The sequence below is a fragment of the Sander vitreus genome, chromosome 7, assembly GCF_031162955.1.
Source record: "Sander vitreus isolate 19-12246 chromosome 7, sanVit1, whole genome shotgun sequence".
NCBI lineage: Eukaryota > Metazoa > Chordata > Actinopteri > Perciformes > Percidae > Sander > Sander vitreus.
Window position 1 is genome coordinate 2,530,010 of NC_135861.1, and position 72,089 is coordinate 2,602,098.

At 41.9% G+C, this 72,089-nt stretch overlaps 4 protein-coding genes across 10 annotated transcripts in view; 3 read left to right on the top strand and 1 right to left on the bottom strand.

The window, feature by feature from the left end:
* Positions 1–23,985, bottom strand: part of dennd2da (DENN/MADD domain containing 2Da) — a 51,645-nt gene extending 27,660 nt beyond the window's left edge. Inside the window, exons 1-4 of one of the 7 annotated variants that reach the window (XM_078254197.1) lie at positions 23,733–23,985; positions 10,044–10,110; positions 9,799–9,885; positions 5,644–5,709 (exon numbers count right to left, since the gene is read on the bottom strand). In XM_078254197.1, the coding sequence (XP_078110323.1) occupies positions 5,644–5,709; positions 9,799–9,885; positions 10,044–10,110; positions 23,733–23,762 (250 nt within the window). In that variant the 5' untranslated portion in view covers positions 23,763–23,985. Of the gene's footprint in view, positions 1–3,513; positions 3,953–5,643; positions 5,710–9,798; positions 9,886–10,043; positions 10,111–23,732 lie in introns of those variants that run through there. The other 6 variants (XM_078254198.1, XM_078254195.1, XM_078254196.1 and 3 more) reach the window with 6 other exon arrangements.
* Positions 23,986–29,253: 5,268 nt separating this feature from the next.
* lrif1 (ligand dependent nuclear receptor interacting factor 1) lies at positions 29,254–42,183 on the top strand. Its single transcript, XM_078254201.1, has 3 exons — positions 29,254–29,870; positions 35,479–38,311; positions 40,030–42,183. Exons 1-3 carry the CDS (start codon positions 29,830–29,832, stop codon positions 40,897–40,899), a joined length of 3,744 nt encoding a protein of 1,247 aa, XP_078110327.1. The 5' UTR covers positions 29,254–29,829; the 3' UTR covers positions 40,900–42,183.
* Positions 42,184–45,622: 3,439 nt separating this feature from the next.
* Positions 45,623–57,356, top strand: LOC144520171 (uncharacterized). The gene is made up of 4 exons (XM_078253837.1): positions 45,623–46,136; positions 49,193–49,734; positions 50,762–50,902; positions 53,740–57,356. The coding sequence occupies exons 2-4, from the start codon at positions 49,207–49,209 to the stop codon at positions 54,241–54,243; spliced, it is 1,173 nt and encodes a 390-aa protein (XP_078109963.1). The 5' UTR covers positions 45,623–46,136; positions 49,193–49,206; the 3' UTR covers positions 54,244–57,356.
* Positions 57,357–63,706: 6,350 nt separating this feature from the next.
* Positions 63,707–72,089, top strand: part of igf3 (insulin-like growth factor 3) — a 9,452-nt gene continuing 1,069 nt past the window's right edge. Inside the window, exons 1-4 of the mRNA XM_078253902.1 lie at positions 63,707–64,819; positions 65,721–65,865; positions 69,817–70,022; positions 71,469–72,089. The exon at positions 71,469–72,089 is cut by the window's right edge and continues 1,069 nt beyond it. Coding sequence (XP_078110028.1) covers positions 64,775–64,819; positions 65,721–65,865; positions 69,817–70,022; positions 71,469–71,690 — 618 coding nt within the window. The 5' untranslated portion in view covers positions 63,707–64,774 and the 3' untranslated portion in view covers positions 71,691–72,089. The remainder of the gene's footprint in view (positions 64,820–65,720; positions 65,866–69,816; positions 70,023–71,468) is intronic.

Below are 72,089 nucleotides of genomic sequence, written 5' to 3' on the forward strand. Positions count from 1 at the left end.
GGCAGGATAGAGACAGGGTAGGTGAATTTAAACAATGTCTGAATTGAAAACGCATCTTGTTGTCACGTAAGGGCCCTGTTCATGTTGCACAGACATTTTAATTGCATTTTGTGTCTGTTAAGAGGCACAAAGGCACTCTAAAACCTGCCCTGACAACTGCCGTTTTAGCTCAGTGGAAGCTCGTAGACGTAGCTGTAGCTACTCCGTGTTGACCACAGAGATTTGACTCATTTTTTTCTATCAACTGTATTCGCATATTTATAAATCGATCAAGATTAACTTAAAAAGTATCATTTTTTTACTCTAAACATAGACTATTATTAGGCACGGTCTTTCCTGCATATAGAATTCTTTGGCGTCCCGTCCCCCCGACCAACAGCGCCAAAGGACAATCACCAGCGCCAAAACATCTTTGACTTCCAGCAGTCAACTCCTCTTGTCCACAGACGCAATATTCTATACATTCAGCTTTCACTGATAAGCAAGCTGCTGCATTGTTGTGACTGGACCTGAACGCTCCGCTGTGAAGCTAGCGCTAATGGGATCTCAGTTTTACAGTCCTTTTTTTCCTTTTCTTCACATAAAGACATTTCCACCATAAATTGGTGCATAAAGTGTATCAGAATGCAGGAAATGCTCTAAAAGACTCCCCGCCGGGGCGCCCAGATAGCTCAGTTGGTAGAGCGGGCGCCCATATGTAGAGGTTAACTCCTCGACGCAGTGGGCCCAGGTTCGACTCCGACCTGTGACCCTTTGCTGCACGTCATTCCCCCCCCCCTCTCTCTCTCCCCCCTTTCATGTCTTCAGCTGTCCTGTCAAATAAAGGCCTAAAATGCCAAGTAAACTCATATTTTGTCTCGTGTTCTGACGGGGGGGGGGATTCCAAAAGTTCAAAAGGGAAACGTCACAGTTCAAAGGTGGTTTAACTGTTTCGCTGTTTTTTTACTTCAACAAATGCAACATCTCTTCCAGAAGTCAATAAGGAAGTGTGTTATCAATATTGACCAAAATTGTTGCGATTATGATTATGTTATCGACAGTGGTGGAAGAAGTATCCAGATCCTTTTACTTACTCTGTTACAAGTTAAAGTCCTGCATTTAAAATGTTACTTAAGTAAAAGTATGTAAGTATTGTCAGGAAAATGTACTTAAAAAATATTCAAAGTACTGGATGCAGAAAAATCCAAAGGATCCAACCAGCTGTGTGTTTAACGGTCTGATCATCTCAGCTGGACTTGTAGCCCGTTATGTTGTTGGCTAGTTTACTTTAGAATAAAACATCATCTTTTACAAACTACATGTGTTTTGTGTGCAGAAATCTTACTGTGTAAAGTAACTAGTAATCTAAGGCTATGTTCACACCGCAAGTCTTAATGCTTAATTCTGATTTTTTGCTCAGATCCCAATATTTGTTTGGCGGTTCACATTACCTTTTAAAATGTGGCCTTTATCAGACTCCAGCGTGAACTGTTTGCAGTTTCGAACTGACCCGCATGATAAAAAGAACAATAACAATGACATCAGACGCAGCAGCTGTTGCACTAACGTTAGGGAGGTCATGGAGGAAGTCAGCATTTTCGCTTTTATTTCAAAATGTTTGTGTAATGGCAGCCGTAACATTAATGAGCAGGTGCTGAGGAGGAGGAGAATGAAGAGAAAGAGAAACAAGTTGGTTATTTTGGCCTTTTGCGGGGCTATGGCTGAAAATTCACTACAGAGGTCTGTGTGGAGGAAGTTTATTCAAAACTTTCTGTCAGTTTTTAATGTTACTGTCTGTGTCTAGGACTGACTCCCACCGGAGCATAATTGTGACAAATGTAGATTGACGTAAAAGTCGCATCAAATCCTCCTTGGTTGTTCACGCTGCGGCCGCGTTGATAATAATCAGACCTGGGTCTGATTCAGGACCACATAGGGAAGTGGTCTAAATCTGATTTGAGTGTTCACACTACTTCTGAAGAAGTCTGACCTGGTCACTTGACCTGATTTGGGCCACTTGGCCCACACTGCCTTCAGTCTGAACGTAGCCTAAAGCTCTCAGATGAATGTAGTGGAGCAAAAAGTCCAATATTTCTCTCTGAAATGTAGCGGAGTAGAAGTAGAAAGTGGCATGAAAAGAAAAGACTCAAGTAAAGTACAAGTACCTAAACATCTGTACTTAAGTACAGTACTTGAGTAAATGTACGTAGTTACATTCCACCACTGATAATCGAGTAGCTCTACAATTACATAAGAGCAGACTTGTCTACAGCTTACATGCTTCTGCCGTTCAGCTATGATGTGGGTGTAAATGCCCTAAAGGCTCCTGAACAAGTTGCAACACCATGCTGTCAAATCTATAAGAAAAGGAATGGCGCAGTAACTAAAACTGCCTGGGTACTGTAACTTCATGTGCTCTTTTTCTTTCAGAATACCTGCAACCTGTATATTAATAAAAAAATACAAAAAGCCGTCCGTGATTTTAGCTTCTACATTCTGTATCATCAGTGATCCTTTTCTGTGTCAACAGCCACATTCCTGGCTTAATATGTAGCCAGCCATGAAGAGCCTCACATGGGGTTTGCTGGGAGAAAAGATGTTCGACTTCAAATATTAAAAAGGTGGCTTATTGATTATAGGCGGTTTATTGAACTGATTGCAACAAAAAAAACATATCTGAATGTCTTTTTAGCTCCCGAGGCTCAGGTATAAAGTTAGACAACATGCTGAAGTAGGCTATGTGCACTTATCACTTGTCACGGTCAAAAGTCTGGCTTTGTATTGACACCGTGAACCTTTCAGTTAAGCTTATCGGACATGTCAAAAAGAAAAGAAGAAAAATCATTGTGTAATATTATTATTTTCTGTATGACATTTTTTGTTTTCTTTTACATGTTCGAAATACATTAAAATCAATAAAAAATTTAAATTCCAATGCCTCTTCTTCTGTAAATCACACCAAACTTCAGTTAAAAACAAGTGGATTTAACTTCTGTAAATCACACCAAACTTCAGTTAAAAACAAGTGGATTTAACTTCTGTAAATCACACCAAACTTCATTTAAAAACAAGTGGATTTAACTTCTGTAATCACACCAAACTTCGTTTGAGGTTCTATGTTCGCAGCGCTAACGTACAAAACAAATAATCGGAGTCCATTCGGCGTGTTTATATTTCAGCATGCTGCTCTTTATTTCCGTTTATCTGTCCACAGTATTCAGCTAAAAAACATACAGTAGGAGACCGTGAATTAACCAGCTAGTTTTTCTTAACATAAAGTGGTTGACAACTTAATTCGCAGATATACAACTTGCTCGAGGCATGTCAACATCGCACTTGTTCCGACAGGTATGCTAGTGGCCTACGTAGTAGAAACATCGTTCCACGGTTACGCAAATCATCTTTGTAACTGTTCTTCTGTGCGTTTTAAATCTGGATTTCACGTAGAATGGGTACAATGTAGCCTACGTAGACTAAGCCAGTCAAATACATTAAAGTGGATAACTTCGGCTGTGTCGGTTCTCCGATACTTACTCCATCTGCTCATAAAGTTCGTCAATCCGGGTCCTTTTCTTCTCCTTATAGCCGTTTCACTCATTGCTGCTTAACTCCACACACGCACTGTAACGTTAGTACTTTCAGCTGTTTTCGTCGGTAAACTTAGTAGCACAACAGCGGCACTTTGTGTCTCCATTCCCGTACGTACATCATCCAGCATCCTGGCTCGCATTCACCACTGACCGGCGTGCTTCACAGACTGAAAGAGCTCTCCGCTGGAGCGTGCCCAAGCGGTCCTCTCTTGTGTTGCGTTCAATTTAGGTCCGAAAAACGGCACATCATGTTTTTCCTACTGTCGTTTTATCAGTTCAATTCCTGTCGTCGGTAGTGGGGAATCTGGTTCGCTACCAGTGAACTGAATCGAGTGAGTCACAAGTTTAAAATAAACAGCTTAAATATGTCATAGAAGCTCGACAGCTTAACAACAATAAAAACTAAAGGTAACTCCCTCCAGCTGTAACCCTGAACCAACAAACAGCTGGCAGTGACTCAGGCCAGAATGGCTTTCTCTTTCATAGGAACCTGTTAAATGTCAGGGAACTAACTAACTAACTAACTAACTAACTAACTAACTAACTAACCATCCTCCTTTCTTACTTTCTTTCTTTCTTTCTTTCTTTCTTTCTTTCTTTCTTTGTACTTTGAAAAGACTTTTAAGACAGGTTGAGATTGAGCTTGTAAATAGAGAAATACCCACATAACAGTTATAAAAAAGTAAAGTTTACATCTGTCAAGTATAGGGATGTAACGGTATGAAAATGTATCCTCACGGTTAATATTTTCAGAAAGCACTGATAGGCCTACATAAGCTGAAATAGTTTCAAAAAGTGTAACAGTGTTTATTATATTACAGAAATATAGGCAAACCCTTATCAAAAGTGCAACTTTTAACATCTGAGGAACAAGGGTTCAGGGTTACGATCCGATATCATCATGATACTTATGTCACGATACGATATTATTGCGATTTTAAACATATTGCAGTTCATTACCTTTTTCCCAACTTCAAATCTTTCCCAATTTCAAATGATGTCCCCAAAAGGAAACTTTGTCAACATCTGTTTTACCTAAAAAGATACATTTCTCTGTTTGTTCATCTCACTTCAATTGTGTTGCTGCAAAAAGGGATTGTCAAGCAGACAAACTGACCAACACATATATCATAAAAGATCGATACTTCGGCGTCTGTGTATCGATACAGTATTGCCACGGAAAATATTGCGATACTATGCTGTATCGATACCCCTAGTAAACAGCTTATTTGTCAGGAACATTTCCAGTAGCGCAGGTTTAAATTATACAAATCCAAACATTCAAGCTAAGACATAAAGAAAAATATGTACAACAGTAATTTAGTAACACACTTTAATAAAGTTGGGGACTTTTCTCCACAGCGCTGTGCAGTAAAGTCTGGCTACACCACAGATGCATTCTGGGAGAGGAGGAAAAAAAACGCTCTGGGTTGTTTGCATTTCTTTAAACCAATCACAGTCGTCTTGGGCGGCGCTAAGCTCCAGAGGCAGCGACGGGGGCTCTGCTGAATAGTCTCGGGAAGGAACTGGTTTTGGTGGAACATTTGCACCCCGCAAAAGAAAACACCACATACAATATTACATGAAGTTAACTGTTGACACAATACTGTAACGTGAGATATTTAAATCAGCTGATACATAGTTAAACCTCATTATCTCTTACCAGTGTATCTCCGTGTGTACTTCGTCCACAGCAATCCCACCAATCAGTCCCAAAACGTCCCAGTTAGAGAGGAAACGCCCTAAACATATTCTTCTAATCTTCTAATAAATCTTTACAATCATTCCCCAAAAGAACCAAGCAGGCCCGCCTTGTTGCACCATCCAACATTTCTTCCGAACTTGCCATTTTCAGCGTGTAGCTTGCTTGCTCGAAGTTTGTTGTTGTTTCCCGAAGCGAAACAGCGTTTGAGAGCGGCGACACACATATTGCGGAAGGCCAGGGGGCTTTACCCTGCATACGTACTCCTGTTGATCCAGACTAATGCAAGCGTGACTTAACAGTGCGCTGCCTCAAAGAATCCTAGGCTTCATGTAGTATGCCACACACTCTGCTCCTGTTACCTTTACATACCTGTGTTCTTCACCAGGTCCTGGGGACAGTAATGCTGTGAGGCACCGTCTTCATCTGGGACTGACTCTAGGATTAGAAACAAAAAAACTGATGTCTACAAGGTTTCATTAAAGTCCGAGACACACTAAGCCGATAATCGGCCGTTGGACAGTCTGGCGAGGTCAGTGACTCGAGTCTGTTCGGTGTGTTCCGTGCCGTCGTCCGTCCGAGGGGCCGTCAGCCTTCATTTTGGCCGATTTGACATGTACAATCGACGGGGCGGGCACTGCCGGCAGTCGGACTCAAATGACCCATCTGATTGGTGGAGTGCTAACCCGGAAACCATCTATCTCTCCCCTTTCTCACCTAGCTGTCCTGTCAATTAAAGGCGGAAAAGCCCCCAAAAAATGTAACTTAAAACAACGCTTATGTTTTGATGTCTTCACAATTTACTCTGCAGCTTATTATGTTAATTAGATCATGTCTGTCACTTTGCATACAGGAGGGAGCTCTTTGTTCACAGAGCAGGAAGAAACCTTTTGTTTATCAGCCTTGGAGCCGACCCCTGCTGTCGTGCAGACTAGATTAGAACACCCACATGGTAGGATCATGTGACCGGAAGTGGCCTCAAGACGCATGGATTTGGAGATAGTGCCTTCTTTTGGGCGACAACGGACCAATGGGAGTTGTTTTAATCTACGTGGGGAAAAGGGGTGGCAGTGAAGGTCAGGGGCCTCGACGGACCAGACCCTGGCAGCAGAGGCTGGCTCTGGGGACGTGGAATGTCACCTCTCTGTGGGGGAAGGTTAGATCTGGTGGGGCTTACCTCTACGCACAGTCTTGGTTCTGGAACCATACTCCTGGATAGGGGTTGGACTCTTTTCTTCTCCGGAGTTGCCCAGGGTGTGAGGTGCCGGGCGGGTGTGGGGATACTCACAAGCTCCCGGCTGAGTCCCGCTACGTTGGAGTTTAACCCGGTGGACGAGAGGGTCGCCTCCCTACGCCTGCGGGTTGTGGGGGGGAAAACTCTGAGTTCAGAGTATTCGGCCTTCTTGGAGACCTTGAGTGGAGTCCTGCATGGGGCTCCAGTCGGGGACTCCATAGTTCTGCTGGGGGACTTCAACGCGCACGTGGGTAATGATGGAGACACATGGAGAGGCGTGATTGGGAGGAACGGCCTCCCTGATCTAAACCAGAGTGGTTGTTTGTTGTTGGACTTCTGTGCTAGTCATGGATTGTCTATAACGAACACCATGTTCGAACATAGGGATGCTCATAAGTGTACTTGGTACCAGAGCACCCTAGGCCAAAGGTCAATGATCGATTTTATAATCGTTTCATCTGATCTGAGGCCATATGTTTTGGACACTCGGGTGAAGAGAGGGGCGGAGCTGTCAACCAATCACCATCTGGTGGTGAGTTGAGTCAGGGGGTGGGGGAAGACTCTGGACAGACCTGGTAAGCCCAAACGGGTAGTGCGGGTAAATTGGGAACGTCTGGAGGAGGCCCCTGTCCGACAGACTTTCAACTCACACCTCCGGCGGAGCTTTTCGTGCATCACTGTGGAGGCTGGGGGCATTGAACCCGAGTGGACAATGTTCAAAGTTTCCATTGCTGAAGCTGCGGTGAGGAGCTGTGGTCTTAGGGTCTTAGGTGCCTCAAGGGGCGTTAACCCACGAACACCGTGGTGGACACCGGTGGTCAGGGAAGCCGTCCGACTGAAGAAGGAGTCTTTCCGGGATATGTTATCCCAGACGACTCCGGAGGCAGTTGCAAGGTACCGAAGGGACCGAAGGGCTGCAGCCTCTGCCGTGAAAGAGGCAAAGCAGCGTGTGTGGGAGAAGTTCGGAGAAGACATGGCGAAGGACTTTCGGTCGGCACCAAGGTACTTCTGGAAAACCGTTCGCCACCTCAGGAGGGGGAAGCGGGGAACCATCCAAGCTGTGTACAGTAAGGATGGGACGCTGTTGACCTCAACTGAGGAGGTAATAGGGCGGTGGAAGGAGCACTTTGAGGAACTCCTAAATCCGACTAATACGCCCTCTATGGTAGAGGCAGAGCTGGAGGATGAGGGGGGGATTGGCATCAATTTCCCTGGTGGAGGTTGCTGAGGTAGTTAAACAACTCCACAGTGGCAAAGCCCCAGGAATTGATGAGATCCGTCCAGAAATGCTTAAAGCTCTGGGTGTGGAGGGGTTGTCTTGGTTGACACGCCTCTTCAACATTGCGTGGAAGTCTGGGACGGTGCCTAAGGAGTGGCAGACCGGGGTGGTGGTTCCCCTTTTTAAAAAGGGGGGACCAGAGGGTGTGTGCCAATTACAGGGGTATCACACTTCTCAGCCTCCCCGGTAAAGTCTACTCCAAGGTGCTGGAAAGGAGGGTTCGGTCGATGGTCGAATCTCAGGTTGAAGAGGAACAATGCGGATTCCGTCCTGGTCATGGAACAACGGACCAGATCTTTACTCGCAAGGATCCTGGAGGGAGCCTGGGAGTATGCCCAACCAGTCTACATGTGTTTTGTGGATCTGGAGAAGGCGTATGACCGGGTGCCCCGGGAGATACTGTGGGAGGTGCTGCGGGAGTACAGGGTGAGGGGGTCCCTTCTCAGGGCCATCCAATCTCTGTACGACCAAAGCGAGAGCTGTGTCCGGGTTCTCGGCAGTAAGTCGGACTCGTTTCAGGTGAGAGTTGGCCTCCGCCAGGGCTGCGCTTTGTCACCAATCCTGTTTGTAGTATTTATGGACAGGATATCGAGGCGTAGTCGGGGCTGGAGAGGGGTTGCAGTTCGGTGGGCTGGGGATCTCATCGCTGCTTTTTGCAGATGATGTGGTCCTGATGGCATCATCGGCCTGTGACCTTCAGCACTCACTGGATCGGTTCGCAGCCGAGTGTGAAGTGGCTGGGATGAGGATCAGCACCTCTAAATCGGAGGCCATGGTTCTCAGCAGGAAACCGATGGAGTGCCTTCTCCAGGTAGGGAATGAGTCCTTACCCCAAGTGAAGGAGTTCAAGTACCTTGGGGTCTTGTTCGCGAGTGAGGGGACAATGGAGCGGGAGATTGGTCGGAGAATCGGCACAGCAGGTGCGGTATTACATTCAATTTATCGCACCGTTGTGACGAAAAGAGAGCTGAGCCAGAAGGCAAAGCTCTCAATCTACCGGTCAGTTTTTGTTCCTACCCTCACCTATGGTCATGAAGGCTGGGTCATGACCGAAAGAACAAGATCCAGGGTACAAGCGGCCGAAATGGGTTTCCTCAGGAGGGTAGCTGGCGTCTCCCTTAGAGATAGGGTGAGAAGCTCAGTTATCCGTGAGGAGGTCGGAGTAGAGGTGGTTCGGGCATCTGGTAAGGATGCCCCCTGGGCGCCTCCCTAGGGAGGTGTTCCAGGCACGTCCAGCTGGGAGGAGGCCTCGGGGGAGACCCAGGACTAGGTGGAGGGATTATATCTCTAACCTGGCCTGGGAACGCCTCGGGATCCCCCAGTCGGAGCTGGTTAATGTGGCCCGGGAAAGGGAAGTTTGGGGTCCCCTGCTGGAGCTGCTACCCCCGCGACCCGACCCCGGAAAAGCGGATGAAGATGGATGGATGGGAAAAGGAACCGCCCACATGTCCAGGAGGATATAGTGAACACGCGGAGGGTCAGAGAGGGACTGTTTAATGTGAATCCACAAGGTAGAAGCATCTTTTCAGTCCGCTGCAGCGTAAAATCCTGTTTTGTGATGTCATTTCGTCATTAAATCTTCATTGGACCCGAGCTTCTCCTACCCCAAAAACTCAAGAAATACGCAACAGGACCAAACGGCCGAAATTTGGTCCGAACAAATGAGGTAGTCTCGGTCCGGATCAAACTGAACCGGACTTTCGGTCGGACTTTCAGGTGTGAAAGCCCCCTGAGTTACCACCGGAGTACGTCCAGTCTCAATTACCACTTGAGCTTTAAAAACTTGAAAACTATCCCTTTTTAAAGTACATTTAGAACTGATAAAAATGTACGTAAAAGTTGCAATTAATCGCGAGTTAACGGTGGACAATCATGCGATTACTCGCGATTTCAAAATGTAATCGATTGACAGCCCTATATCTTCATAGGGGAACAAACTGATTTGTCATGTTATTGATTATGGTTACCTTGGTAGATTCAAGATTGTAAATGTATAAAAGTATAAATGGTTTACCCTTTCTCGATGTCTCCCGTACTGATGAAAAAGACAGCAACCCTCTCCGCCGTGTAAATCCGCCCTCTTCATTACTGTTGTGCCTTTCTGGGGAAATTCACATTATGACATAATGTTAAGTTATCAATTAATTAATGACTGAATTGTCTTCAATTAAATCCAGACATTTACATCACTGTGATTGTGTATTGTATATGATGTATGATATATACTGTATATTTATATATGTATGTATATGATCTTACTTTTTATACGGAGAGATGAGAAGCTGAAACTCCTTCTTGTGTTTGGAGACAGTTGCTGCTCCAACTTCTGAGAGAAATGGGAATAAAGACACATTTCAAATGAATATAAAACTAAGATGTGAATTATCCAATCAATTAGTGGACCCAAAATAAAGGATTAGTAGAATTTTCCACCTTGCTAGCTAAATAAAAAAGCATGTTAGTCTGTAGGTCAGTATCTCAACAGCTACAGTAGCCTACTGGTTATGCGACATATATTGAGAGGATGATTCCTAATGATTTTGGGAGACTGTCCTCCCACGAAAAACACTCCCAGAAGTTGTATTTACGACCTATATTTACATTTCTATTGATGCCGCCCTCTAGTGGGTGTAGTAATTATGGCGGGAGCTAAGCAGGAAGTAAGGTGAGGAAATATAAGAGCGCCAAAGATATTATTTTTAAATCTTTACAATCATTCCCAGAAAGAACCACGCACGGGCCAAAATGTCTTCCAAACTTGCCATTTTCAGCGTGTAGCTCGCTAGCTCGAAGTTTGTTGTTCTTTCCCGAAGCGAAACAGAGTTTGAGAGCGGTGAGAGACAGAGCGCGGAAGGTGAGGGGGCTTTATCCTGCAAATGTACTCCTGTTGATCAAGACTAATGCAAGCGTGACTTGTAGAAGAGTGCAGAAAGTGAGTGACATAATGCGCCAGGCAATTATTCTGGAAATGTACTCCCAATTGTCTCAAATGATTTACTTTGTACAGTAGATACCTAGGGACCAGATTAACAAGATGTTTGCTGCATGGTCCAAGGAATACAAACAATATGGATTTTGGACAAAACAAGTCTGAAAAAGTAGCAAAAATAATAAGTCCAGCTTTAAAGTCATGTAAAGTGTTTTAACTGCAATTTGTTATGGTATTTACTTAAAGCTACAGTGCGTAGTTTCTGTCTCCCCCGTGAGGAATCTTAAGTAATGATAACAACTGTCGGCGAGGCCACATGATACAAGCCTTCCGGGATGGCTAGTAACCAAGGAGGACACGGAGGATTAAAAAAATAACCATGATGGACTCTTCAGAAGAGGTATATCTTCACTGCGCGTGAAAATCATCGGACACCACACTCTTCTGAACATAGTCATACTGAGAAACCCAGAGAGAGTCGTGTGGAGCTGATAGTCTTAATTAGCTTTGTAGCAACTCATCTGGCAATGGCTTGAATGTAACGGACGTTCGTTATTATAAAAAAGTTACGCACTAAAGCTTCAAACGGTAATTGCTAAGGGCATTTAATATAAACATTATGTTGGTATGAGTCTATTAAATCTTGGTGGGGGTGCCCTGGTAGCTCACCTGGTTGAGCATGCGCCCCATGTACTAAGGCTCAGTACTTAACCACAACGGCCACGGGTTCAATTCCAACCCATGGCCCTTTGCTGCCTGTTGCCCCCCCTCCTCCCTCTCTACCCACTTTCCTGTCTTCATCAGTCTTATCAAATAAAGGCCAGAAAGCCCCAAATAAACAACCTTGGTGTACAGTCTCACACTGTCTAGTTTTTACGTGGCTTTAATTGTGTTTTTTTGTTCTGCTGTGACCTTAGAACATGTGTCAAACTCTAGGCCCGCGGGCCAAATCTGGTCCCTCGCAGACTTTGATCCAGCCCGCATATCAATTTAGGATCACAATAAATTTTGGGCGGCATGTTTTTTTTTGCACTTTTTTCTGTGTTTTTGCCACTTTTTCTGACGTTTTTTTTGGCGCTTTTCCAGCGTTTTTTTCGATGTTTTTGTTGCTTTTTTCAATGATGGCTAAGGAACCTTTTTACTGACTTTTAGAGCTTTATGTCGACCAAACTGTAAGTGAGAAGACTATATGAGACATACAATAATACAGTCAAAGATATTTTACTTTTCTCTAAATAAATAAGAGCATGTCAATAAACTGTACGTCTGGCCCTCTCTACGTTGTGTCAATTCAGTCAAATCTTTTAAAAAGCATTTGAAGACTCTGCTGTTCGAGCAGGCTTTTAGGCTTCTGTTGTGATATTCAAAGCCAGGCTCAAACCCACCTTTTTACATTGGCCTTCCCGGCATTTTAATTGTCTTACTCTGCTATGTTTGTAATTAAGTGTTTGTCTTTTGATGTCGTTTTAGCCTAAATCACTGATTTGTAAGTGTATTTTATTACCCTGTGGCTAATACGCTATGTACAGCACTTTGGTCAGCGCGAGCTGTTTTTAGATGTGCTATAGAAATAAACTTTACTTACTTACTTACTTTAGTTAGTCGAGGGGTTTTTATGGTTGTTTATGTTTTCTATTTGTATTTAAATCTTCTTGTATTTTAATTTGTTGTACTGTATTACATTTTATTGTGAAGCACTTTGCGATTTTTATCTGTGAAAGGTGCTATACAAATAAACTTTACTTACTTACTTATTTTCCAGTGCGGCCCTTAGTGAAACTGAGTTTGACACTCTTGCCTTGGAGACTGAAGTCAGTGTGTAGCCCAAGTCACTGACACTAGCTAATACTAGTTTACGGATACCACTCCTTTACTGTTGTTGCTTTGGTTTGTTGCTGCAGCTGTTACAGTTAGTTGTGCTAATGACTCTTGTTTGAACACTCAACTGGAATCTCATACTGCATGAACTGTGTATGAGTATTATTGGTTATTCTGCATGGGAAGACACGACCACTATTTTTAGCCGACCAAAATGACAGGACATGATGATGCCCTATGGGAAAACTCCCCAGCAATATAAACCACCAGTGTACAAAAGGAATGCGTCAAGGCAGGGTTAGTGGAGCGCGACATGGAGTTAGGTATTTGTAATATGAGTGTGTTTACAGTTGTAAAACATTGCCATTCTGCTTTCCCATTTTTTTTGTTTCTGAAAGTTTTAGCATTTGCTTTTCAGTCAGTCGTTGAGCTTTCCTGGGAAAAGTCGTCTGGCACAGGAAGTGATGAGTTTTATGTTTCTTGTTTGTTTTGAATAAACCGGTTAGTGAGCATGAGCAGGAAGGAAAGCAAAGAGTGCCGCCTACATTAAAGTGCTCATATTATGCTTTTTGGTTTTTTCCCTTTCCTTTATTGTGTCGTAAATCTTTTCGTGCATGTTATAGGTTTACAAAGTGAAAAAGCCCAAAGTCCCCCCCAAAGGGACTTACCATCTCCAACAGAAAACACTGTTCACAAACTGCTCCAAACAGCTCTATTGTAGTCCAGCCTTTACTTCAGAGACAAACGTGGTCACTTTGGAACACACGTTATAGACCTCAACAGTCCCGCCCACAGCCGACTCCGGAAGTAAGAATACAATACAATTTCTCCATTGACAATTGGATGTATGTAAGCCATAAAATCATAACCATCGACGGTAGACTTAAAACCAGCTACGACATGACTCGGCGATTGTATATGCTCATATAGACGCCAAAAAGTTCATGGGGCACCAACCTTGTTTTGAGATAAATGTCTTTTATTTCGCGATGTCTTGGATAAGTACTTCATTACCCACAATCCTAAGCGTAACAGCAACGTCTCTGATTTGTCCAACTCGTTAGCATAGAAACGTTTACCGTACTCGCGAAACCGCGAACGGCTAGAGCGAGCTTCTGCCATTGAAGTCTATGATAGTTTATGTATGGTCACCATTCATCTCGTAGCTGGTTGGCTTGGTTCCAGACTTAAAACTCTTTATATAAGCAATTTTCGAAAACGTCAATCAAACAATTGAATGGGGAAAAACATTGTTGAGCTCTATAATGCTCGCCTAGCTGCTAGCGTGGTACGCCCTCATACTCTGCAACTGACAAGCTAGCAGTGCTTACCTAGCTACTGAGCATGAGCGACTCCCAACAAAGATGGAACAGAAGTGTGATGCCTCACTCTGTAGCTAAAACAGAGAGCTCAACACACAGGGTGAAAAGAGGAGCTGCAGCAATGTGCAGTACAACAAAAATATATATATATTTTTTTAATTAAACCATGTAAACCTATCCTGAAATAACCTCTAAATACAATTATGAACCTGAAAATGAGCATAATATGAGCACTTTAAGTCAAAACACTTTAACAGAAAGTCCAAGAGAGAAGAAATACCACCGAACACTGAATGAGACTGAGGCCCCGTTCCAACCTGGTTTTAAAATCCGATCCGAGAGATCGGATCAGAAGTGGACAGCTCTAGGTACGTGTGTTAACACCTGGCAGTAGAACGTGTCTCCAAATGCGTCCTGAGTGTGTTCCTCAATCCCATTTCCATAGGCTGGTTGTGTGTGTTGATTTAAAAACATCAGTAGACATGGGGAGGGCAGTGCGAAACAGCAACACAATCACTGCTTATCAGGGGTTTTCCTGACTCACAATCGGCCTTTTTTTAGGCACAACAGTAAGCATGATCAGTTTGCGTACAGCGTTACCTTATTATATATATTATAACATAAGTTAAGGTTTGTTTTTTAGAAGAGATTTGAGGAATTTCAAAAAGCGAACATAAACGCTTCAGCTTTAGCACCAAATGATCTCCTTACACATTGGTCTAGAAAAAATGTGGGCGTCACCAGGGGGCGTAGCACAAAATTCTGGGCCCTGTAGAAAGGCATTTTCTATGGGCCCCTCCGTGCATCCACAGCTATTCATTCTAGCATCTTTTTGGGCCTTCCTCACATGAAGGCCCTGGGTACTCAGTTCCCTTTTCCCCCCCAGTCCGACGCCCCTGGGCGTCACTATACGGAAAGCTGAGTTTGTTTTTGATATGAAACACACAGGGATCAGTTATATGCAAATATCTTAAAAAGGCAAACTAAAGAACATATGTGAAAATGCCCTTTGACCTTGGAGGGTTAAACATGGACCTCTGGTACTGCAGCCGTTCATCTGCACGTACAGCAGAACAGAAAATCTGCAAACTTTCCCTCAAGTTACCAGCTAACACTAGCGGTAGCTAGCTAGCTTGGTTGGCAGAACACTGAACAAGACATTTTTAGGCGACCAAATGTTCCAATTAACTTTGAGTCAAAGTTTAAGATAAACACGGGCAACAACCAAAAACAAGTTGAGGTCTTGGAAAGACAAAAAAGTCCAGGGTGCTCAGGAAGTTCAATCAAATGTTTGAAGGTGCTCTTTGGGGTCGGGAATTCAATTAAGTGTAGAAAAAAAGCTAAATCCAAGGCACTCTTCTTCAAAATGATTTAAAAAGCCTTTATTTTACTGGCTATTTCATAGTAGAAAATTTAAAAGACGCAAAAAAGGGAGAAGCAACCCACGCGCAGCGGCACAGACAGCCTTCTTCAGGGTGTGCTTCCCAGACAAACAATCTCCCCTTTTGTGTAGGCTTATTGGAAACACCTGAGTGACATGGTGAGTTACCACATGAAAACATGCCAAAACAATCCACTAGATGGCTGGCTGGCTGTAAATGTTCACATGCAAACACGTTGAGGTCTATTTTAATGTCCACAGTGTTAGCATGGTTAGCATCGCTAAGCCTCTGTCCTGATTGACAGGTCCTAAAGCATCCCCTGCTTTATCATCTGTTGTAAAATAAATGGGACCATAATTTACAAAATAAACATCATGCTGTGTTTGGATATTCAGTTTTGATGTGATGTCATAATTAAACCTAATGTTGACATGGCACACTGATTAAAAAGACTTTATATCAAAAGGTTGCCGACCCATGCCATACATAGAGGCTTTAATTGAAATCAAATCCTGCTGCTGCCTCTAAACAGCTCGCTCCAGCCCTGAAAAAGCACACCAGGCCACCAAAATGCAAATGTTATTTTAGGCCTCTGGCTAGTGGCCGATGGAGTACTTTCAGACCTGCGCACACTTGTCCTTCCTCTGGCTTATCATTCACTTCAAAGAACAGATGGCTTCAGTGGCTATAGTGACCACGCCTTTAAGTACACAACACAGGATGGGATTTATACGCTGACTCCATCACAGACACACACGTTTATGACATAATTCAAGTCAAGTCAATTTATTTATAGAGCACATTTAAAACCAACCCAGGCTGAACAAAGTGCTGTACAAAGTTATATTATGTTATAAAAACAAAGGAAGACAATACAAATATAGACACAACGAACAAACAAATATACATAAAACATACAAACAACACACTTCTATACAAATGTCCCTAAACTAAATCATACGCCAAAGAATAAAAATGTGTTTTAAGACGAGACTTAAAGATCTCGGCAGTAGAGGAGGACCTAATATGAATGGGAAGTTTGTTCCAGAGTCTTGGGGCCACAACGGAGAAGACACGATCACCCTTTGTTTTCATCCCAGACTGTGGAGTAGCTAAAAGGAACTGATGAGACCATCTTAGGTTCCTGGAGGAGTGATGTAGGGTAAGGAGATCAGCAATATATAAAGGGGCCAATCCATGTAATGCCTTAAAAGCAAGTAACATTACCTTAAAATCAATTCTATATTTGACCAGTAACCAGTGAAGAGAAGCCAATACCGGGGAGATATGATCCCTCCTTCTGGTACCAGTCAACAATCTAGCAGCTGCATTCTGGACAAGCTGCAGGCGTGATAAAGATGATTGGCAAATCCCAGAATACAAGGAATTGCAGTAGTCAATACGAGACGAAATAAGAGCATGAATAACAGTCTCCAAGTCCTTATGACAGAGGAAGGATCTTAGTTTAGCGATAGTCCTGAGATGAAAAAAGCTACATTTGACAACAGAACTAATTGTTTGTCAAATTTCAATGCTGGGTCAAAGATGAAACCTAGATTTCTGGCAAAAGGGCGCACACTTGAGGCTAAAGTCCCCAAATTTTTCAAAGGTTTGTCAACTGAATTAGGGGGGCCAAACAACATGACTTCTGTCTTATTCTCATTAAGTTGGAGAAAGTTGTTAGCCATCCAGCACTTAATGTCTTTCAGGCAGTGAAAAAGGGACTTTAAAGAGTGATAAGATATGTTATATGTGAAGAATTGAGCCCAATGGGAGCATGTATGTCATGAATCCAGCATCTTGAGCCTGTTTTGCCAGTGTTTTGTTTTTGCTGTAACCTGAAGTTCGTTTTTCCTGAGTTTCCTGAACACATCCCTTCCCTGCCGGATCGTTAGCGTAACCAGTATGTTTAGCTCTCGTATCAAGCTTCTAGTTTTGGAAAGTCTTTTGCTGATTTTGTCTCTTTGCCTGTCGCTAATCTGCCACCTGTTCCTCTGTCTACAGTTACTCACCTGGATTGTCACTCACACCTGCCTGGCTGTCTACTTTACTGCAGCACATTTGGATCAGCACAAACCCCTACAGCCTTCCAGCATGGACCTAATCGTTTCTACATTCAATTTCCAAATAAATACTCACCTAGTATTTTCTACTTACCTTGTCCTGGTCTGCTTTTGGGTTCCTGCACTAGACAAATCGTGACAATGTACACAGAAAATAAAATTGGCCCTAAAATCGAACCTTGAGGGACACCACATGTAATTGCTGCCGAAGAGGGAAAAGATATTTCCAATTTCAACAGAAAAGGTTCTATTTTTTAAATAAGAATTGAACCACTGTAACAGCCTGGATCCCTACCCTATGCTGAAGGCGATCCAACAAGATGGCATGATCAACAGTGTCAAATGCAGCACTAAGGTCCAGCAAGAGTAAAATGGCATAATTTCCTCCGTCACCGAACAAATCATTTAGCACTTTAAGAAGTGCTGTTTCTGTGCTATGGTGTACTCTGAAACCACACTGAAAATTGCCCAAGACATTATTTTCACTTAAAATGAAGAGAGCTGAGCAAGAACAACCTTCTCCAAAATCTTTGACATGAACGATAATTTAGAAATAGGCCTAAAACTGTTACAATCAATAGGGTCAAGGTTGGGTTTTTTAATTAGAGGCTGAACCACAGCATGTTTAAAGCTAGATGGGACTGTGCCATTCATAAGAGAGCTATTTATAACAGACAAGAGGCTGGGACCAATAGTATCAAATACCTCTTTCAAAAGACGAGAGGGGACAATATCTGAGGGTGAATAGGTAGGTTTCATGTGTGATACAATATCCATCAATGCTGACAGGGCCACAGGCACAAAACAATTCAGAGAAGCAGGGCGTAGGATTGATTTAGAAGGGTCATGATTAGTAGGTGAAATACAAGATCTGATAGTGTCAACCTTGTTGATAAAAAAGCTCAAAAATTGTTCTGTGATTTCAAACGTAGCATCAGGTAGTGCAATAGCATGATTTAGTGCAGTATTGCACGAAACACATTTTTAGCTATGATATCAGAAAAATGCTTTGCTTTAGATGCATTGACAAGGCGTTGGTAGGATACCTGGTGATCTCTCAGTATCTCATAGGACACTTGCAGTTTATCTTTTTTCCATTTCCTCTGCTTTTCTACACTTTTGTCTAAGGGCTCACTGTTAAGCCAAGGTTGGGCTTTGACTTTGGGTCACTTCAGTTTAAAAGGTGCAACAATATCAAGAACATCTGTGACAGTGGTATTAAACTGAGTAACTAGCTCATCTGTAGACAGAGATGCGGAGGTTATCTCTGTAGGGCTAGCAAAAGGACAAGCTATGAAAGCGTCAAAAAATTGCCTAGCAGTGGACGGGTTCATTGCTCGGATGTAGCGATCTGGCAAGCAAGGTTTCGGTAATGGATTAGAAAGTGATGCATTAAAAATCACAGGTTTATGGTCAGATAGACTAGCAACATCCAGCTCAATATTTAAAACAGGAAAACCTAATGATAAAACAAGATCCAGTGTATGACCATGTTTGTGTGTGGGACCAGTTAGAGACTGAGTGTCAGAGATATGGCTTGGACCCAAGTGCAGATATGCGAGAAGGGAGCAGCAGTTAGAAATAATAATAATTTAATGATAACACAAAGAGAACTTACAAAACACGCAAGCTGGTAATGTCCAAACACAAGAAAAACCAAGGAACACGGAAGGAACGGGGAAATCAAAGAACACGAAAATATAGCTTACACGGGAAGGAACTCACACACAAGACTCACGACGGATGACGAATGACAACAACAACAGACACAGAAAGCACAGAGACTAAATACACAAGATTTGATTGGACAGGGCAGAAATGTAATGTTTAACTAAACTCTTAATTGTGGAGTTTGAAGCTAGTGAGTGTCCCATTTTCCATTTTCCATTCTGCATTCCTGTAACGCATTCTCATGAAGTATGAAATCCACTGAAATTAGGCAAGCGCTGGCTGGTCACGTGACGCCGGCTACAGAGCTCCGTGAATTGTTGTTCGTATCAACAACCGCTGCGTTGGCGACATTTAAGTTTAGGCACCAAAATGAGTAGTTAAGTTTGGGAAAAAGATTGCGGTTTGGATTAAAACACTCCCGGGACACAAACACGGGTGAAAGTCTTGCGTTTTCCCTGGGAAGCGAAATCCGCTCCCCAGCTCTAAAGCTCAACCTCTCAAGGTCAAGTCTCAAGTCTCTGAGCTAGAGTCCACATTTTGCATCCAGCTATTCTTTAGTTTGAGCCTTGTCGTTTAAAGTTTTTAAAGCCCAAACTTCTGATGAACGGCACAGCAGCTGCCGGTGCGGTCGGCATGTTTGTTGTCCTCTCTATGATATAGATCTCCCAGATATGTTACATAGGTAGATTAGAGGTTACGCAGGGAGGGGAATAACATGCAACTCATCAGACGTTTCCTTAAAAATAATGATTGTAGGGGCGCCCTATGGCTCACCTGGTAGAGCGTGCGCCCCATGTACCAAGGCTTAGTCCTTACCACCAAGGGCGTAACTTTGGGTTCAACATTGAGGGGGTTGAGATCACCACTTTTAGGCAAAACTTAAATTTTGAGCATATCAAACACTTCATTTCCTGCATTCTGATCAATTTTGTTTTCAAATTTGTGCCCTTTCTGCAACATGTTATGCAAATGTCTTTATTTTTGTAGCGCAAAGGAAATTATTATTAGATTTTGCTTACGGCCCAGGGTTCCAATCCAGCCTGCGGCCCTTTGCTGCATGTCTTCCCCCTCGCTCTCCCCACTTTCCTGTCTGCAACTGTCCTAGCCATTAAAGGGCAAAATGCCCCAAAAATTACCTTAAATAAAGCTTGTACACGAGTCCTGCATCTCGTGTCCGAGTCGGGTCTGAAGTCTTTTGAGGATGAGTCCTGCATCAAGTCTGACGTCACTGTGTGTTCGACTTAAGTGTGACTCAAGTCCAAGTTTCAAACTCCAGTCCTTATCTCCGGTGGAAACATAAATACCCTGATAAAATGAAGTACTCTGTTTTTGTTTTGCCTAGTGATGGTATGATAAGGTAAAAATAAGGTAAACAGTGGTGGAAGAAGTATTGAGATCCTTTCCATTACCACCACTGGTGTGATGTAAACAGTGGGTGGTCTAGACCTCGGTAGGTAGGTTCAGGTTCAGGTTCAGGTTACTTTATTTGTACCCGTAAGTAGATTTGTTGTGCAGCAAGAGAATGACATCCATCATGACACACAACTACAAAAAAACACCAAACATTGACACAAGTACTCACAATCTAATCCAACTACTCAAGATTCCACCAATTAGGACATAGGAGAGCGGGAGAGAGAAAAAAAAAAGAAATATTCACATATATAATCTCTCAAATAAAATCAAGATAACAGGAAGTTTACAACCGAATTAAAATGCTTCTATCATATCTGTGCAAAATCACTACGGCTTGTTAAGCTCGGTGATAGCAGCAGGAGCAAAGCTACTTTTGTACCGCTTTGTTCTGCTCTTTGGGAATGAAAAACCTCCGTCTGGAGGAAATAAGCTTACAATCATTGCACAAAGGGTGGGCGTCATCATTCAAGATAGATGTAGCTATCCTCTGTAGCTGTCTGGTGTACAGGGATGCTGGGTTAAGTTGTGGCTCCCCAATCAGCCGACTGGACCATTTCACTATCTGGTTTAAGGAATTACTCTGAACTAATGTTAACTACTCTTTCTTTCCTCACTGGCTCAAATGTGTAAGCCATTTGGTTTCTAGAAACACCCCCAAAATACCGTTCTGCTTCATCTCCTGCCATATTTCCTATATTATCTAAAATGTTTCTCTAGCGCAATAGAAACTGTGACTGTGACTGCGTTCCAACTCAACCAACCAACCGTATGACGTAGTGAGTGACGCGTCGGCAATATGGCGGCAAGCCAGAGCGTAAGCATATCTAAGTACCAACCATAAATCTAATATAACGTTTATGTCATTTTTTTTCCCCAACACACTTCATTTTGTTCACAATTTGTCAAAAGCTGGAAGTTTCATGTCTACTTTAAGGGTGCATGACCAAACCATGACACCAAGGAAAATGACAGAACTGACTCAATAAAAGCCAGATGAAACATGGTCATTATGGTTTCGATCAATATTAAAATATGGGAGTTTCCTTCAACAATGTAAGCGGTACCATTCATAATTATTTGATAGAACGTGTTTCACACTACAATAAATACAATACCTATATAATAGGTCATTTGTAATCAATCTTACATTTCACTAGAAGCCATTTAAAGCAACACTATGTAACGTTTCCCTCTTCGGTCCCCCTACAGGTTGTCTCATAAGTGGGAAAAGTTACATAGTGTTGTTTTAAGTGAAAGCTATAGAGCTCAACAGTGACCGTCCACTTTTTTTCGGCTCTGTGAAAGTGTTTTTTCCCATTTTTCCCAGTTTCATTGACGTTTTGAAAATTGCTTATATAAAGAGTTTGAAGTCTGGAACCAGGCCAACCAGCTACGAGATGAATGGTGAGCATAACACATTTGATTCGGCGCAAAAAAACATTTTGGAAACGGCAAAAAAGGCAAAAGGTACAACACCGTGTACAGAAACTATCATAGGCTTCAACGGCAGAAGCTCGCTCTAGCCGTTCGCGGTTTTGCGGGTATGGTAAACGTTTCTATGGTAACAGCCAGTTGGACCAATCAGAGACGTTGCTGTTACGCTTAGGATTGTGGGTAGTGTAGTTTTTCTCCATAAGATCGCAGATAAAACATGTTTTTCTTGAAACAAGGTTGATTTCATACGAACTTCTAGCTTCTACAGGAGCAGAAACTTTCGTTTCACAACCACGTAGACATTATGGGATGGTTTAGACCACGTAGCTCGGGTTCAGGCTACCTCGCCTGGTTTAGACATTATGACTGATATTCTAAATCCTTATGGAGAAAATCAATGGGATTTTTACTTCCGGAGTCGGCTGTGGGCGGGACTGTTGAGGTCTATAGTGCGTAGTTTCTGCCGCCCCCATGAGGATTTCTAAGTAATGACCTGGTAGAGCGTGCGCCCCATGTACCAAGGCTTAGTCTTTACCACCAAGGGCGTAACTTTGGGTTCAACATTGGGGGGGTTGAGATCACCACTTTTAGGCAAAACTTAAATTTTGAGCATATCAAACACTTCATTTCCTGCATTCTGATGACTTTTTCTGTAACAATTTGTGCCCTTTCTGCAACACGTTATGGTGCAAATGTCTTTATTTATGTAGCCTAAATGAAATTATTATTAGATTGGGGGGGGGGAATTGCACTGCACTGCAGTTTTGATTATTGGGGGGCTGTAACCCCCCCCCCCCCCCTGTAAAGTACATCTATGCTTACCGCAGCGGCCCAGGGTTCGAATCCAGTCTGCGGCCCTTTGCTGCATGTCTTCCCCCTCTCTCTCTCTTTCCCCACTTTCCTGTCTGCAACTGTCCTAACCATTAAAGGCCAAAATGCCCCATATACTGTACGAAGGCTCAGTCCTTACCGCAGCGGCCTGGGTTCGATTCCAACCCGCGGCCCTTTGTTGCAAGTTACGCACTTAAGCTTTAAATGTGTCACTAAAATCAGTCTGCAGCACTTTTGTACTAACGTTGAACTGGAAAGCTTTGCCAGTTGAGACAGGTGGGCAGGAAGTTGCAATTGCAAATAATAAGTTACCAATATATACTGGGGGGGGGGGGAATTTCACGTCTTTACACATGAATACCCTTAAGTCATAAAATGCAAACACACACACACACACACACACACACACACACACACAGGTTTGTGGCACTATCTTTGTGGGGACCCCTCATTGAAATAATGCATTCCCTAGCCCCTTACCATCACAACTAAATGCCTAACCTTAACCCTTACCCTAACCATAACGTAATTCTTTTTTTTTTTAAGATTATTTTTTTGGGGCTTTTCCCTTTTTATTAGAAAGTGGATAGCTATGAAAGGGGGAGAGAGATGAGGAATGACACCCCACAAGTATACTGTATTCCCGGTTTTTGGACCCCATGAATATAGTTAAACAAGAACACACACACACACACACACACACACGCACACACACACACACACACACACACACACCTGACACTCAACATCAAAATTTGCGTGCACTTATAATGCGGTCCCAACCACAGGAAGTGAAAGTCAGGTTGTTATGATAAAAAGTTTCTATTCCTCCTGTCATGTGATATTCACAGAAACAGTCAGTGTCTCAGATGTTAACTGTCTTTAACCAGTTTTCAAATTGCAACCGACTGTTCAGAGCATCGCGCCTTCGTTGCTGATACCTGTCAGACGCTGATATCAATGAATTGTACCAAAAGTGAAAGACAAATGGCAAGTTAATTACAGTTGAGCCTGTTCAAACAAGTGAAGCAGCCTTGAACTCAAAACACAAAGAGCATGGTTTATGGAAGGAACACGCTTACCACCTGTGCTTGCTGTGACGTCTTGTCCATTTGTCTTGGCTGAGCAGATGAATGAAATCTTTTTATTCACCGAATCCAGTTTCTCTAACGTTACGACTTGTTAAATGCTATGTCATAACTTTATTCCTCCGTCAATAAATACCAGCTTAAAATGTTGTCTTCCACAGCATATGCAGGCAGTGTAAACTGTTGTTAGCAACGATGAAGCAGCAAGCGGATAAGGAAGTGCACTTGTTGAAACATGCAGTTGGTTGATGGACTTCAGTCTCAGGCTGGGATTTCCTCTTTCAATGTTAGACCAAAGGTGACACAATTGGGTGTGTATGTGTGTGCGTGGCTCTCTGTGAGTATTGTGCAATGAAACCTGTTTGTCAGCTTTAGTTTATGTACTACTTCGATTAACGATTAAAGGGTCATTTTGTTTTTCAAGCTGGACCCTATTTTCCCATGCATTGGTGTCTAAGTGACTTATTTGAACAAATGCTTTTTATATTGGGCTGCAATGTAACCCAATAGAGCAAATGTTCACTGTCAAACCATGTCCACCAAAAGTGCTGTTTTTGCCACAGACTCAGCTCAGATCATTATTCTAAGTGTCTGACAACATTATGGAAAGGATCCCTACAGAGATAGACCTTTTTGTTAAAGAGTAAGATCCTTTTCGTTTAACCAGAAACAGCCCTGAATTTTTTTACATTGGTTCTCACTTCACGTTTCACTCAACCCTCTTAAGTTATAATTTCCTTCTCTTAATTTCATTTTCTTAATACAAACAGGAAGAATTTTCTATCTAACTCGACAAAGTATGTCCAATGTTTTTAAATATCTAAAAACGTTAAGGTGCATTACCCTATAAATAATATTCCTCTATAATTAGTAGAGGAACTGCAGTTCTGGTTTACTAACACACACATGACACATCATTATAAACATCATTATCAGCACTACTGCTAAACTTAAATGTCCAATGTGTAATACTGACAGCTAGTGTTTAAAATAGTTACTGCAGTCCAAATTCAAAATACTGGAGAGAGTCATCTCCCCCGACCCCCCCTCCTCCCCAGACTCAAAGTTCACGTAGGTTGCCAGGCTGAGAACACAGCATCCACAACAATGTTGCTAGAAGCTAGTCTCACATAGCCAGAGATTACACCACAGCGCAGCGGAGTAGCTAACGTTAGCTGCTGGCTATGTTGACAGTTATAAAGATAACATAACATAAGCCTTTATTGTCTCCGATAGGAGAAATTCATTTTGGGCATTCCAGAGAAACGAAATGGCGACACATCACGCATAAACACACAATAAACATACAGTTAATCTACATTGAAACATAATCATACATTATCTCATCCAATGCTTCAATGAACATCTAATAACCCACACAACGGGCCCTACCTTTCCCCACAATCCCAGAAGAACAGAAGAGAATCCACAACACATCCTCCCCCTCGTATTGCTCTTCATTTTGATGATTGCACATTTCCCGTTAACTCATGCTGTGGTAAATAACGTCTGTATTGCACAATGCCCAATTGCATAATACCATATCAAATATAACATGGCATATATATTAGGGCTGTCAAACGATTAACTTTTTCTTAATCGCGATTAATCGCTGAATTTCTATAGTTCATCACGATTAGTCGCATGTTTTATCACATGATTAATATTCTATTATTTTGCATTTCAGAACAGTTTTTAAGTACATATTAACAATGGAAAGTACTTATTACCAGTGTATCTTGATTGGGAATCAAATGAATGCAAAGAAAGTTGCTTTATGAACTTGACTTTAAGATTTGTAGTTGTTTATTATTTATTTATTTATTTACTGTAAACAAAAGAAAGATTTGTGAATCTGTCATTACTGCACAATTCCTCCAAGTACCTAACTAATCCCTATCCTTAAACCACAGCAATTAACTGAGATGTAACACTAACTCCTTGCTTATACAAATAAAATGGTCCAAAAACCAGATGCCACAGCAGGACATTTGTAACCTTTACATTTTTCTAATAAGGAATGTAACAATTCTCCTGGACAGAAAAGGGGGGGTGGGCAATGTCGAACCGTTAAGGCAAACGAGTACAAAGTCCAACCAGAGTTAATATAGTGTGCAGTAACTCCTAAATAATTTTGATGACTCACTGATGTCCAGTGAACACCGGTTAATGAGACAGCATTTGCACTTCCTCCGTGTCGTACAGGCTGTGTATGCGTGAAACTACTGTCCCCCTCGAGTGTATAAGACGGGTCACAACATGCCAACCGTAGTACGTCTTCAAGACCCGAGTCCTCTACGATGCTGACAGGTCTGCAGTTAGTTGCCACCCGTTTTACAAGAGCTGTAGTAATGTTTTTGGATTTGGTTTCATCCACAGGTCGGCAACTAGCACTCTCCAAAATACTGCTTTGCCTGAGCCTGCTAGCATCAACCTGAGTCACGTTAACTGAACTATATGCTTAGCTCCGTAGGTGGTAGCTCAAGCTTGACGTGCTTCGGTGATATTTTAATTCGGCTTTACACAACGTGCATATGGCTTTCGACTTGTCTACTGAGCCATCCGGGAGATTTGGAAAATAAAAAGCGCCATCATGCCTGCAGCCTGCAGCAGCAGGATGTGTTACGAGTAAGTAAGTATGGCAGCTTGATGATAAGTAACGGGGCTGCAAAGGGTCAAATAGTATCCTAGCCCGAAGAGGCCGCAGATTCTAGTGATTTTAGAACAGCTAAGGGGCGTTGTTAGGCACGACGCCAAGCCGAGTGAAGGGTAAAATAAATTAATAAATGGCGGCATGCGTTTAAAAAAAATGAACGCGTTATGCTCGGCCCTTAATCGCATCGCGATTAACGCGTTAATGCTGACAGCCCTAATATATATATATATATATATATATATATATATATAAATATTGCACCAGTACCCTATCAGGCATTGTACATCCTATAACCATAATGGTAAGTACCACAGATATATTTTAGTTGTAGGCCTATTAGTCACACATCCATCACTGCAGCCAATACACACACACACACACACATCTTATCTTTTATTATTCATTAATTTGATTGAAAGTGGCACAAATGAGAATTTATACCTGTTAAGCTTGCAGTTTGGTAAGCTGTACCTTTTGCCTGAAGGCATCAGCTCATACTCACAAAATTAGACCATTCCCTCGCCGTCTTCCCTCGCCGTCTGACAGACACACTAACTCGAGTAACTTTACTTTATAAAATTCAATGCGAGTACACAAATGTTGAAATGACTGAAAATGCCCGTCTCTAGTAGCCGTGACAAATTAGCCGGAAGCTATACCTGTTCAGGAGGAAATTAGCCAACTCGGCGTCCTTTTGGGCTCTAAGCTGTCTCCATCTTTCACATACATCTCCCAATATACTGTATACCCGGGGTTCGTTAAGTTTCTGGTCAACTGTTAGAAACATGTCAGAGTCTTTTAGGTTGGTATCTATCTCTGTTGATCCCGTTGTTTGTTTGCTGCCTCCATGGCTGTACTAACATTACAGCTGTAGCGCGCTGGGTTTACGTTTTTTTACAGACCATCTGACAACTGGACCGGGCTGTCAGATGGTCATTTGATATCAACACAGGCCAAAACACAAACAGAAATTCCGTCACGGAACGGAAATATATTACATATTGCACCTTTAAATAAAAAAATACTACCTGTCATCTAGTATCGGGACAATCACTTAACGTCATGTTATGTTATGTAAAATAAGATTTAACGTGACCAAATATGATATTAAATTCAACACATTTTTAACTGTGGAATACTGCAAAACACCCTTTTTTCATCAGTGGGCCGGCGGGGGCGCGTGGTGTCTGTGTGGGTCTGGGCTACCCAACCAGCGGACAAAAAAAGTTTGACCCACGGCAACACTTTAAAAAGTAGCCCAATTACGCAGGAAAACCCAAGGGGGTCAGCTTCTCCTCGGAGCGCGTAGCTCCTATGGCGCCATTTTGATGCTAAGAAGCCATCACCTCCCGTTAGCATCCCATTGACTTCCATTCATGTTGACGTCACTTTGACAGAGAATAACTTTACATCTGAAGCGTTTAAAGACTCTATTTGTCCGTTGTTTATTTCTAAAGAAACACGACAATGTATAAAAGGCTCCATTACCTTGTACCTCACGTTATGGCTCCGTAGCAGACGTTTTTATAACAATAGGCTAACGATTGGGTCATAACCACGAGACTTCCTGTCTCATAGTAGAGGAGTTACCGTATAGTACAGGAGAAGCTCTCAGGCAGTTTGGACTTCCATTAGCTGTTTAAGTGTAATGACTAATGTTAACTATCATTTTAGTGATAGTTAACATTAGCCTGTGCCTATGTTATCTCCTTACATATACCTACGCTCTCCGTCTCTGCTAGATTGGGAATGATTGAGATTTCTCTTGGCACAGCTACCAGAAGACTTCCAACTTTCAGACAGGTTGCTCACGTCACATCTACGTCTTCAAGCTCAGTTGGAGGCTGCTCAGTAACGCTCAGCCATGATTTCCCAGCTGACTAATGACAATGGTCACTTACTTACATATTCAGAATTCTTAATGACGTTTAATATTCCAATAATTGCACGAGACTATAGCATAGTGTTTGATGCTATACCCACGGGTTACATAAGACTGCTGCAGAGTAGTAATGTGTCAAATGATCAGTCAACATTTAGAACGGATGTCTTATTAAATGGCATTGACATAAAGGATAAAAAGTGCAATAATAGATATTTTAGACATTTGACACATTGCCCCACAGTTGCTCGATGTAAAAATGATTGGAATAACCAATGGGAATATCAATTGGAATTTGATTTGGACCTATTATAATAATATGTTGTTAGTAATAAAGTTAAGGAAGTATTTTTCAAATTGTCCATTGCATCTACCCAACAAATCAAATTTTAAAGAAATATAAACCTGAACTTTCTGAATCCTGAACATTTTGTGGGGTTTTCACAGAGACAATTGCACATTTGTTTTGTGAATGTTTTTATGTCAGATTGTTCTAGGTTGATTTTGGAGGATGTATTTTATGTATTGTGTGGCTATAAGATAAAATTACAAAGTAGAGACATTATTTTTTACTATGAAGGAAATGATTTGGATAAACGCCATATTTTCATTTTGAATCTTTTAATTTTATTTGGGAAATTGTAGATCCATAAATGCAAATAGTCTGATAGAAAACCGAATATTCACCAATATAAAAACGACATGAAATTATATTTTGAAACTGTAAAAGGACTGACATATAAGAAAGCCATCCGGACTCTGAACATTTACAATGCCTTTCAACCTCTTTGATGTAAATTTCATGCGCCCCTTTTCCATGTTTGTTTGTATGTATGCATTTAATGTTTTCAATGTTTGTATGTTTCTGTACTGGAATAATAAAGTTTTTTGAAAGCAAAAAAAAAAAAATAAATAACAGTAACGCTCAGCCATCACCGGAAAAGTGCTTCTAATATCCTTCACTGGTCTCCGTCCAGAGCAACGGGATCTGTTGGTCCAGTTTATATACAGTCTATGGGGAAACCGCGGACCTGGCAACCCGACAGCAGGGAAGCCCGGTCAGCGCGGGTGCAGCAGCCTGTCACTGAAGGAGTGTCCATGAGTTTGATTTCATACGGACTTATGGCTTCTACAGGAGCAGAAACCTTCGTTTCACAATCTCACTGCTCGTGTTCAGTCTACCTTGGATGGTTTTTTATTTAGACATCATGGCTAATCATCTAAATCATTATGATGGAAAGTAATGGGATATTTACTTCCGGAACTATGCAACCAACCACCCGGAACTACATTGTTGTAACAGACCGGAAGGTTGATGTAACGGACGTGATAGAGAAACGGAAGCCCCAGAAGAAAATTGTCGAGTGAAAAATGTTAAACGGGCGTTCATTTAGTCGACGGTTGACCCACTGCGTTGTTATAGACAGCCTCTCAGTTTAGCTACTTTGGGGACGGAAGTAACACGCACATTGTGCCGGGAATTATTCTGTCTCATTAGACTCATTAAAGCTGCTTTTGGATGGGAACATTACAAGCCAGGTCCAAGTGGTTTTATGATGTTTCCCGCTACGAAAAACATGGATTCTATTCACAGGTAACTATGGTTACAGTCAACGTTGTTACTTTGGTTTGAGAAGCGGGGGCTGGGGGCGGCCCCCACAAACAAAAATACGATTTGAACCCCTTTTTTCCTAACCCTAACCCCCTAACCCTAACCCATTTACATTGACACAAACAATGTTTAGAACAATACTGATGAGTAGACCGGTGTCGTGTCAAAACGTGATTGACGTATGCGCGAGCGTCCCGTGACCTAGGTTATAAACAATCCATCCTTTTTCCACTTGCCAAAAAGTGATCCCAGCCCCTACCTTGTCACTGAAAGGTTGTTTTTGCCTCAAAATGACTTGATTTTATTCATCTCGCTTATAACATGATGGTTATATTATTATTATTAGTACTTTATTTTTTTAATTCAACGGTGTATACATCTTAAGACGTTCACTCCTTCCTCTCATTATCAACAGCTTTAGTTACTTTACAGATGACGGTTTTTGTATCCCCTTCCTGTCCAGTGAAAACCACATATCTCAAAACAAAGAAGGAACAAACTGAAGGAAGAAGTGTTTAGAAAATTCTCCTCCTTCTCAAGGTAAATTTAAGTCTTTTTAAAAAGCCTCGTCCATCGTCAAAGAAGCTGAAAACGGGGCTGTTTTTCTGACACCATGAAACTTTTTAAACCTTTTAGCGATACGTGGTTCTCACAGGACAGCGACACAGCTACAAACATATGATGATCTTATACACTGTGATGCATTGCTGTAGATTAAACTACCCGGAAGTATATAAAGGACTTAATTTGAGCTAGGGTTGCAAAGGGGCGTAAATTTTCCCGGAAACTTTCCCGGGGAATTAATGGAAATTATGGGAATTAATTAGCCTGACATCGTCATATTCAGATTGTAGTCAGAATGCGAATTTCCCGACCTCGAATGTTGTGGGCGGGGCTAAGTTCGGCTGGCAACCAGGCTAGGAATTAATGGGAATTTACGAGAATTAACTGGAAATGTTGGGTAATTCATACAAACTCCATCTTATACAGACATAAATATAAACATTTTGTTTTGTAATAAGCAGACGGGCATATACAGTGAATACAAATGTTGAGTGGGTGTGGCCTCAATAGCCCTGCAGTAGGCTACATAGTAGCCCAAACCATTGACCTTTTAGCTTAACATATGAAGGTAGCTAGCATGCTGCCTTTGATTTACTATTGTTATGGTTATATGCGTGCTAAGCTAACCATCAGCGCTGTCTGTCCTGTTTCCAGCCTATCAAGAACAAGTGGGCTATACAATTAACACACATAAGTTAATAGTAATGGGTTATGTATGGATTATTTTCACAGTGTGGTATTCATACTTTTACTTAAAGATTAGATTTAGATTGGATTCATTTTTATTCATTTATAATTCTTTGTGGACTTGCATACATGAAGAAAATGGAAAAAAATGTATTCCATCAGCCACTTGCACTGCAACAGGAAAACAATCATACATACGTAGACAAGAATACGGAGACTAAAACAGGGGTCTTCAGTGTTTCTTTAAGGTGAGGTCCCCTTAACTGAGAGTGAGACGGAGCAGGAACCCCATACTACATATATTGTAGAAAATGAAGTTGCATATTAAGCTGGGCCTACAATAATGTGTAAGGTGGCCTAAAGCCTTCACACATACCTTTTTAGTGCATAGAATACTAAGATATTAAAATAATCTTGCATCCAGCGCAGCGCAAATACCGACGCAGTTGTCAGTTTCCTCTCCAGCGGCCGCATTGTTTAACCCTTGTGTTGCCCTTCCGGGTCCAAATTGGAAATGAACAATGTTTTTTTTTTTTTGTTACACTTTCGACGTTTCTGTCTCTTTTCAACTTTTTTTTTTTCTTTTTTTTTTTTTTTTTACATTTTCCCCCCACTACCACCAGTAGGCCTATACACTAACAGCAACTTATTACCACTATTTTTTTGTGTGGAATTTATGGTCAATATACCTCATTTAGCCTATATGAAATCATATCTAATTATTTTTTCCAACTTGTTTTATTTCAATTTTAACAATAACTGACATACAACATAGGTCAAGGCGAACAAAGCATAGTTAGAACAGTATTTCTGAGTTAAAAAAAGCAGAAAGTATTAATTATTTTGACAAATATTGCAGATCAGAGGATGTTGAGGGATAATCACAGAACGTTTAGCCAGAATAATGCTATAAAATTGAATAAAACACCCAAAAGTCAATGATAGTTGTGAACTGATCCTTCTTTTGACTTGTAAAGAGCGTTTCATGGAACCATCAGTGATCATTTTGGGCAATGAGGTTGAAAGAAACCCCAAATTTCTGCTATAGAAACTTTGAAAAAGGGTCAAATTTGACCCAAAGACAATATGAGGGTTAAACAGCAAATGCATCTGTGCGCTAGGGGTGGCACGGTTCACAAAACCCACGGTTCGTATCACGGTTTTAGGATCACGGTTTTCGGTTCTGTACGGTTCTTTTAATCTTTAACACTCCAGAAATATACTTCAGCATATGATACATATAGCTAAAATTAGCATATTGAATGCATGTTGCACAACACGTGCACACAGCGGCAGTTCTATCTATTGTTTTTTTTCCGCTGTCATCATAGGTAACATGAAATCCAAAATGTTCCCACACACCAGACTATATACGACGCTGGAGCATCCTCCAACTCCGGGAAGCCTTCCTCATCTCTCCCACTTACCTTTTCTACATGTGACGTGACCTGCAGCACTCCACGCTCCACTTGAGGAGCGGTCCACTCGGCGCCTCTCACAATCTGACGAAAATCTTTTAAACTGACCTTTGTCGATCAAAAGCAAGCAAGACAGACAGACAGATTCAGCAACTGTATGGCCTATTTCTCGCTTAAAATGTTTTCAGAAACACTTTTCGTAAAATACGAGATCGTATTCAGAACGAGACGCCATTACAGTCTGTTTTGAAATTCGGGAGCAGCAAGACCCGCGTGACGCGTTTCGTCCAATCAGCCGCCATGTGTTGCGTTCATCACGCTCATCTTGCTCGTCATTTCCGGTAAGTGTTTTAACATAGGTGCCGAAAGTAGTTAGTGCACGTTAACGGTGGACTGACGAACCGTGCGACGCACACGCGCTCTGAACCGAGACAAGCGAATCGAGCAGTTCGGATGTTTTTTCATGAACCGTACCACCTACTGTGCGCCCATGGGCGTGCTGGTCTTACAGGGAGGTGTGTTCAGGTGCATTCTGGGTGTGCTGGTCTTACAGGGAGGTGTGTTCAGGTGCATTCTGGGTGTGCTGGTCTTACAGGTAGGTGTGTTCAGGTGCATTCTGGGCGTGCTGGTCTTACAGGGAGGTGTGTTCAGGTGCATTCTGGGCATGCTGGTCTTACAGGGAGGTGTGTTCAGGTGCATTCTGGGCGTATTGCTATCTTGAGGCAGCGGAAAGTGATCGCGCCATTGACCAACAAAAACCCGGTCTAAAGTCAATAACGCAGCATTTCATTGTTATTTTAACGCCGGCTTCACATCGTTGAGTTTTGGTGGCATAGTGCTCGTGCCATATATGATAAGCTTGCACGCTTTCACTTCACGCACGAGCAGATCAGTTTCTTCTCCTGAAAATCTCTCCTTCCGGCTCACCAAATCATCATCATCACATCATAATAAGAATGTGCCAAGGTACAAACGTGCCTGGCTTTTAAAGGGAATGGGAGATGACTTTCTGATTGGTTTATTTCATGTTACGCCCAAAACACACCTATGAATTAATGAAGACACTAAGTACAACCCTTTTGAACCATGCGCCCGGCGCATGGACCCTTTTTTTAGGCAGGTACTATTTTGTATACAAGTTGGGGGTATGGGTGAGAGAGGTTGAGCAAGCTGTCTGAATCTGTTTATTTGTAATATATGTTTGTTATGTAACGCAGTTCTGTTTGTATGTGTTTTATAATTATGTATTTGTGTTCATAAGACCCCTTCGAAAATGAGATGCTATGTCTCAAGGGGGGTATCCTTTCACTAAATTCACATTTAAAATGTTGTCGCTCTTGCGCAAAAGTCCCAAATGAATTTATGTATACATGACTTTTATTGTGTAAGAAGTTATGTAGTTAGTAATGTTTACATTCAGAGAAAAACACATTGGGTGTATCCGCGAGGTCCAAAAAACGTGTTGAATACATTCATGTATACATAGAAAAACCGATAATGTCTCAGTAGAAAATTACCAGTAGCTTTTACGTTAAGTTTACGGACATTTCGTGGCCGGGTTGGTTCGGTGGGTAGAGCAGGCGCGCGTGTGGTTGTGGGTTTGTGCCTCGACACGGAGGTCTGGGGTTCGGGTCCGACCTGTGGCGATATCCTGCGCTGTCCTGTCAAATAGACGCGGAAAGGCCCAAAAAATTATCTTAAAAATAAAGTTTAAGGCATATCCTATGTATTAGAGCCCAACCGATTAAGGATTTTTAAGGCCGATATCAATACAAATATTTGGTGATTTAAAAATCCGATATTCCGATATATTGGCCAATATATATTTAAAAAAAGAAATCCAGAAATGAGTAACAAAACATTAACAGATTTCCCTAACATTAGTTATTTGTAGTTATTTATGAGTCCTCACTAAAATAATATGATAATGCAGTTTAAAAATAAACTTGTTTGTTCTATTGTAACAACAGAACATCAAAATATATAAGTTCTGATAAATAAAATGTATAAAAATACAAACTTAAGATATAAAACTTAAAGTCCTTTGAACAAAAACACAATAACAACAAAAAATCAGTGTTGCCAACAGGGAGGTTGTAGAGCGCCCTCTGGTGGACAAACTACGCAACGCCAACACTCAGAACATGGTTGAAGGGGGTTTCGTCCGTTTTTATTTAATTTTTTAAATATTCGTTTATTGGCCTTTATAAATGCCGATACCGATAGTTTGGAAAATGCCTAATATTGGCCGATAATATCGGCGAGCCGATATATCGGTCGGGCTCTACTCTGTATCTTTTTAACGGATATTTCTGTTAATCCAGAAAATCTAAATACGGAAAAACACTTGTGACAATTCATACAGAAAAGTCCTTCATATTAACACAGTATATTAGCCCGGACTTCTACTAGAGATGTTCCGATACCAGTATCGGTATCGGCTCCGATACCACCTAAAACGCTGGTATCGGTATCAGGAAGTACTGGAGTTAATGCACCGATCCGATACCACGTAATAAAGCCCTAAAGAAAATCTATGTTAAAGTAGTTTATTTATTTATGTTGTTTTTCCGTTATAACTGACTGTCAAACTGCAGAATAACAGAAGTTCTGGGGCGTTCATTGTTCATGTTTCAGAAAGAGTTTAACCTGAGCCAGACTGACAACAAAGATAGAAATAATATCACATCCATACAGGGATAGTAGTATACAGTTGTTAAAACATAATGAAATATATGACACACTGATATCGGCTCGGTACTCGGTATTGGCCGATACGCAAGTTCAGGTATCAGAATCGGTATCGGGAAGCAAAAAATGGTATCGGACCATCTCTAATTTCCACGGACTTTTCTAACAGTGTAAAATTTGAATAATCGGTTGTTGACTGACATGTTTCTGTGTTGTTTTTTTCCTGTCAGTGGGACCGGTGTCTTCTACCAGGCGATACCTGCCGTCGGAGCCGACGGAAAGAACATCATGAAACTGATTCCTGTACAAATGGTCAACGGGCAGTTTTTCCAATCTCCAATAAGCAAGACGGATTCGACACAACAGAAAGCTGTCGCCGTAAACATCGCCTCAGCACCTGTTCAGACGGTACAAAAGGCAGTGCCGAGTCCTTCTGCCAGTCAGCAAGTTGTCAGAAAGCAGGTTTCCATCATTAATGTCTTCCCTAATCAAGTGGGTTTGGATCGCGGTAGTTCACTAAACAAGCAACCACTGCAGCAACAGAAAGTGAATTTAATAGCCGTCGTGCCTCAGATGGAAACCACTGCAGCAAACAGTGCGAAGTCAGGAAGACTTCCAGGTCCACTCCCAGTCACAGTGAAGGATCCAGCCATCCCCAGAGGACGGTACCTTCAGATTACCCCTAATGCAACAGTCCCGAGAGTCCCAGCGGTCCAAACAGTCCCGAGAGTCCCAGCGGTCCAAACGGTCCCAACAGTCCCGAGAGTCCCAGCAGTCCAAACAATCCCAGCATCTGAACTACCTCCTCGTGTCAAGAGACCAATTCTTCCTTCGCCAGCCAACTCCTCTCCGAGTTCAGGCTCAGCCGGTGTGGTCTACACGTCCCCACCTGTCCCAACTGTCAGTCCACAAAGTGTTTCTGCACTCGACACGCTCAAGTTTCTCTGCAACGTGTCAAATGCTACTTCATGTGGATCGCCATCAGAAGGACCAAAACCACATTTAAAATTAATTCCAAAGGTTTCACAAAGGCCCAACAGCCCCATCAAGTGGGTAATCGAAGAAGAGGACAACTTCACGGCTCCGGCTCTTGATCCTGTTAATTTTTCCGTCAGTTCAGAGATTCTTCGAGCTGTTGCAGAGAGAGAAAGTGCTCCCAAGCCCTGCGACGCCCTTACAAATCCGGTCTCCGGGTCGAGTCTGGGCAAAAGTGGACAAGGACAGGAAAGCACCTCGGTCACCTGCAACAGGAAGGTGGTTTTGGCGGCAAAAAACGGCAGCGTACCATATAAAATGGGAAAAAGCGACTCACCCACAGCAGCGGGAAAAAGTTATGAATACAACAAAACCACCGTGCCTTCATCCCAACAATCACTTGAGTCAGTTTCACCTCAGAAAAGGCAGGGCATCAGAATAATCATCCCAAAAGGGTCGCATGAAGTGATTGATCTTTGTGACGACGACGCTCTCAATGATTCGTCTCAACCAGCGGCATCCGTTCACATGTCAGCGGCCACTCGTCCGGATGAAGACAATGTAATATTTGTGTCGTATATCCCCCCCAAGACTGACTCTGAGTCCACGCAAGATTTGAGACTGAAAACACAAATGGCACCTGTGAAGGAAACAGACAAGACGGGTACAAGCAGCTCGAACAATGTGACAGAACAGAAGAGCCCGGGTGGTACAACTGGCACTCTTATAAGAAGAAAACCTGTCCACAGCATGTCCGTCAACACAGTTAAAAACGTTACGCGTGTTTGCGGTTCAGCAGCAACGAACATGCAGAATAATGAGGGTCCGAACATTAGCAGTCAGCGGAGCACCGCCACCCAACAGTCGAAGGGCGTGGAAGTTGATGTAGAAAGGAAAAGTCCAGCAGATCGCGTAAATATTGCCTCAGCAGCTGTTCAGATGGTGAACAAGGCAGCGTTGAATCCTTCTGCCACTCAGCAAGTTGTCCGGAAGCAGGTTTCCCTCATGAATGTCTTCCCTAATCAAGTATGTTTGGATCTTCCACTGCAGCAACAGAAAGTGAATTTAATAGCCGTCGTGCCTCAGATGGAAACCACTGCAGCAAACAGTGCGAAGTCAGGAAGACTTCCAGGTCCACTCCCAGTCACAGTGAAGGCTCCAGCCATCCCCAGAGGACGGTACCTTCAGATTACCCCTAATGCAACAGTCCAGACAGTCCCAAGTGTCCCAGCAGTCCCAGCAGTCCCGACAGTCCCAAGAGTCCTAGCAGTCCCAACAGTACCGACAGTCCCAGCAGTCCCAAGAGTCCCGACAGTCCCAAGAGTCCTAGCAGTCCCAACAGTACCGACAGTCCCAGCAGTCCCAAGAGTCCCGACAGTCCCAGCAGTCCCTACAGTCCCGACAGTCCCAGCATCTGAACTACCTCCTCATGTCAAGAGACCGATTTTTCCTTCGCCAGCCAACTCCTCTCCGAGTTCAGGCTCAGCCGGTGTGGTCTACACGTCCCCACCTGTCCCAACTGTCAGTCCACAAAGTGTTTCTGCACTCGACACGCTCAAGTTTCTCTCCAACGTGTCAAATGCTACTTCATGTGGATCGCCATCAGAAGGACCAAAACCACATTTAAAATTAATTCCAAAGGCTTCACAAAGGCCCAACAGCCCCATCAAGTGGGTAATCGAAGAAGAGGACAACTGCACGGCTCCGGCTCTTGATCCTGTTAATTCTTCCGTCAGTTCAGAGATTATTCGAGCTGTTGCAGAGAGAGAAAGTGCTCCCAAGCCCTGCGACGCCCTTACAAATCCGGTCTCCGGGACAGAACAGAAGAGCCTGGATGGAACAACGGACGCTGATAGAGGAAGAAAACCTGGCCGGAGTATGTCCATCGACACAGGGAAAAACTTAACGCGTGTTTGCGGTTCAGCAGCGATGAACATGCAGAATAATGAGGGTCCGAACTTTAGCAGTCAGCGGAGCACCGCCACCCAGCAGTCGGAGAGCATGGAAGTTGATGTAAAAACAAAGAGTCCAGCAAATCCCAGCAACTCTGACAGCAGCAAAATAGAGATGGACACCCACAAAATGAAGGTGAGGGCACTTCTAATGTATATACTCCACATTGACTACGCTTACATGCACATTATTATTCCAGTTTTTGCTCTTATTCAGAAAAAGACCGTTCTTCCAGAAGAATGCAGAGTTTTTTTGTGATTGTTGCGGGGAAAAATCCTTGATTATGTAGCACGTTTTCTTAAGAATACGAGGGAATATGTGGGATATTTATGCGATGAAATTGCGGGAACTTGCAAAAACTGTGGTTCCATCATGGCTTCATCGCGGGGTTTGCAGCTTTTCGATGACGTTCACGTCGCGTAATTACGTCACTTCATAACGTTCCCATGGCAACAGGGGAAAATGGCTGCTCTTGTGTGAAGTAAACGCAACATTTTTCAACTTTCTGCTAAGATCTATGTGACTTTTTTGCAACGAAAATGCGGGGATTATGAAATCATGCAAGCCCCGCGTATTTTGCGCGGAAATCGGCAATTTATTTACATCCAAAAACCTGTTGATATCCAAGTCTTCAAATCATTTGTTTAACTAGTTGAATGTGAGTGAATATCCTTAGACAAAAAATAACAAAAAACTGTGAAATGTATCTGGGAGAACCTGCCTGCAATTCATAAATTTAAACGTCAACATGCATGTCTGGAAGAACATTTTCCATATCTGTGGACAGCGATAAATATTTCCTTAATAAAAGGTAGATATTTTCTGAATCTCGTCTGTTAGAACGTGAAATCGTGAAACAAGCAAATAAAATCAACAGAAGTATCCCAACATAAGGTTTAAAGGACAATTCCGGCGCAAAATGAACATAGGGGTTAATAACATGGAGTCGACCGTTCTCTGGGATATGTTATCATGCTAATCGAATGTGTCCCTAGCTTGAAACAAGCTAGCGCAAACCACTATATATATATATATATATATATATATATATATATATATATATATATATATATATATATATATCTATACTTGTTAGTGGTACAGAAATAGCGATTTCTTTTGACTTTACCCATGCCCCGACGACTAGCTTTATAAGCTAATCAGCGTTTTGCGCTAGCTTGTTTCACGGGCCTAAAGGCTGCCAATGAAGTTCATGTTTTAGTGATCCATTCAGTTCATTTCACGACAGTGGACCTCTTTATCTGATTAAAAAAAAGCGTCTGTCTTGTTGTACGGCAAATAGGCAAATGGAAATCCTTTTTTTGCCTAGTTGAATGTGAGTGAATATTAGGGCTGCACGATATGAGGAAAATAAATTACTGCTACTATATTGTTGAATATCGCAGTAACTATAGTACCTGCGATAAATAAACCTGATTAAGGTGTACTCAGTTCTGCTAAAATACAACAATTTGCTTGTTGAATTGAAAACAAACGAAAAGGAAATCATTTCTAACATTCTTTTATTAAACAAATTGAACATTTAATTAAATATAAAAGGCTCCACTAAAAAAGGAATGACAGTTACATTTTAATGTGCAGTTTTCTCCTATTTTCTTTCAAGTAACACAAAAAACTCTTGAGTGTCTATCGCGATGTGTTGCAGCCTTTCGCGATATGTTTATTGCGCCAGTTGATGAAAAACGTTTTTTTTTTTTTTTTTTTACTATAAAATGACGCCAAGTGTGAACATAGCCTAAAACCCCCTGCGGCTACTCTGAGGACCCCCTAGGGGTCCCGGACCCCCTGTTGAAGATCTCTGATTTAAAGAGTGTTTTGTTTTCTACTTGCAGAGCTCTGTAAATGCCGCAACCAGTTGGACGTCTTCGCCGGCACCAGAATCCCGTCGAATGGCTGATAATCTGCTGAGACAGATGTTTGGGATAACAGCCAATGTGAAGGTTTGCCTGCAGAGGATTGATGGTGCCTCAGTCGGGTCTCGTCCTGCAGGGTTGAGAGGGAAAGAACTTTTTTTAAAGGACCTTAACCGTCCACAAGAAAGCGACAGCTGCAGCGGTGTGAAAGTAGAAGGCTCTGCCACTCCGAGTGCTCACACAGACATCGAACCTCTCAAATGTTCACGCTTGAAGCCGAACACGAAACCTGTCTCTGTTTTGAAGAACAAACGCCATCCGGGTGACACTTCCCTCAAGGGAACATCGTGTGATGTCGATACGGAGCCGGCGTTTGGCTACGTGGAACCCATAGATGAGGATTTCCTCAGCACGGATGAAAACGACATCCCAAACGCACAGGACCCAACCGGCCGGCCGCAGACTCAGACGTGTGCGGATCTGAATGCAAACACAAGGAGAATGGGAAGAACGAGGAAGCGCACAATGTGTCCGTGTTGCATCCCCGGTGCTCAAGATCCAAAGTCAGAGGAGCCAGAGGACTGGGCATGGGCGACCGAGCAGACAAGTAAAAAAGGGAGGAGAACAAAGGCTGTGAGAAAAGCTGTAAAAACATCTGGAAGGACCGACTGTCTAAGAGCCAAGAACAAGCGCGTCAGTAAGACTTCCGAGGTTCCAGCCAGTGACAGTTTGTCCGCAGCATCCGTGGACTCTGAGGAACTGAATCAACATGAACAGATCAGAAAACTCAAAGAGCTTCTGAAAGAGCAAGAAGCAGCTTTAGAGGTGATGAGAAACGGCACGAGCTGAGACGAGCAATCCAATATTTTAAACTAATATTCTTACAAAGTTAATAGATTTATTTTTAGCATATAACATAACTCTCCCCTTTCACGTCTAAGCTGTCCTCTCAAATAAATGCCAACAAATAATCTAAAAAAATATTGTTTGCTACGTTTCTCCCTCTCATTCCCCCCTGCTCTGGCGTTTTCTCCCTCTCATTCCCCCTGCTCTGTCGTTTCTCCCTCTCATTCCCCCCTGCTCTGGTGTTTCTCCCTCTCATTCCCCCTGCTCTGGTGTTTCCCCCCCTGTCATTCCCCCTGCTCTGGCGTTTCCCCCTCTCATTCCCCCTGCTCTGTCGTTTCCCCCTCTCATTCCCCCTGCTCTGGTGTTTCCCCCTCTCATTCCCCCCTGCTCTGGTGTTTCCCCCTCTCATTCCCCCTGCTCTGGTGTTTCCCCCCTCTCATTCCCCCTGCTCTGGCGTTTCCCCCCTCTCATTCCCCCTGCTCTGGTGTTTTCTCCCTCTCATTCCCCCTGCTCTGTCGTTTCTCCCTCTCATTCCCCCCTGCTCTGGCGTTTCCCCCCTCTCATTCCCCCTGCTCTGGCGTTTCCCCCCTCTCATTCCCCCTGCTCTGGTGTTTCCGAGCCCCTAAACCGGTGACATTTAAAAACCCTTCTGACCCGTTTTGGTTTGGAATCTTCGGGGTCGTGTTTCAGTCTCAACGGCCTCAAATGGAGACCTTTGGCGACAACGATGCCAACGTTTGGCCGCCTGATCGGGTCATGACGTCTCGTTCTCTTAGCCTAAAGCTACTAACGTTACCATGGCAACTCCCAGCAACAGGAGGAGTCTCCACGCTGCCTCCTGTTGATGCCCAGTATACCACAATGTTGATGAGATATTTTGGTTTAGGCGTGTTAGTTTAAAACGGAGATTAGTTCTTCTACTGGAGATAAAAACACTTGTGGGCACGGAGATCGCTGTTGGCTCAAAACTCAAACGCTTAAAAACCAAATCGTAGTGATGTAGATGTAGCCTGAGCGCTTCATTATCACGTGACATGCTCATCTGTCTGAGTCATTGAGGAGTGGGACTTTGTGGAAATACTGTAAAAGTATATGTAATCTGAGAAACTGATGGGTGATGGTCAGTGTGGATTTATAGTCGACTAAGAAGCTTTTTCTATTATCTTTGTGAAAATGTTGTTCATACAGTTTAACAAAAAAAAGTTATTGTCATATTTATGAAAATACTAATGCAATATTTATGTTCTTTAGGGCCCCTTGTGCAAATAAATTCACTAGTTCAAGTGAGCTGTTGTATTTGAATCCTTATGGAGAAAATTATGGGATTTGTACTTCGAAACCACACTGTTGAGCTCTATGTTAACGTATCATTAGGGCTTTAAAACAAGAGTGACGCCTTGTAGCACAATGTCGCACTGACTACAGATTATACTTTAAAGATAAATAACAGGCCATGATTACTATATGTGTGCATTAATAAGAACAAAAGCGGAATTGTGCAATAGACATTAAGTCTCCATGTGTCACTGTCACTTTAAATGATATTAACTAAATAACTGTGTGTGGATAAAGTACAGCATATACAAATTACATACAATGGATGAATGAATTGTTTATTTTCGTGTCTGGCCGGTTGCTTACATGTACAGTATATCATATTAGGATTTAAATAAACACTTTCCTAGTGCTGACACAAAACATAAGTACATAAAGGCTACAAATATAAAGTTTTACAGTTCAACACAAAAACCAGATAAATACTAGGAGGGTACACACAAAGTTTTTTATTATTTCAACATAAAACCCTTTCAGACCAGAATAAATGATAGCCAGGGGTCCGTTTCAGAAAGCAGGTTTAGTGAAAACTCTGAGTTTGTTAACCCTGAGATGAGGGAAACTCTGGGTTTCCCGTTTCAGAAAGAGAGGTACCTTAAACTAACTGAGTCTGTGAACCCAACCTGGTCGGGAGCAGGTTTTCTTCTCTCAGTCTCCTCCCTCTGACACAGCCCTCTTTCATTTCCTCATTCATTCATTCAGTCTGTATCAGACACATTTTAGCGCAGTTTGTTACTGTATCTGCATGAATAAAAAAAAAACAGGGTTGGTTTATTAACCATGTTATTATAAAAAACATGGCATTTCCTTTTGTCGATGATCCCGTTGATGAAGATTACTTCGCAGGGTGTTGAGATGATATTGAGGCCCCGACGCGTTTTCATTTCCAGATAACTACCTATTTGAGCCGTATCGTTTTTCTTCCCAGTCTATCAGTCATGTAGCTGACATAACCTTATCCGTCCTCATATCACTAACGTCACCCATCGTGGACATGCTCTTACATCCCAGCAGATTATTTGTGTCGCATTACGTTTTTTTTTTGTTGCAAACGGCAGTTTTCTTTACAACATTGGCGACGCGGAGCATTTTAGTAAAGCCACTGTATAGCAAAGCGCTGTCAGAAGAGTGACTCGCTCTGAAACATGTTTTAAACGTTTTTGTAGTGTTCCCTGGACACAAACCAGTATTAAAAAGGAGTTCCACAGTATTGCAGGTACATGATGTAAACCCTTTGAAATAAAAGATTATGAATCATAATTATGTTGGCGCTGCAGCCTCAGAATGGGATTAGTAGGCCTAGGACTTTTTCGCCCGCAGTATTGCACCTAAATGAAATAGATTATAGGTTCAATACCATTTCAACAGTAATATTATACTTATGATTAAATATGATATTTATACACTATATTGGAATATGCGCATTTACTCTAGCAGCAATTTTCTCCCACGCAAATTCTCTCTCTTTTGCAGCAGCTGCTGTGATAGTTTTTTTTTTTAACGAAATACACGTTCAAACTCGCTGTATGTGCGCATGAGTATTTCCGCCGACCCGTTCGTTTGTGGTTGTTGCCATGGTGAATCGTAGTATCACGGCTCCATTCATGCTGCCTTTTTTTTTTGTGGCGGTGCACGCGCGTGAACCTACTCTGAGTTGATTGAACCAACTCATATCAGCTGTTCTGGAACCGAAAACTCAGAGTTTCCCATCTCAGACATCAGGGTTAGACACCTCCTTCCTGAAACGGACCCCGGGGGCCTGTTGCACAAAAGTAGGCTTAATCGGTTGCACGTTTGCCGAGCCAGGACGAGAAGGTGACGCTATGTCAGCCAGGTGTAGATAGCTGGGATAAGTGCACGTCCACGGCTTTCTTAAATAGACCACGGTATCGATCACAGATGTACTGATGCAGAAATGGAGAAGACGCGTGCGGCATATCTTTAACCCGCTGAGCAGCAGCTGTTAATGGAAAATTACAAGGAGGTGAAACATATAATATGCAAAAAGGGAAATACGGCTGTTGTTATCAGACAGAGAGAAAAAGCCCAACAGACAAAACAATGCGTAAGGATTTAAAAAGATCTACTTAGGGCCTACTAGTCCACTCCACATTTTTACAAAGTTTTAATTGCTTTTAATATGCTTGTTTTGTGTTGGTTTTATTGCTGTATCTGTTTGTATGTGCTAAATGTGCTGGTTTTACTGTAAAGTGTCTTTGAGTAGCCTGTAAAGCACTATATAAATAAAATGTTTTATTATTTAGCCTACTTTGCCTTAAAAGTGAGCAGAGGGAATTCATGTTCCTCGGGCAATTTACCCTAAGGACTAGGCTTGATTTCAAACCCTTATTCATAATGAGAGAATATGTTTTACAACCATATCCACAAATCTCTAAGCTATAACTCTAAATATCTTTCTACAATTAATGTTCACACAGAACAAACATGACTGGACAAAAACTAGAAAAAGAAGTAAGTGACTTCAAAACACACTGTAAGCATATCTGTAAAACAATATAGCCTATTATTCATGTTTTTTTTTTTTTTCTCACTCCCAAGCTCCAAGATGCGTGACAGCACCGAAATGAAAAGATTAAGTAGCTTTGTGTCGTGTTTCAACACATTCTCACTCCCATCTCGTAAAATACGGACGTTTGGTCAGGTGCCATTGTCGTTATTGACGCTAAAAGTCTCCTTTAGAGTCCGCTGCACGGTGTGGGCGCCATTCATTATGACCATGCAAAAAATACTTTTGTTGTCCCTATCTCAACGTTTTGTGGATTTATTATTAGGTTTTTGGTTACTATTTTCAACATTTTCCCCTTTTTTTCCAATGTCTTTGCCCGTTATTTTTGACGTTTTGTCGACGTTTATGGCGCTATTTTCGACGTTTTCACCAACATTTTTGCCACTTTCCCAACGTTTTGTCTGTTTTTCGACGTTTTTGCCGCTTTCTTCCGGTGTATTTGAAGTTTATTTTCGTCGCTTTTTCCAACATTTTTGACGCTTATTTCAACGTCCCATATTTCGGATACAAAAAAACTTTGAAAACGGGTCAAATTTGACCCGATGACAACATGAGGATGAAGCCGGTTTACATTTGCTTATAGTTGACGCTTTTATTTTGAAGAATACTGCCCGGAAATCCTGTTGTTTTTGCGATGAAGTGACAACACAAGTCGGTTCTTTAAAGCTGGATACGTACGTTTCACCAAGGTATGGGCAATAATATGTACGGCTGGCATGTTTGGCACTATTTAGCTAAATGTCTTCCCTGTCGATGATGTTATATAGCGTTATATTATATATGGAAACCGCAACGTAAATCTCTCGTTTTTCGTTCGTTCGTAATTTTGTAGGTAACGTTAGGGTTACCTAGTAACTAATGAATATCGAAAGTCTGAGCAAATGGTGTCGTAATGGACGTCAAGAACGACACTGCTACATTATCTTCTAGATAGAGAAAAATTAACATTGTACGTGGCTTTATTTAAACCGATAAGCCATTGAAACCAGGAGGGGCAAACTTTAGTGTCAGTTAAGATTTCTTTCCGCTCAGGTTCGTCATGCTGTTGAACTACTTCATTACACCGAACTATTAGGAAGTCTTCAACGTGAGCTAGTGTCTAAATCTTCAAATCCCGGCTCCACTGTGTCGGTCTACCGGGGTGAAGTTAGTTTAATGTTTGACATTCGTCGGTTTTAATACGTCCGTGTTAAAGTTTTAGGGTATGTTGGAGAGCTGATTTAGGATTACGTTTCACGGTTTCGATCAACTCAAAATCACCCAAAAAGGACTACGCAGTTGATGACGCAAAGAACGGAAACTATCTGCCCAACGTGTCCTAGTTAGGGACCGTAGTAAAAGTGCAACCTCACCCATTTCAATCTTCAATAACTTTTTTGTAAGTGACTTTTTTTTTGTAAATAGAGTAAATCATTAGTCTGGCTATCACCAGACCAAGCTCAATCTTTTAAGATTGAACATTAGTCTGGGGAGTCTGCTCTGTGTTTTCTACTGCACAAGAGGCGTGATCAACGGGCGTAGTTCAAATGACTCTGTACGCAATTGGATAGTCCTTCAACCAATCAGACCAGCGATCCAGGTGACGTAGCAGCGACAGCGGCATCAACGGGTTGCTGCGCTTCGGTGGCCGCCATGTTGAATGTAAACTAGAGGTGTGAATCTTCACTGATCTCCCGATACGTCTTCGATTCTGTATCTCGATGCATCACAATGTGTCAAATACATTTTTTCTTTTAAAGCCATACAGGATATTTAATTCATAGCTTTTCAAGCTTCAAAAACAAAACATTCTGCAGTGCTCTAATACTAAATAAATAGGATACATAAAACTACAGCACTGAGCACACGGCACTTCCTGAATGTGCGAAACATACCAGAATATGTCAACAGAAAGGTTGTTAGGCCTGCATTAAATTGTAAACAGAAATAATCGATTATGGCCCGGCCGATTATCGATGCAGCATCGTCCACGATTCAATGCGTCGATTATTTGATTCATTTCAACACCTCTAATGTAAACAAAAAGTTGCTTGGTCGCTTCTCTCTCGTCATCGACGATGACTCTTCGCGTTAAACCCGCCAATAGCGCGCCAGGTGGATAAGCCAGTTTGTGATTGGTTCCCGCGGATTTGTAACAGAAGCAGAATAGATAAACGTACATGTTTCCAGCCTGAGCTGCAGGGAGAAATCAGATCAGATCGGTTTAGGTTTACCCAGTCTAGTAAATCATGGTTTATGCACATGTAAATATTGTAATTTCAGTAGCTTGCTCATTTGTTAATATATTGACATAAAATCACCTCTCATGTTCCTTTGACATCCTATCACAACTTTCAAACTGAAAGTGGGTATGTACGTAGGTACGTAGAGACAGACCCTACGCCGTAGCCTGACCTGCACCTCAGAAGTGTAACTACACGTTGTGGCGACATGTGTCGCGGTAGCGTTGAAATTCCCCCCCCGACTCATTTCCTGGTTCTCCTTCTCCTTAAACCTGCTGTTCTCTTAAAGAGATCGATGACGATCGACATAGGCTACGGAGAAAGACATTATCATCAGTGACCTATCGTGTAGAAAAATGCACATTTTTGGTTATTATTTTGCTCATTGTTAAATATATTGACATCAAATCACCTCTAATACAGTCAGGTCCATAAATATTGGGACATCGACACAATTCTAATCTTTTTGGCTCTATACACCACCACAATGGAGGTGAAATGAAACGAACAAGATGTGCTTTAACTGCAGACTTTCAGCTTTAATTTGAGGGTATTTACATCCAAATCAGGTGAACGGTGTAGGAATTACAACAGTTTGTATATGTGCCTCCCACTTTTTAAGGGACCAAAAGTAATGGGACAGATTAACAATCATAAATCAAACTTTCACTTTTTAATACTTGGTTGCGAATCCTTTGCAATCAATTCCAGCCTGAAGTCTGGAACGCATAGACATCACCAGACGCTGGGTTTCATCCCTGGTGATGCTCTGCCAGGCCTCTACTGCAACTGTCTTCAGTTCCTGCTTGTTCTTGGGGCATTTTCCCTTCAGTTTTGTCTTCAGCAAGTGAAATGCATGCTCAATCGGATTCAGGTCAGGTGATTGACTTGGCCATTGCATAACATTCCACTTCTTTCCCTTAAAAACTCTTTGGTTGCTTTCGCAGTATGCTTCAGGGTCATTGTCCATCTGCACTGTGAAGCGCCGTCCAATGAGTTCTGAAGCATTGGCTGAATATGAGCAGATAATATTGCCCGAAACACTTCAGAATTCATCCTGCTGCTTTTGTCAGCAGTCACATCATCAATAAATACAAGAGAAGCAGTTCCATTGGCAGCCATACATGCCCACGCCATGACACTACCACCACCATACTTCACTGATGAGGTGGTATGCTTTGGATCATGAGCAGTTCCTTTCCTTCTCCATACTCTTCTCTTCCCATCACTCTGGTACAAGTTGATCTTTGTCTCATCTGTCCATAGGATGTTGTTCCAGAAATGTAAAGGCTTTTTTAGATGTTGTTTGGCAAACTCTAATCTGGCCTTCCTGTTTTTTGAGGCTCACCAATGGTTTACATCTTGTAGTGAACCCTCTGTATTCACTCTGGTGACGTCTTCTCTTGATTGTTGACTTTGACACACATACACCTACCTCCTGGAGAGTGTTCTTGATCTGGCCAACTGTTGTGAAGGGTGTTTTCTTCACCAGGAAAGTATTCTTCGGTCATCCACCACAGTTGTTTTCCGTGGTCTTCCGGGTCTTTTTGGTGTTGCTGAGCCCACCGGTGCGTTCTTTCTTTTAAGAATGTTCCAAACAGTTGATTTGGCCACACCTAATGTTTTTGCTATCTCTCTGATGGGTTTGTTTAGATTTTTCAGCCTAATGATGGCTTGCTTCACTGATAGTGACAGCTCTTTGGATCTCATATTGAGAGTTGACAGCAACAGATTCCAAATGCAAATAGCACACTTGAAATGTTCTCTGGACCTTTTATCTGCTCCTTGTAAATGGGATAATGAGGGAATAACACACACCTGGCCATGGAACAGCTGAGCAGCCAATTGTCCCATTACTTTTGGTCCCTTAGAAAGTGGGAGGCACATATACAAACTGTTGTAATTCCTACACCGTTCACCTGATTTGGATGTAAATACCCTCAAATTAAAGCTGAAAGTCTGCAGTTAAAGCACATCTTGTTCGTTTCATTTCAACTCCATTGTGGTGGTGTATAGAGCCAAAAAGATTAGAATTGTGTCGATGTCCCAATATTTATGGACCTGATTCTACCGTTTAATCGAAGCAAAGATGAATCGATTAATCTCTGCAGCTATAGTCGAACCATAAATATTTAGCGGGGAGGAAATAATGGGAACTGGTGGTGTTATTGGGGATCTATATGTCTTAATATAACTCTTAATGTGTACACAGGAAATACACAGAGCATGGATCTCCTTGGAAAAGTGGAAATCTACATCCCAGTGGACGCTGAGGTGAAAAGCTTCCCTATGTGGAGTCTACCTAAATCAGTGCTTAAACAAATTGGCCTCCCCCTGTCTGACTCTGAGGGCTCCGGGACGCTCGCAGACTCTCCAGAAGGCATATGTATTTGTCCAGCAATCATACGGAGGAAAGGCCAGGAACTTGTCTCCCACACAGTAAACGGTGGGACAGAAAACGCGTCGCTGCTGCACACAGAGTTTCGGTCCGGACAAATGTCCTTTGTCTGCCCCAACCGCACAGCTTACAAGGTGCTGAAGGACACCGTGCCTGGGAAAAAGATCTCTGCACACACATCTCACACCTCCCAGTTACCTCAGGGCTCAGCCCCGGATAAGTACAAAGATGCTGTCGTCATCTACCATGGACATGTTTACCTGTCCATCAGGAGGTCCAATCAAAGCCGGAGTCAACGAGAGACACGTGAACCAAAGCCATCTTCCCACTCTGCCATTCCTAAAAGCCCAAAGAAGGTACCGTGCCATTTCAGTTGGTGGTTACTAAAGCCCGGTTCAGACCAAAGATTGGTGAAGTTTAAACTTGCAACTAGAGATACTCAGATACCGAGTTTAAGTGCACGGAATAGAGGGGGAGGGTACGGGATGAGGAGGGAGGGGCAAGCTAGCCTCTGTTTTGTTTGACAATATTAAGAAGTGACGTCACCCAACATCGCTTAGAGCACCTTTTAATGTAGTTTATTTGTGTTCTTTTTCCGTTATGACCGACTGTCAAACTAGCCGATAAAAGAAAGTTATGTGGTGTTCATTTTTTGAGTTTATTCATGTTTCAGAAAAGTATAACCTGAGCCAGGCCGTACAACGAAGATCATATCACATCCATACAGGGATAGTAGTATACAGCTGTTATACATCATATCATCTATACAGGGATAGTAGTATACAGCTGTTATACATCATATCATCTATACAGGGATAGTAGTATACAGCTGTTATACATCATATCATCCATACAGGGATAGTAGTATACAGCTGTTATACATCATATCATCCATACAGGGATAGTAGTATACAGCTGTTATACATCATATCATCCATACAGGGATAGTAGTATACAGCTGTTATACATCATATCATCTATACAGGGATAGTAGTATACAGCTGTTATACATCATATCATGATTGATTGCAGATTCACGTTTTTCTGGGTCAAAATTTGATATTAAAACGTTTATTTTTCTGTCTCTTTTCTCCAAGTCTTTTGTCACTTATTCTGATGTTTGTTGATTTTTTTTTTTCTGCGCTTGTTTTTTGACGGTTTTGAACCTTTTTTTTTTTTTTTCAACATTTTTGTCATTGTTTTCAACGTTCTTTTATCAATTTTTTTAACACTATAAAATGAAATAAAACACCCAAATTACAAATAGTAGTGATTCTGATGTAGAAACCTTTTTGAAACAGGAGGTTACATATTTCCTAATTCCTTCACTCCTCTGTGACAGTCAAGTGAAGAACCACGGTAACGTTGTTATTCTTCCTGCAGCGGCGGTCTCGCCAGGCTCGCCCTGATCCTGCAGACAAAGAACTACAAAGGAAGAAATTGCGTGTCACTTTGCCCAAAACCTCCATAAAAACACTACAGGATCTTCTCACCAAAACAGATAATCACTCCACCACGGACCAGGTGAGTTTCATAATAACTGGAATAAGGAAAACAACTTCATTTGTATAGCTCTTTTCTTGATATGGACTGGTTACAAAATGATTTAACAAAGAATATGAGACCGTGAAAAGTGAGAATAGAAAATCATCTTATGGCAATTGAATGCTTTTCGTTATTGTAACCTGTCCCATACCTTTTTAAAATGTTTCCTGTGGCATCTTTCAGATTAAGATTGAGATAACTTTATTGTCCGTCATGACAGAAAATCGTCTTAAGCGTGATTTGTGCTTGTGCGTTAAATCTATGCCGTGGCTACACACGCAGGTACGTGGAGACACCGACCCTACACCGTAGCCTGACTCTCGAAAAATGTAACTACACGTCACGGCAAGCCACACCGCTCGGCCGTGGCTTGGTAGCGTTGCATTTCCTCCGACTCGTTTCCTGGTTCTCCTTCTCCATAAACAACATGAAATCAGCGAGAGGGTTAACATTTCATGCTACAGGGGCGGCCTCTAGCTCACCCAGTGAGAGCGTTCGCCCCGTGTTGGCTGAGTCCTGCAGCGGCGCAGGGTTCGAATCTGACCTGCTGCCCTTCGCTGCGTGTCATCCCCCATCTCTCTCCTCCTTTCGTGTCTATCCACTTTCAAATAAAGGGGAAAAGCCCCCAAAAAATAATAAAAAAAAAAAAACAACTTCTCCTGCTCCAGATGTCCCACCGTGGTCAGAAAGAACAGGGGAGACGTTTTGTTTCTCTCACGATGACTCTAGAGTGCTACTCACTCTGAAGATATTCACCGTCAGTCTCTCTCTCATACACACACACACACACTCATACACAGACACGCACACCGCCCTGCTATTCTCTTAAAGAGATCGACGCACACACCATGCAGAAGTGTAGACTTCAGGCCACTTACGTTGGCTACGGAGAAAGCTCTGCGTGGATCCTCCACAGGACCATATATCACGCTTTAGACGTGGTTCAACATACAGTGCATCCGAACTCGGACCGTCGTGCTGTCTTCCGGTCGACCGTGCAACCTTTTGTTTTCTGGGTCAACCTTTTTAATTAAAAACTTTTTCAACGTTTTGGTCGTCTTTTTCAACACTTGTCGCGGTCCCCCGATGTTTTGGTCAGTTTTATCCAAGCTTTTGGACACACACACACACACACACACACACACACACACACACACACACACAGAGACACAGAGACACACACACACACAGACACACACACCGAGACACACACACACACACACACACACACACACACACACACACACACAGACAGAGAGACACACAGACAGACACACACACACACACACACAAACACAGAGACACACAGAGACAAACACAGAGACACACAGACACACACATACACAACACACACACACACACACACACACACACACACAACACACACACACACACACACACACACACACACACACACACACACACACACACACACACACGGTTGAAAGAAACCAAAATGTCTGATATAGAAACTTTTTGAAGTTAAAAATGGGTCAAATTTGACCCAAGGACAACAGGAGAGTTAAATGGACTAAAATTACTTATTAATAAATAAATAAATTATTCACACAGGATAAAAATGACAATATATGTGTGCATAGTGTTAGTGTGGGTTACTACTCTTTATTTAGGATGTTTATGACAGTGGGTTTAAGTGTTTTTCTTTTGGCTAGAGGGACTTGTTAGCTGCAGCCTAATAGCAGAGGTGGAAAGTAACTAATTACAGTTACTCATGTTACTGTTATTGAGTCACTTTGGCTTATGTTTAAAAATCTGTAATTTTACTTTTACTTAAGTATGTTTTGGTTGAAGTATTGTACTTTGCTACATTTTAAATCACATCCGTTACGGAGTAAACATTTTTTTTATTATTATTGCTTATCTGTTCTTAAAGGTCCCATGGCATGAAAATGTCACTTTATGAGCTTTTTTTAACATTAATATGAGTTCCCCCAGCCTGCCTATGGTCCCCCAGTGGCTAGAAATGGTGATAGGTGTAAACCGAGCCCTGGGTATCCTGCTCTGCCTTTGAGAAAATGAAAGCTCAGATGGGCCGATCTGGAATCTTCTCCTTATGACGTCATAAGGGGAAAGGTTACCTCCCCTTTCTCTGCTTTGCCCAACCAGAGAATTTGGTCCACCCATGAGAGAGAGACATCATGGCTTACAAACGAGCAAAGTGGCAGTTTGTCAAGGCCACACCCCCATCCTCCACCTTGCCCCCCCCCCCCTCTCCTCCTCAATAGCTACAGACACAGAAATGGCACATCCTAAGGAAAGCTCACCACTAAGGCCTATATAAAAGAGACTTCAGATACAGTATTAGGGGACCACTAAGACCTATATAAAAGAGACTTCAGATACAGTATTAGGGGACCACTAAGGCCTATATAAAAGAGACTTCAGATACAGTATTAGGGGACCACTAAGGCCTATATAAAAGAGACTTCAGATACAGTATTAGAGGACCACTAAGGTCTATATAAAAGAGACTTCAGATACAGTATTAGGGGACCACTAAGGCCTATATAAAAGAGACTTCAGATACAGTATTAGGGGACCACTAAGGCCTATATAAAAGAGACTTCAGATACAGTGTTAGGGGACCACTAAGGTCTATATAAAAGCATCCAAAGAGCACCATGTCATGGGACCTTTAATGTGCTATATGTGCTGGTTTTACTGTAAAGTGTCTGAGTACCATGTAAAGTGCTATATAAATGAATTGCCTTTTGGGATTCATAAAGTGTCTGAATCTAAATCTTGAAAAGTGAACATGAGCCTTACCACTACTTTGTGTTTTGTGTGTCCTTCAGGAGCTGCTACATGACAACACGCCCGAAAACCCCCCCACCGCATGTAAAGTAACACACGGTGATCACGAGAAGGATGTTTTTACGCACAAGAGAGTTGACGTGTCGTCATCCACAGCTGCACATTCGACTGCTGATGGAGAGCAGGCAGCGGCGGAGGAAGCAGCCGACGCAGAGCCAGCGTGGTTTCAGCCTGAGGAGGAGGAGGAGCAGGAGCAGCAGGAGCAGGAGGAGGAGGCCAACGACGACGGGGCTGAACGTGAGCTACCGGACCTGGACGATGAAGAAGCTAAAGCTGACTATCTACAAATTGAAAAAGCTCTTGATATTGTGGAGCAGAGTAGCAGCTGGATCGGGAGAGAGTCTTGGGGTGCAGCTCGCGCCTCCACATCGCTACAGGAGGAGTACGACTTTAAGGAGCTGGCGGAGGAGGAGAAGATCGCTAGAATGAAGGCCAAACTCAGACAGAGCAAAGCTGCCCTCCTTATGACAGCTCAGTCCGAGTGAGCAGCAGTTCCCTAAACTTAAAACTCACGTTAAGATATTTACCCTTGAACTACGGCCGCTCAGTCGGAGTGAGAAAAAAAACAGCAATGATGCTTTAGTTCCCTAAACATACGATAACTAACATCATAACTAACTCACGTTAAAGGACAAATCCGGCGCAAAATGAACCTAGAGGTTAATAACACGTGTGTACCGAGTCGACCGTTCTCTGGGATCTGTTTTCATGCTAATCGAATGTGACCAGTTTTAGCTCAAACCGCTAATTAGCTTATAACGCTAGTCGTCGGGGCAGAGGGTAAAGTAAAAAGAAATCTCTATTTCTACACCACTAACAAGGCTCAAAATATCACCACACGTCCACGGTAGCATAATGAAGAGTCCCTACATGTAAACAGGAGCATTGAGAACTTTGTAAGTGTACAGTTTGTTAAAAAGATAGTTTTATAAACACAGTAGCGTTCACCTGTACATGCGGCCGCCATCTTGGGAACGACCGGCCGAACGACGAACGCCGTGCAATCAGTAACCAGTAACATAGCTCAAGCACGGCGTTCATGGTTCGACTGGTCGTGACTTTTTCCCAAGGATGGCGCCCGCCTGTACACGTGAACGCTACTGTGATGAAAACATGTCCCAGAGAACGGTCGACTCGTTACACGTGTTATTAACCCCTAGGTTCATTTTGCGCCGGATTTCTCCTTTAAGATATTTACCCTTGAACTACGGCCGCAACTAACGATTCATTTCATTATCGATTAATAGAGCTGGATACCAAACGCGATACTTTTTAGGCACCGACCAAATTGCCTCTTTAGTATCGGAGTATCCAAAAATGTCATTCAGTAACAAATAATACCAATACCTAAGGAGCAAATCTCATCAGCGTCAGTGAGCCAATCAGCACACAGCAGGCTTCTACAAAGAACTATTAACGTTTTACATTTCATTGTTCAGGAACCGGTATCGGAACTTTTTGAACGGTGCCCGGCCTATCGATTAATCTGGTGATTTCTTTTCTCGATTAATCGTTTGATCCATAAAATGACTGAAAAATGGTGAAAAGAAATCTCCATCCCAGTTTGTCAAAGTCAAAGGTGACGTCTTTAAATGTCTTATGTGGACGACCCAAAGACATTCAGTTCAATATGGTTTTAAAAACAGAAAAGAGCAGGACGTCTCCATATTTTAGAGGCTGAAAACAGCATTTTCTTTTTTCAAATTTTGTTATTTTTGCATGAAAAATGACTTTTATCGACTATCAAAATATGTTGGAGATGATTTTTTTTTTTCGACTACTCGTTACAGCTGTACTATGAACACTTTGTTTTTCTTTTGTTTGATTTCTCCCTGCAGCTCAGGCTGGAAACCTGTACATTATTCTGTCCTGCTTCCGTTACAATTTTGCGGCGACCAATCACAAACTGGCCTATCCACCTGGCGCGCGCTATTGGCTGGTTTAACACGATGACGATAGAGAAGCGACCAAGCAGCTTCTTGTTTACATTCAACATGGCGGCCACCGAAGCGCAGCAACCCGTTAATATATATATTAACGGGTTTTTTATATATATATAATATAATATAAGAAAAATTTCTCATGTTGTCCTCTGGTCATATTTGTTTTCACAGTTTTTTTTATATCAAAAAATATGGGACGTCGATAAAGCGCCGAAAATGAAAACGCAACAAAACGTTAAAAAAGACGATGAAAAAAAACCCGGTCAAAATCGGCAAAAAAAAGTGTCAAACACGTCAAAATGAAGCACCAAAAACATTGAAAAGGTGACAAAAATATTGGGGCAAAGCGGGGAAAAAAACTTCAGAAAAAGCTAATAAAATGTTGAAAAAAGTGACCAAAACAATGGAAAACCCCCCCCCCCACACTAAAATGTAAAATACAAAACTTAGAACAAAGTGACTGAAACGTTGAGATGGGGACAACAAAAGTGTTTTTTTTCATTGTTGACGGGAAGATAACACGAGGGTTAAAACCAGAAGTGCACGTACTTGACGACGAGCTCTTTTGAAAACTAGCAGTTGCATTTCTTTGACATTTGCTTGGGAGGCGAATGGTTTCCTGACCCCTGACCTTTCCCTTTTTGTGGTCTTACTGTTAGAAGAGGGCTTTTAAGATTTTAGAATCAGAAGAATCCGTTTTAATGGCCAACTAAGTGTAAACGCATACAGGGAATTTGACTCCGGAATTTTGTTGCTCTCAAAGTACAACCGAAATAGACATAACGTTACAGCTAGAAAGGACAACGCCGCTGAACAAGATTAACAAACATTTGACTACTAAGTACAGATACGTTTGTGTGTGTATATAAAAAGTGCATACATATACACGCATACATACATATGAATGCATACACACATGTAAACAAAGTTTCATTCTGTCGATTATGTTCTTGATTAATCAGTTACTTGTTTGGTCTTTAAAATGTCAGAAATTGGTGAAAAATGTGGATCAGTGTTTTCCTAAAGTCCCAAGACGACGTCCTCAAATGTCTTGTTTTGTCCCCAACTCAAAAGATATTCAGTTATCTGTCCCAGAGGAGAGAAGATATTCATTTAACAAGCTGACATCACACAAGTTTTACTTTTTTTTTCTATCAAGAAATGACTCAAACCGATGAAACGTTTATTAAAATAGTTGGCGATTAATTCAATAGTTGACTAATTTATTATTATTATTATTAACTAATCGATTAAAATGCTTCTCATAATGTGGACGCTGCATGTGGATGAATGGGACTTTTCCTCAATGTGTCATTTTTGTTTTGGGACACCTCTTTCTTAAAGAAAGTGAGAAGGACTTTTGATTTCTGAAGTCTGGACGCCGGGTGTTCGGCTCCCTTCACTCGGATTGTTCCAATCGTTGGATTGAGTTTGTGTCCCAGAAAGCTTCTATTCTGCTCATGTTTCAAAATGTGCGTGTTCCTCTGATGAAATATTGTTTTGTATCAAACATATATCACGTTTTAATATAGACACTTTTGGACCAACTGTTTGTTATTGACTTTTTCACATAAAGTCTCGTAGGATAGGGCTACGTTTCCGTTGCTGCAAATATTTGTGTTTTGCAATAAAGAAGTGCGAGTACAAAGCTGTGACTTTTTGGTTTGTTCATATTCATTTGTTTCACACACATAAATACAAATCACATTGAGGAAATATAAAATACATGTCACATCGATGGCTGTAGCGTAAGACGTCAACGGTTGTGCCGTCTTTGATACATGATACGCTGTGCTTACCAGTTTAGTGATTACCTGACTTGCCTCAGCGTTACGTGTTCGGAATAGAGAGCCGGCAAGGCACCGGAGGAGGGGTTGCCGCCAGCCCTCTTAGCTGCCACGCAACCAGATGCTGCTTTGTTTTTATCGTGGCAATCCAGCATTCGCTTTCAGAAGGATGTTGTCCCTTTGAAAAAATGATCCAGATGTGTCTGCCTTTGACTTGAACTGCCGGCAAACTTCACAAAACCTCACACTTCTATCGGCATCCTCTACTAGGGGTGCACGATATATATCGACTCAATATCGTTTTTGCAATATCACGTTGTGCAATATCAATATCGAAAATGTACTGAAAAGTATGCAATATTCCGTGTATTTTGTGAGATGCGCATCGAGACAGCGAAGGAAACGAGAAGCTTGAGGACAGAAAGAGTGCGAACTGTGTTTAAATAAACCCTTGTGTTGTACGAAAACCTGTTGTTTTGATATTCTATTAATCTATTTTGATGCGTTTTCATAGAGGTTTAAGAATATCGGAATGAATATCTATTGCAATATTCACGTTCGATATCGCAATATCACATTTTGTCAATATCGGGCAACCCTATCCTCTACTGCCACCCAAAAAACTCCTCCTCCCATGACGATTGAAATATTCTTTCTCTTCAGCTCGTATGCAGCCACCATCCTCTTCTTCACAAGGCAGCCGTCAGTCACGCGTCACAAGCCCTGCACTCACTTTTTAATTGGCCAACTCCACCTTCGACTCAAATCATTCTCCGACGGCGGAAAAACAGGAGAACAATAATGTATCAGAAAAAATATCATTCAACAAGCATTCGGGAGAGAGGGAACAAGAGAATGATAAAGGAAAAATGATTTAAACTTCGTTCCTTTTTTTAGAAGCGTGTTGTTAAATGTACTTGCCCCGACGTGGCATTTTACTTTGCCCCGAGCCATCGGGCGATCCTTATTGTTGAACCCTGCATGTGAGAGTGTGTTAGGAGCCTGTAATATGCAGATATTAACCCTTGTGTTGTCTTCCAGTGGACCAGGCACTTGTCATCCTCCCAGGTCAAAACTGAAAATCAACTCTATGGGCCCTATTTTAACGATCTAAGCGCACGGCGTGAAGCGCCTGGCGCAGGTGCGTTTAGGGCGTGTACGAATCCACTTTTGCTAGTTTAACGGCGGAAAAAAGGGTCCGTGCACCAGGCGCATGGTTCAAAAGGGTTGTACTTAATGTCATCTCCCATTCCCTTTAAAGGCGGGTTTGGACCTTGGCGCATTGCTATTATGATGGAGGATTTGTTAAAGGAACACGCCGACTTATTGGGACTTTAGCTTATTCACCGTAACCCCCAGAGTAAGACAAGTCGATACATACCCTTCTCGTGTCCGTGCATGTTGTAACGCTGTCTGACGGTTCCACCGGTAGCTTAGCCTAGCACAGAACCTGCAGGTAAGTGGTTCCAACTAGCCTACTGCTCCGAATAAGTGACAACATAACGCCAACATGTTCCTATTTACACGTTGTGATTTGTAGAGTCACAGTGTGTACAAAAAACAACGTAACATGAGACACAACCATCTTCTAACCGTAACCAAACCGGGAACTATATTCACAGAAAGGCTTGCTGCAAAGCAAATCACTCCGCCCAAGTAGCAGAAGTAGCAGAGCTTCGCCTTTCTGAGAATATAGACAACACGCACGGACACGAGAAGGGTATGTATCGACTTGTCTTACTGTGGGGGTTACGGTGAATAAGCTAAAGTCCCAATAAGTCGGCGTGTTCCTTTAAGCAGGAAGGAGAGATTTTCAGGAGAAGAAACTGATCTGGTGAAAGCGTGCGAGCAGATCATATATGGCACGAGCACTATGCCACCAAAACTCCACCAGGTGAAGGAGGCATTAAAATAAGAATGAAATGCTGCGTTATTGACTTCAGACCAGGTTTTTGTTGGTCAATGGCGCGATCACTTCCCACTGCCTGAAGATAGCAAAACGCCCAGAATGCACCTGAACACACCTCCCTGTAAGATCAGCACGCCCATGGGCGCACAGATGGGTGCAGGTGCATTTGCCATTTAAACGACGCAGGCGCTGGACGGGAAATTGACAACTGCGTCTGTCTTAAAGTAGCAAAGACACTTGCGTCGGGCCCTGGGCTGGGTGTAAGATAGGGCCCTATATCTGACGTTTTTGTCTCTTTTTTCCGACACTTTTGCCGTTGTTTTTCAATGTTTTTGGCGCTTTTTGCCGTTTTACACTTCTTTTCACTACCACTTATAAACACCACTAACACCAACCTAATCCTTGAGTTAAAAAACAGAAATGATTAATTATTTAGACTAAAATTTTTATTTAATTTGTTTACTATCTATATATATACAGTCAGGTCCATAAATATTGGGACATCGACACAATTCTAATCTTTTTGGCTCTATACACCACCACAATGGAGTTGAAATGAAACGAACAAGATGTGCTTTAACTGCAGACTTTCAGCTTTAATTTGAGGGTATTTACATCCAAATCAGGTGAACGGTGTAGGAATTACAACAGTTTGTATATGTGCCTCCCACTTTCTAAGGGACCAAAAGTAATGGGACAATTGGCTGCTCAGCTGTTCCATGGCCAGGTGTGTGTTATTCCCGTCATTATCCCATTTACAAGGAGCAGATAAAAGGTCCAGAGTTCATTTCAAGTGTGCTATTTGCATTTGGAATCTGTTGCTGTCAACTCTCAATATGAGATCCAAAGAGCTGTCACTATCAGTGAAGCAAGCCATCATTAGGCTGAAAAATCTAAACAAACCCATCAGAGAGATAGCAAAAACATTAGGTGTGGCCAAATCAACTGTTTGGAACATTCTTAAAAAGAAAGAACGCACCGGTGAGCTCAGCAACACCAAAAGACCCGGAAGACCACGGAAAACAACTGTGGTGGATGACCGAAGAATACTTTCCCTGGTGAAGAAAACACCCTTCACAACAGTTGGCCAGATCAAGAACACTCTCCAGGAGGTAGGTGTATGTGTGTCAAAGTCAACAATCAAGAGAAGACTTCACCAGAGTGAATACAGAGGGTTCACTACAAGATGTGAAACCATTGGTGAGCCTCAAAAACAGGAAGGCCAGATTAGAGTTTGCCAAACAACATCTAAAAAAAGCCTTCACATTTCTGGAACAACATCCTATGGACAGATGAGACAAAGATCAACTTGTACCAGAGTGATGGGAAGAGAAGAGTATGGAGAAGGAAAGGAACTGCTCATGATCCAAAGCATACCACCTCATCAGTGAAGTATGGTGGTGGTAGTGTCATGGCGTGGGCATGTATGGCTGCCAATGGAACTGGTTCTCTTGTATTTATTGATGATGTGACTGCTGACAAAAGCAGCAGGATGAATTCTGAAGTGTTTCGGGCAATATTATCTGCTCATATTCAGCCAAATGCTTCAGAACTCATTGGACGGCGCTTCACAGTGCAGATGGACAATGACCCGAAGCATACTGCGAAAGCAACCAAAGAGTTTTTTTAAGGGAAAGAAGTGGAATGTTATGCAATGGCCAAGTCAATCACCTGACCTGAATCTGATTGAGCATGCATTTCACTTGCTGAAGACAAAACTGAAGGGAAAATGCCCCAAGAACAAGCAGGAACTGAAGACAGTTGCAGTAGAGGCCTGGCAGAGCATCACCAGGGATGAAACCCAGCGTCTGGTGATGTCTCTGCGTTCCAGACTTCAGGCTGGAATTGATTGCAAAGGATTCGCAACCAAGTATTAAAAAGTGAAAGTTTGATTTATGATTGTTAATCTGTCCCATTACTTTTGGTCCCTTAAAAAGTGGGAGGCACATATACAAACTGTTGTAATTCCTACACCGTTCACCTGATTTGGATGTAAATACCCTCAAATTAAAGCTGAAAGTCTGCAGTTAAAGCACATCTTGTTCGTTTCATTTCAACTCCATTGTGGTGGTGTATAGAGCCAAAAAGATTAGAATTGTGTCGATGTCCCAATATTTATGGACCTGACTGTATATATGATGTTTTACACTGTTTATAAACTACATGTGTTTTGTGTGCAAAAATCTTAATGTGTAAAGTAACTAATAACTAAAGCTGTAGTGGAGTAAAAAGTCCAATATTTCTCTCTGAAATGTAGCGGAGTAGAAGTAGAAAGTGGCATGAAATGAAAAGACTCAAGTAAAGTACAAGTACCTCAACATTTGTACTTAAGTACAGTACTTGAGTAAATGTACTTAGTTACATTCCACCACTGGTTCTGTGTAACATCTGTTGTGTTTTCTCTCTGTGCAGCGTTCTTTTTTTCTTTTTCTTCTTTTTTTACATGCTGCACATTTGTTATCAAATCCATGAAGATGTTCTCGTCATTTGCTTTTGTTGTGTCTATTTGCATGTTTCTGTAAGCTGCAGTGCATGTCGTGCTCTCAGGGCCGCCGTACACACTTCACTAACTTGTGTCCAGTACAGAATGAGTGACACAGACAGGGCTTTAAAATTGCTTGGGCTGTAACATTGACTACGTCTATATGCACATAATATTCCAGTTATTGCCCTTGTTTGTGTCTAAGTGACTGATGTGAACAACAGTCTTTGACATTGGTCCAGTATTAAGAGATCGCTGCAGTCTGCAGCGGAGAAACAAGCTACAACGTAAGGTAATAGGACAATTGTCCAGCTTGTATTTACCTTCACAAAAGTGCTTGTTTTGCCACTGACATACTCAGATTATTATTCTAAGTGTCTGACAACATTATGGAAAGGATCCCTACAGAGACAGACCTTTAAAACCTCTTTGAGACCTTTCTGTTTAACCAGAAACAGCTCTGAAGTCGCTGGCGCTAAACCCACCAGACTCCATTCAAAAAAGCAATACTTTTAGCGTGTATAGAGCCAACATGTAAATCGGTAAACTATGCATTTATTTATTAGAGTTGTGAGTTGTGACGACCCAAAACAGCTTTTAATAGTGTAATTTTGTTTCTGTGTCGACTTTGAATGAAGTGTATTTAACGATGCTAAAATTACTGTTTATTTAATTGTGATGTAGCTTTCTTTGTTCCGTTTACAATTATTTTCAAACGGGACATGAACCCCGGTCTCCTGGGTAAAAGTCATGTGTTTGTTTGAGCCCTCCACCACCCCCAACCTCGCTCTTTATGTGGAATTTTGGCACTTTTATTCGTCACCTTACTTGCTTTGCTCATGATTTCTATGCCACTACAAACACAAATATAGTATCTATCAAGTTTGTCCTCTAGTTTTATCCTGCTGTCTTTTTTAGCAGGACGGGCGGTGGCAAGTAACCGCAGCAGCAGCAACGTTTGCCGAGTTTCCTCCTCCATTCTCCGGCAGTCTTGCAGGAACTCTGATAAAGTACGCACAGTGGGGCAAGGAGGCATTTCATTGGTTCTTTCCAAGCGGAGTGCGAGGCAGTGATTGGTGGGCGTTTTTTACAGGACTACAGCAGCTACAGATGACAGATCTTTTTTGCTCCTTTTTTAGAGCCCAGAAGTTATTTATTGCTTTATCCTACTATTTATAGGTTTAAAGACCATTTCAATATACACTATATAAAAAGTGTATTTTGAAATAGTTACCAACCCTGCCTTTAAAAGTGTGTGGATTCAGCTGATGTCACACTGAGGGGAAGGCTGTTCCAAAAGCCAAAAGTCGTCCTTATTTTTCAGTTTGGTTGGTGGAACAGCTAAAATGTTTTGATCAGCTGATCGTAGCCGCCTGGCTGGGCTGTAAGGGGTTAAAGTTCTTTGAAATAATCTGGAGCCAGACCATGGATGGCCTTGTGTGTAATTAATACACATTTAAAATGTATTCTTATCCTAATGGGCCACCACTGCAATGAGAAAATTCCGCCGGTTGTCACTCTTTTCGGATGTCCGTCACCTTCCTCTTTCTTTGTGTTGGCGTTCTAACCTCCGGTGGATTTGTGAGGACTATGGTTACCTGCTCCTCAGATCTCTGCAGGGTAAATCCAGACAGCTAGCTAGACTATCTGTCCAATCTGAGTTCTCTGTTGCACGACTAAAACTACTTTTGAACGTACACGTTCCACCAAAACAAGTTCCTTCCCGAGGCTATTTTGCAGCGGCACCATGGTTCCGCTTGCGATTGGTTTAAAGAAATGCCAATAAACCAGAGCAGGTTTTTCTCCCATCCCAGAATGCTGTGTGGACTAGCCAGACCCTCCTCCGCAGCGCTGTGGAGGAAGGTCTGGCAATGCGAGACGAAGTGAGGACAGGTAATGGATTGTAAGGATATTTATGAATGGATAAATGAATGTTTTATTTTTTAGGACTGAATGCATGGATGCTTATGGAAGTAGGAACGATTGTAAGGCATGTATGGTAGAACAGAAGGTCGATCGAATGAAGGAAGGATGGCTTTTTTTTGCACAAGTAGCCTATAGAAATGGTAATTTGCAATTTGCACAGCTCTTTGAGTAGCCTAGATGTTCAATGTACATTTGTCTTCTAACTGTTTTAACCCTGTGCTTGTTGTGTGTCTCTGTTGTAACTCTTGCAGCAATTTCTCAGTGTCCAAAACAAATTTCTCTTTGGGGAGACTTAAAGATACTTTGACTTTGAGGTAAAAAGAGAGTTACAGTAGTCCAGGCACAGGCGTAGATTTTGGGGGGGTATGCAGGGGATATGTCCACCCCAATAATTACAAGAGGTAGATTTGTCCACCTCAAAAAATATGAAAGACTACCCCAAAAGTGGTAAAAAATAACCGTTCAATATTACAATGAAGTGAACAATACAGGAGAATAATTCATAAAAAATAAATTTCCTTTATGTAAATAAAGACATTCCAGCTTAAACTGATGCAGAAAAGGCACACATTGTTGAAAGATTAATTGATTAATTGATGGAAATTAAGTGTTATGGGGGTTGTTAATATTATGGGGGAGGACCCACCCAGACCCCCAGGTTATAATGTCTCCCCACCAATGTTTAAACAGAACCCACACCCTTGAGTCCGGGCCTGATGATATAAAAATGGATATCTTGTTCATGACAATGATGAATATCCTGTTACATACATATTTGGAACACAGCAGAACAAGTTTGTCCCCAGAGACAGCATGTTAAATCATCTGATATGAGTTCCAGATGAGATTTGAGTGTGAAACAATGTGCGGAGGAGCAGTGCGGGGAGGAAACCTGAGCGCTGGGGTCCTGCCCTTCTGCTGCCAGACTATAAGACTCAAGTTCTCCTGGAGTCAGTCCACACAGACAGAATGCACTCCTCTTGCTGCCCTTCTGCCACTCCACACACACTGAAGGTAATTGTATTCTTTTATTTAACCTTTATTCTACCAGGAATGTTCCCATTGGGATTCAGAATCTCTTTTACGAGTCTTGCTCGAGTTGGGGGCGCGCTCCTTTTCGTTTCAATCGTTTGGTGTAAGGTGGTCATAAAACTCCGGGTTTTTACATTATAAGGCTTACGTAGGTGCAGCATCAAGCCGTTTTGGGCAGCACCTAAGCCGAATGAATGCAAAATGAATGTGAGCGTCAACACTAACTAAATGACTTGATTACATGACTCCGATCTAATGATTGTAGTTGGTCTCCAGTGGTCTTCTTTAGCAAGTTTTGTGTTTAATTATCTGCTCTAGCTTTTCTAACGTTTTAGACATAGATACGGTAGTAATAATAATATTGGTCCAAAGTGATGTGAAATTGCAAATTGAAAAACAAAACTTTCTTAAGGGAGGACCCCTAAACTCTCCACCAAATACCTGCACCCAAGAGCATAACTTTGGGTTCAACATTGGGGGGTGTTTGAGATCACTTTTGAACAAAATTTAAATGTACGTCAAACAACGTGAACAAACACTTCATTTTCTGTATTCTAGTGAGTTTTTCTGCAAGAATTTGCGCCTTTCGTGCATCAATTTATGGTGCAAATGTCTTTATGTAAAGGGAATTATAATAGGTTTTTGGGGTGGGTTGCACTGGCCAGTTCTGATTATAGGGGGGGGGGTTGTAACCCCCCTATCCCCCCCGCAAATTACGCCTATGAGTGCACCTATGTCTTCCACAAACCTAGGAAAAACACTGTCAGTCTGAGCTGTCTTAATCTTTTTCCCGTGTTAACCTTCCGTCAGAATGTAAACGTGTACAACCATCAACCACTTCGTGTTTGAGGTGTGTATTAAAAGTTCTTCCTCTGGTCTTCAGGTGTTGTGTGTTCGGATGTGTATGTTCTACTCCACCATGTGTCTGGCAGGCTGGCCGCTGTCCTCAGAGGCAGCCAGACTCCGCTGTGGGACTGATCTCCTCAGTGATCTCATATTTGTGTGTGGGGATCGTGGAATCTATTTAGGTAAGTCTATACTCACGTTCTCCTTTTCTTTGGATATGATTAAAATTGGTCCAGTATTGAGTCGAGAACGCTGTAACTGGCAGCAATGTAACCCTATGGGGCAAATGTTTATCGTCAATTTCCGTCCACTAAAAGTTCTGTTTTTGCCGCTGACATGCTCAGATTATTATTCTCAGTGTCTGACAACATTATGGAAAGGATCCCTACAGAGATAGACCTTTTTGTTAAAGAGTAAGATCCTTTTTGTTTAACATGAAACGGCCCCGAAATCACCATCGCAAAACCCACCAGACTCCATTAAAATAAACATAACTTTTAGTGTCTATATAGCCAGCATATTATCACATGTATATGGGTGAATTTAGGGTTTATCTTAATCAAACCAGAGTGGTGATTGTTGGAACAGTGGAAAGACAGACAAGACTGCTTTTGAGTTTTATTTTGTTACTGTCTCGACTTTGAATGGAGATAAAATTACAGTTTATTTAAATGGAGTCCGGTGGGTTTGGCGATAGCGATTTTGGAGATGTAATTTGAGCCTGTCAGTAGCAAAAGAGGCACTTTTTGTGGATGTAAACTGAAGGTGTTTAATGGGTACAAATGCCCAGTAACTTACATTGTAGCTTGTTTCCTCGCTGCTGACTGCAGGAGTCTTGCTTAATACTGGACCAATTTCAAAGATTGTTCCCATCAGTCACTTAGACACAAAAGCATGGGAAGATAGGGTTCAGGTTGAAAAAATGAATTTACCCTTTTCAGATTAACTCTCTGGAAACTGAGAATGTGAAAATACATTCTTAAGGTAGAAACAGATAATGTTTGGACACCTTGGCACCATCTTAAAAATGCATACAAAATGACCAGATCAGATATTTGTTGATATTTTTTTCAGGTTTGATCATACACACTTCAAACCAGGGGTCTCCAACAAGTAGCTTGCAAGCTACCGGTAGCTTGTGAGGTTTGCAGTAGCTCGCCAACAGGTTGAAAAACTGAGAAACAAAATGACCACGATATTACGTGAGGTAGCTAACTTTGTGGGCCATAGAAGTGTTAAGTGGTAATGTTTTCTAGGACCCTGATGGGAATATTTTCAATGATGTCGCTAACTATGTGGACTAAAAGAAGTGTAAAATAGCCATGAACTTTGACGTGAAGTGAAGATTTTTCATAAGCTTTGGGTATTGCAATTTCATACGTGTACAAACAGTAGCTTCATTTAGCTTATGTGTGTTATGGAAATACATGTAAGCGATGTGATGCAAGTAGCTCTTGGCCACTTTCGTTTTTTAAAAGTAGCCCTTAGATGAAGATGGTAGATTCTATTTTGTTATGTCATGCAGATTGATTATTGTTTTTCTACTTTAGATATTAATAAAGGTACAAAATGACAATAGGACCAAATGCTATCAAGGTTATGCTACCCTGCGTGTTAACACTTACACTGGCAGAGGTGTATAACACAGATAAGGTCATGGTCAGTAACACTGAACAAGTTATCAGCTCCACAACAACTAAACACATCCCTGCTCATTTATTTACATGAAGCCTAGCCACAACAGCGCTCCTCTCTACTGTAGATCAGTGATTACCAACCTTTTTGGTCTGAGGTACCCCCACAGCGCTGTCAGATGAACTTACGTACCCCTTCATCAACTCCCAAATTATGTTCCAAATGCATATCATGATTAAACTGTCAATATTTAGGTTGGTTTGGTCAGCAAGTACTATTGTAGTTTCAGCCATTTAATCATTACTTTAAGTTAGTCTATATGCACAACATTCCACTTCCGTGATTGCTCTGAGTTTTCTGTTGCACGACTAAAACAACTTTTGAACGTACATGTTCCACCAAAACAACTTCCTTCCTGAGGCTATTTTGCAGCGGCAATGTTGCTCTTTCTGGCGCTAAGCAAGATTGTGATTGGTTGAAAGAAATGCCAATAAACCAGAGCACATTTTTCTCCCATCCAGGAATGCTGTGTGGACTAACAACAACTACAACTAACAGCAATGCGAGACTACTTTAAGCTAACTATTTCTATCTTTTTTTCTTTTTTTTTTTTAAACCAGGTTTTTATTCAAGAAAGATAAGATAATACAGATCCATTCATTTAGGTACAGTGTCTTGATTTCTGTTTTCTTATTTGAGAACTATTTCTACCTTTTAATCATTACTTCAAGCTAACTACTTCTACTGTTTAATAATTACTTTAAGCTAACTATTTCTACCTTTTAATCATTACTTTAAGCTAAGTATTTCAGTCATTACTTTTTGCGGTTTATTCCTACAATTTTTTCATTGCTTTTCATTACCTGTTTAAACTTGCTAACTAGTTCTTAAACACTCTGACATAACGGCAACATGTTGGGTGCCTGGGTGGGTCACCTGGTGGAGCGCGCGCCCATGTATAGAGGTTTTCTCCTCGACACAGCGGCCGCAGGTTCGACTCCGACCTGCGGCCCTTTGCTGCATGTTCATCGTTCCCCCTCTCTCACCCCTTTCATATCTACAGGTAGAAATAGTTAGCTAACAGTAATGATTAAAGGGTAGAAATAGTTAGCTAACAGTAATGATTAAAGGGTAGAAATAGTTAGCTAACATAAATGATTAAAGGGTAGAAATAGTTAGCTAACAGTAATGATTAAAGGGTAGAAATAGTTAGCTAACAGTAATGATTAAAGGGTAGAAATAGTTAGCTAACATAAATGATTAAAGGGTAGAAATAGTTAGCTAAAAGTAATGATTAAATGTTAGAAATAGTTAGCTAAAAGTAAAAATTAAACGGTAGAAATAGTTAGCTAACAGTAATGATTAAAGGGTAGAAATAGTTAGCTAAAAGTAATGATTAAATGGTAGAAATAGTTAGCTAAAAGTAATGATTAAATGGTAGAAATAGTTAGCTAACATAAATGATTAAAGGGTAGAAATAGTTAGCTAAAAGTAAAAATTAAACGGTAGAAATAGTTAGCTAAAAGTAATGATTAAATGGTAGAAATAGTTAGCTAACATAAATGATTAAAGGGTAGAAATAGTTAGCTAAAAGTAATGATTAAATGGTAGAAATAGTTAGCTAAAAGTAAAAATTAAACGGTAGAAATAGTTAGCTAACAGTAATGATTAAAGGGTAGAGATAGTTAGCTAACATAAATGATTAAAGGGTAGAAATAGTTAGCTAAAAGTAATGATAAAACGGTAGAAAGAGTTAGCTAAAAGTAAAACCAATCGGGTTGCTTCGTAGGGCGGGTCTTGCCTAGAACTGCAGTGGGTTCCATAATTGCGCACCTCGACCTCCTCCCTGTGCCGAGCTTTGCACTCTTATACAGCATACAGACCACATGAACGGCCTAATGTGGTGCATGCAGCAATCAATACATGGAATACATATCAATTACAGTGCATTACTTTTTCGTAGCGATATGTACGTATGTTTCATGAGAAACCGCCTGTATTAGAATATATTCTCTCCCGCTGCACACAGGCCCTTTCACATGATTACCTTTACCCTGTTCTGTCTGACCAAGGCCACTTTTTCCTCGTTATCAGAGTGATGGCAACCCACCAAAATGGCAACGTACTAAGCAGAACACTGTGCCTCAGTGTGTGATAGCGTTATTGTTAAAACACTTGTTATCAGAGAGCAGCAGAGCAGCTCTCACATTAATAACAAAGAAAGGTGTAGACAGGAAGAAACGGCAGAGCAGAGAGCTTTTCAAACAGAAATCATTTAGAAGACACACTTCAGTCTCTTCAATCTCACTCAGCAAAATGGAAAATTCACAGTACAAACTTTGGATAGGATAGTGTTCTGCATTTCTTATTAAAACTAAATATTTCATATCGTCCATATAACCCTAACCCAGCTTGTTTCGTTGTAGGTTGAAGAAAACCTACGTTGCCCTTTAAAAGAAAGACAAAGAATCTAATGTTGGACATTTCTCTCTCTGCAGGTAAAGGTTCGTGGTCTGGTTACGGTTCTCGGCCCAGAGGGAAAGGAATAGTGGACCAGTGCTGTCGGCCGTCTGGTTGTGAACTTCAGCATCTGGAGATGTACTGTGCCAAACCAAAGAGCCAGCAGCAAACCACAGCTTACCCAACAACAACAACAACAACCACCACCACCACAGCACCTCCGACCACAGCACAGCTAGACACGGTATGACCTCAGTACAGTACAAATAGTAGTTGGATTAACTCTTAAAGGGTAATTACCGTGTTTTTCAACGTGGACCCTATTTTCCTATGTTTTTGTGTCTAAGTGACTGATGGGAACAACAATCTTTGACATTGGTCCAATATTAAGCGAGATCGCTGCAGTCTGCAGCAGCGAAACAAGCTACGATGTGAGGTAATACGGCAATTGTTCAGCTTGTGTTTACCTTCACAAAAGTGCTCGTTTTGCCATTGACAGGCTCAGGTTAATATTCTAAGTGTCTGACAACATTATGGAAAGGATTTCTAAGGAGATCGACCTTTCTGTTAAAGAGTAAAATCCTTCTTTTTTTTAACATAAAAACATCCGTGAAATTGCGTTTGCTACACCCACCAGAATCCATGTAAATAAACAGTAATTTTAGCATTGTAAAATACACTTCATTCAAAGTCGACAGAAACAAAAGAAAACTATGGAACGCTGTTGTGGTTCGTCTTTCCACTTTTCCAACCATCACAACTCTAGTTTTGGTTGATATAAACACATAGTTTACCGATTTACATGTGCAAATATGTTGGCTCTATACACGCTAAAAGTATTGTTTTTTGAAATGGAGTCTGGTGGGTTTAGTGCTAGCGACTTCAGAGCTGTTTCTGGTTAAACAGAACGGTCTCAAAGAGGTTTTAAAGGTCTATCTGTGTAGGGATCCTTTCCATAATGTTGTCAGACACTTAGAATATTAACCTGAGCCTGTAAATGGCAAAACGAGCACTTTTGTGAAGGTAAATACAAGCTGGACAATTGCCCTATTAACTTACATCGTAGCTTGTTTCGCTGCTGCCGACTGCAGCGTTCTCGCTTAATACTGGACCAATGTCAAAGATTGAAAAAAATGCTAGTTACCCTTTAACTCAACGTTCACTAGCTTTTCCCCAGGACTGTAAAACGCACCTCATGGTCCTCAGCAAAGACTGGAGAGTCAGCTATGTCATCACGTAAAACCTAAGAACTTTGGTCACATTATGACACATTATGATAATGCACCAGGATAATGTTTACATTAAGAATTAAACCCCCCAAAAAACTTTGTTTAAAGTACTTTTTTACATACATCCATGGTGAAAAGGCACATATTAAAAGATCAATTTCTGGATTTTATAAATCGATATCAGATCACTTAAACAAAGACTGATTTTAATTGGAGAATCGGTTCTTTTAACCTAGCCCTAAAAAATATTAATTGACATATTGGTGTTAGAAAGTCATTCCACTAATGTACTTACAGACATACAAACAACTTACAAACAAACACAAGGTGGAAACAAATCCAAATGTGAGAATTGTGACTTCAGTGCCTGTAGCAAAACCAAAAATACACCACTATAAAGTTGCTAAATCTAAACCGAGCCTGTTCTCCAATCAACTCCGTATTTTAACTTTTTGTTGCAGGCTCAGCAGTTCCAAGCATTGTTTCAGAAAAGACTTTCTGAGCACCTGGGGGGCCCCGACAGTCCAAAGAGGGACGCTTACAGAAAGAAGACTCAGCCTTCCCCCCGACAGAAAAGCAAAGCTTCACCGTCACACAAGAGGGTTAAAATACGGAACCCAACCAACATGCCACCGTTAACCTCCGGGAGTTCCCTTCAAACAATGACGACGTTTGAATCATGACCTTTGACCTCATAAAAAAAAACCCTAAGACTGATGCAGACTGTGAATTTAGGATTCTCTACTAAGTAGGGATCCCAAACAGATTTGGAGGGAGACAAAAGCGTTGCCAGGTGACGTAACACACCTACACTGGAGGCCCTCCAGGAGAACAAGACAACTGAAGTCCTGCCACCGACTCTGGGCTAGCTGCTGCTGCTACATTAGCCTTTGACTCGATGGAATCTCTCACTGAAGCTTTCCGTCATCTGTCTTTCTGGAGCTAAGTGTAAATGCGTGTATCATACACTCTTTTCTTATGTCTATAGCCCTATTCGCACAGGACTAGTATTACTAGGGGACCTCATGTGATTTAGAAGTTACGCCGTCACGTCTGTGTTTCGTACGGCGCATTCACACGGG

Excerpts from the sequence above, each read along its gene's own strand:
- lrif1 (XM_078254201.1), top strand. The coding sequence starts at position 29,830 with ATGATGTTTCCCGCTACGAAAAACATGGATTCTATTCACAG. Across the intron at positions 29,871-35,478 it reads AACATGGATTCTATTCACAG|TGGGACCGGTGTCTTCTACC; the intron begins GTAACTATGGTT and ends TTTTCCTGTCAG. Across the intron at positions 38,312-40,029 it reads TGGACACCCACAAAATGAAG|AGCTCTGTAAATGCCGCAAC; the intron begins GTGAGGGCACTT and ends TTCTACTTGCAG.
- LOC144520171 (XM_078253837.1), top strand. The coding sequence starts at position 49,207 with ATGGATCTCCTTGGAAAAGTGGAAATCTACATCCCAGTGGACGCTGAG. Across the intron at positions 49,735-50,761 it reads TTCCTAAAAGCCCAAAGAAG|CGGCGGTCTCGCCAGGCTCG; the intron begins GTACCGTGCCAT and ends TTCTTCCTGCAG. Across the intron at positions 50,903-53,739 it reads ATCACTCCACCACGGACCAG|GAGCTGCTACATGACAACAC; the intron begins GTGAGTTTCATA and ends TGTGTCCTTCAG.